We start from the raw sequence: 72,089 nt of genomic DNA on the forward strand, positions 1-72,089 counted from the left end.
TTACAACAGTCACTCTCAACATACTAGCTAAATACATTTATTGATACTATAGTGTAACGAGGATATTTGGTAGGTATGTAGGTTTCCTTTTCAATTGATTAAATTCAAACATTATATAACGAGTAGTTCATTAACTTACAGTGTTTCCCGATGATGAAAAAGAAGGAAAATTATTATCTTAAATTTTCAGGTTTGGTAATAAAGAACAGAGATTAAATTACTTGCCCCCAGTCAAAGCATGAATCAGGATAGAGCCACTCAGATAATCTAAGATATAGTAAGCCTATAAAATAGTTTGAACCCTTAGGAGAAAAATATGAATAAATTATGATAATATATTACTCTATTAAATTATGCTAATTTACAATAATTACTTTAGCTAACATCCTATTTTAAAGCAAAATTGTAGCAATTCTGTGCAATTTACTAATTCTTTTTTCCATTCTCCACCTAGGATTTTGTTGAAGAAAGGGAAAATCGTATTGTCAGACTCAAAAATGTTGCCGTCTTAATTCCACATTTAATGTGGTTTTGGTGAGTACTTTCTTTGAGCAATCTTAAATTCAAGTCAATCTCATTAACTGATGAGATTATCATGTGCCAATCACTCTGCTAAATCCTGAGGACAAAAAGTTTAATAAGACCTGCCTCATTCAATGATAACTTGACAATCTGGAAAGGAAAAATGAACACACGTAACTGAAATCAAATGTAAGTGTTAGAGTATATAAAAAATGCCCTAGTTTAAACCTCATTGTCTCTCATCTGGAAAACTGCTAAAGTGTAATGATTGCCCTTCCTGTGTCTAGTCTCCTCCCACCCACCAACATCCAATCTCTTTTCCACACTGCTGCCAGAATGGTTTATGTAATGGCAGATCTGATTTTGTTTCTCCAGATGTAAGACTTTGGTGGCTCTCCATTATACACAGAATACAGCTCAAGAACCTTAGCAGGACACAGGAGACTTTCCTGATGTGGGTATGTTTCTCTTTAGCCTCACCTTTATCATCTTTTACCAATATTTTTGTGATAGATTACAAGCATTATGCTGGTCTACATTTTTCCTGCCCTTTTTTTCTGGGATGCCCTTTACATACTTAGCCTAGCTCACTTTATCTTTACTCTTCCTTCATGATTCAGTTAGGGTTTATGTCTTCTAAGAAATCTTGCCAAACTAAGGGCTCTTCTTTTGCCTTTTCATAACACTCTGTACCAATCTCTATTTTAACACCTTTAATAATATTCTTGGTTATATTACAGGCAAAAGTAAAAAAAAATCCTTTTGGCCAACATAGTCCTTTCTCACCCCTTCTAGTGTGTCTTCACACCTTGTAGACTTTAGGTATATTTCTGGATTAAAATTAGTTTCTGCCACACTTCAAGTTGCACTGTCAAGAAATTTGAAGGCAGATGAAGTAGAGACCATCTTTATGCTTCTTTCACTATTTATTCCAGACAAGCAAGGAGTTATGATGTAGCAGTAGTCCAGCATCCAGTCTTTATCTTTGCAAGTGTTGAAAAATAGTTTCGGCAGAAGCAGAAGCCAGATTTTAAATTTGTGTGGCCAGGGACCAGGTTCATGGGATTGAGATGTAGTTGCAGCAGAGTTCCGGTGGTTTCCTGATCCCAAATTCCTGCTCTCTGGTTCACAGCTACAGTGAGTGTGATTGAACCCCAGTGTTCCAGGGCCAGTCTCTCCATTCCTCACCTTCCTGATTTTGTCAGAACGAATAGCTCCCTGGTGGGTAAGTTCTGCCCTTTTCTGGGAATCATTTCAGGAGACTTAGCACAGAGTGCACGCCTCCATCCTTTCCAATGACTTTGTAAGTACGTGATTCCCTATAATCAATTTCTTTTTGTGTATAGAATACCTAGAGTTGTTTCTGTTTCCTGTAGTGTGCCCTGACAGAGTTTTTATATCAGAACTGTTTGCAGACAGCATATCCTCAAGAAAGGCAATTTTGGATTGGTTATCTGGCTTTGTTAAATTTAAAGGCAAGGAAGAGGAGAGTACGACTGAAGAATGAGTGTTGGTGGTCCAAAGAAGACAGGGTATGTCAGTAACATAAATTACTGGGAATGAATTACCTAGTGAATATAAGGGCTACTGTTTCCTGGACTGAAGCTTGACTGATACCACCTCCTAAAGGCAAACACTGTCACTGTCATCTTAGAGCCACAGCCCCTAGCACAGAGCCTGGTATGTAATCAGGTGGCATGTAAGTGTATGGAACTGAAATGAATGATATATTCTGCCCAAGTTATCATAGTATCTCCATGAATGAACTTATATTTGTCTCTGATATTGAATCCTTTCAGTTGTATTTCAGACAAAAGAGTATGTTCAGAGGAATAAATGCTCTAAAAGACAAAGCATGCTTGGGAAATAGTAATCCAGTGTAACAACATCAGCAGGTCTTTGAAAGATGTGATGAGAGATAATGCTAGAAAAATTCTGAAGAAACTTTTCTGAAGAAAAAAAATTCTGAAGGACATAATATTGTTACTGAACCCAGGTTTGTTTTTGCCTGTCGCCCAGAAAGCTAAACACCAAGGTGGTGAGATTGCAGCAGAGAGAGGATTTTATCACAAGGCAGCCAAGTGAGAAAGCAAGGAATGAGTCTCAAACCCACTTCCCCAAAAATGGGGACTCAGGGATATTTATGGGGTAGGGAGCAAGGTGGTCTGAAATGTGGAGATAGATGATTGCAGTGAGGTAATTGGTGATCAGTATAAGCGTAGTCAGACTCCATGCCTCTTCATAGGACACATGTTCACAAAATAGCAGCATTAGCATGATCTGAGGATGGAGTTGTTAGCCTCTTGACATTAAAATGTTGCTTATCGGACATCTGTGCAGGCACAGTTGATGAGTTGTTGGTCTCAATGAGCCTGAAGTGGACAAGGGGTTCTAATCCCTGAAAAACAGCTCAAACACCCATCACCATGATGCCCCAGGCTCCAGGGAGATGCTATCTACAGGAGCCTAGTGGGAGTCAGGTAGCATATTGCCGAAGCAGCACAGTTCACAATGGGCAGTGGAACAACTTATAGCTATAATTAGTAATTGCAAAAGAAAAAAACTTTGGTTCCTAGCTGCTTAATCATTAATGGGTAACTGTTTGCCAATTTCAATATATTATACTAAATCTACTACCATATTTAACTATTTTCATTATTTTTCCCAGACATCTCTCCCCATGTTTTCTAACTAACTTTTTTAAATCCACTACTCAGTTATTCCCAATCCTATAATAGGAATAAAATTGTAACAACAACATCAGACCAGCATTATTCATTTCAGAACACTGCTATTTTTCTCCTGTTGTCATTATATTTCAAGAAATATAAACCAAAATGAAATTGCAAATGATCCTTTTCTCTTGAAATAAATCTTATTTAGCAACCATTTATAATTTCTTTTTCTTAGGTAAAATACCCATATCTATTTTTACTCTGTCCTTTTGAATTAGTAAATAAGAAATGACCACTTTCTTCTGTGACTTTGATCTTTTCTCTCATGTACCTTCAATGTGACTATTTTAAAACTCAGATAGGGAATTAACTTTCACACTTTTTTTTTCACTTGTTAATCATAACACCTAGCATTTCCACAGACTAACGGATTGATCTAAATTTAAATAATGATTATTTTACCAAAAGATCTAGGAGTGAATATTCTTTTTCTATAAACAAAAATGCAACAAAGCAAGTGAAAGATTCTAAGTTCCTAGTTTTTTCATATATAAAATACTAGATGTGGTAGAAAATGGGACAGGCCCTCTTCATTACTGCATGAAATCAATACTACCCAGAGCAGGAATCTATCATTTGGTATTTTTTAGATAAAATTCACCCCTTTTTTTTTTAAGTTTGACACCTGAGCTAGCATCTGTTGCCAATCTTCCTTTTTTTTTTCCTTTTCTTCTCTCCAAAGCCCCCCGGTACATAGTTGTATATTCTAGTTGTATATCCTTCTAGTTGAGCTATGTGGGATGCCACCTCAGCATGGCCTGATGAGTGGTGCTAGGTCCTTACCCAGATGAGAACTGGTGAAACTCCAGGCTGCTGAAGCAGAGAGCACAAACTTAACCACTTGGCCATGGGGCTGGCCCCCCTAAAATTCACTCTTTAGGTACAGGGCTGATGAAATTTTAATGTGTACTCCCTAGGAAACTGACTTCATGCCACTTTCCTCATTCATTCACTCATTCCTTTATTTTTTCGATAAATATCTATTGAGTGCCTACTATGTGCTTGGAAACATCTGCAAACTAAACAGACAAAAATTCCTGTCCTAAGGAACTAACATTCTAATGTGAGAAGACAGAAAATACATAAAACACATAATACAACAAATTGCTACTAATCTTAAGATTAAGAACACACTAGGATTAAGTGACAGTTCCATGAAAAGTGCCTTAGCTCTTAGAGGTTAAAATATAACATCTCCTCAATTTGGAAATACAATTGTCCCTGACTACTGAACTATAAATTCAACACATAAATGATATTCATAGTAATAAGCAGAAGTAACAGACAGAAGCAGAATGGCTCAGAACTAGCCGGAATCTAGTAAACTTTATATCTCATCAATAGTAACCATTTTTATCGGACACTACATGCCAAGAACTATGCTATCCACTTTACATACATTTCATTATTTAACGAAACATTTTTACAAAAATAAATGGGGCCAATTACTATATCCAATTTATAGAAAAGGAGATTCCATTTTATCCAGAGAAGATTCCAGAAGATTCCAGAGAAGTTTCTCATATTCTAGAGCTTCAGAAGTGGTTTGGATGGGGACAGAACTTGGGTTATCTACTCCTGGAGGTGCTAGACTTAACTGTGACTAGAAGGCAGTAACATATCTACAAAACAATGGCAACACCTGTGCTATCTATTGAGAGACCCTGGGAGCTAATGAGGCATCAAAAAAGTAAAGTAACTGTTGCAGGGCATATCTAAATGATGTTTAGAAGAGAGCAAGCCTTAGACAGGGAAATTAAAGGTCCATTCACAAGACCATTCTAAAGTGAAGATATTGCCTCAGGCTACTTTGACGTGATGACAAATATTTGATTCCTCTAATTAACTCTCCTTGCTCAATTTGTTTATCAATCAACTTTCTGGTTATTATTTGGGGGTTCCTAGTTTAACACCAAGAAAGAAGGTACTAGTCATGTTAATGCGAATTTATGATGTATGTGACATTCGTAGTTCTTTTGAAATAAGATAAATTTGATTCTAGTTTTATTCATCTGTCTCACAAGCTTGGCTAAAACCTAATAGTATTTCATGAACTCTTTGATGTGCAAAATTCTATGTTAAAAATCTTATGTACCTAAAATATTTTTGCCACAAGTATTTGTTGAATGAATCTATTCTCTCAATTGTTCAATAAATCAAATTTCACAAATAAATTTTGCAGGAACCCTAGAAGTTAAGAACTTTATTACACTCATTTTAGAGACGAGAAAAAGTAATGCTTAAAGAAGCCAGTTAATAAGTCCGTGGACATACAGGGCTAGAACTTATTCTCAGATCGATCTGACCCCAGAACCAAATTACTTTTCAAACTGTAGTACTCTAGCTAATCATTAATATGATCATGAATATTTGAGAATTACATTTTATTGAGCCTGCCACTAATTCACTTGAAGTCCTCACTTTGCCTTACCTGTTGTGAAGCTGTCAAATGGTGTCATGAAGCACCAAGTCCTTTTCATTAAAAGTACAGTATTTGACAAACGTCTATTCGCAAGACAAAACATATAGGATTATTGGAAAATCACTTTCTCAAGCAACAGTATTGGTTGTCAAGTAAAAAGAATGACTAAAAATTAGGAGAGCAGTAACTATAAAATAGATGCTATAGTAGATATTTTTTGCATTACATTTTAAGAAAAAATATTGCTATACAGAGTATGAATCAATTCTTGATATATTTGTGGTACAAATATGAAATAGAAGTACTTGATTGCCTTTTCTTCTCTAATGCCTGAAAACCCATGTTAAAAGAGGAAAGTTTTCATGTTTTCTTTGATTTCATTTAATGATTATTCCTGAGGGATGGAATAGACTATCTGCGTGAACGACGTGGAAGGATGTTGCTTCTTGAGTAAAGTCAGGTCAGTCCAAAGCTGCTTTATTCACAGAAAACAAAGAATCTTGATTGTGGTGTTGAAAATAACAATAAGCGTGAGCATCATTAAATAATAGCTACTGAGTGTAATTGTAACATACTGGTTGCAAGGTCCAAGTCACATCATGTTCACATCTGTGCTCAAAGAGAAAGAGATTCTCACGTTGTGAGATGAAACCTTTCTATGTGACACCTATTTCTGGCAAACATCCCATCTTTGTTTCATTTGGCTTGATAAAGTTGCCTACCTCAATAAGTTGAATAGTCTAAATTATTACTTTAGGTCCGAAGACTCTCCTATGTGTTGTTTATTGAAACTTTTTTTCTAATTGAGAATTTTATGAATTTTAATTTAGAGAAACAAATATTAGAAATCATTAAAGGACCAAGTGGTGATATAAAAACTCACTGAGGGGCTGGCCCCGTGGCCTAGTGGTTAAGTTCGTGCGCTCCGGTGCAGGCGGCCCAGTGTTTCGTCAGTTCGAATCCTGGGTGCGGACATGGCACTGCTCATCAAACCACGCTGAGGCAGCGTCCCACATGCCACAACTAGAAGGACCCACAACGAAGAATATACAACTGTGTACCGGGGGGCTGGGGAGAAAAAGGGAAAAATAAAATCTTTAAAAAAAAAAAAAAAAAAACTCACTGAAAGTTGTCCTGATGATTTTCTTCACTTCCTAGAAAGATGAATACTTTCTAGAATCAAATGACATCAGCAACTGAATAACAAATTTATTTGCTTCTGTCTCCCAAACTGAAAACGTTCAACAGTAAAGTTTTAGCGTACTACACCGTTATCAACTTAGTATTTAATGCAACTCAGCAAAGACCTTTGGTGAGAAAACTCTAGATTCTGGGTCTATCTTCAGAATTATCCATTATCCTCAGAAAGAATTTTCTGACAAACTCAATAACCTGTCAGCACCAGCTCAATTTTCACAAAATGGAAGCAATATGGAAGAAATATAAGAAAAGAAACTAACTGGTGGCAAGGTCATCTATATCTCAAACTCTCCAGTATCAACAAGATTATAATATTTTATTATTCAATAATATCATTTCTATCGTGAATAAGAAACTATCACAACTATTACAAACATTTATAGTTCTACATTTTTACTTTGTTATATAAACATTTAAATAAATTCATATTTTTAAATTTATTTTCAATAGGGAGTTTGTGTACAAAACTCATTAAATAGTCTATTGATAATTAAAAAGAAAAATCACTCTATACTGTATTCTAAATCTTTTGTTCAATGTTTCCTTTATTTCTTGTCTTAGTTAAAACTTGGGATGTTCCTTTACAATATTGCTATTTCTATAGTCCTTGTGAGTGGAGGCTATTTTCTTTCAATTCCATGTATCTCAACGCCTGAGTGTTTGGTATATGTCCTTCTTGTTCTTCAATGCCATTTCCCAAAACTTGATGCTTCCTCTTCAAACTCCAAATTTGAATTTATGTCAATAAACTTTACCAGCTACTAACTGTTATCCCATTACCTTTCTGGGTACATTTTCTTGTATACTGATGACTTCAGCATTTACCTTTTGCTCTCATGTCCCTAACACCATTTTGGCAAATTCAATAGCCACATCACTGATCTTTCCAATATCATGGTCATTCATAATCTTAACCTTCTCACTTCTGTTTTCTTCTTACACTCCATTTCAGCCTTTTGTTCTGTAGTCATATCATTGACATTTCCATTACCCATAACTCTACCACTCTAGGAACATGGACTTTAAATCGTCCATTCTGGGGCCAACCCCATGGCCAAGTGGTTGAGTTCATGCGCTCTGCTTCAGTGGCCCAGGGTTTCGCTGCTTCAGATCCTGGGTGCAAATGTTGCTTAACTGCTCATCAAGCCATGCTGAGGCAGCATCCCACATACAGGAACTAAAAGAACGTACAACCAGGATATACAACTATGTACTGGGGGACTTTGGGAAGAAGAAGAAAAAAAAAAGATTGGCAACAGATTTGAGCCCAGGGCCAATCTAATAAATAAATACATCAATAGCCCATTCTCAGACATCACCTGCTATCTGAACTGGTTACCTACTCTGGTACTCTCACTTAAGCCATTCTTTGATCTCAGTTAGATTTCCAACCTATTAGCCCTATAGCATTTTGCCTTTTTGTCTTTTTTCTTATCTACCTTATATTCCATTACCAATCATTATTGCCTCTCTTACTAACACTTTAGCTTTCCGACAAATATCAAGCTCTCTCCGTCTCAGTCACCTAATACCTGTCAATACTAGTCGAATTTTCACAAAATAGAAGTAAAATGTAAGAGAAGAAACCAACTGGTAGGAAAATGTGATGTATGAGTCAAACAATCCACTATCAAACAGATTTAAATAATAATAAAGATTTTATTATTCTACAATGTCATTTCTATTATGGATAAGAAACTATTACAACTGTTACAAATACAAACACTAATACTATTACAAATATACCAGGAGTGCGCAAGCACACACAGACACACACAACTCTTCTGATGGTGCTCCCCCTAAATTCATTGTCACAAGTTCAAATAGTCAATTAATATTAGTATTCTCTCTTTTCTAGTGTTTAAAACAGGTATTTCACATCTTCTCTCCCTTCCTCCTTACCTCCACCCAACTTTTATCCCTAGATGTTGACCTTGCTTCACAGTTACATCAGAACAATTTCTCAGTTGCCAAACTTCATGGAAAAATAAAAGCCATCACAAAGAGCTCTCTGATCATTTTACTATCACTGAATACTATCAACATACCCACACCTATACCAGGTTTTCCATCTTGTAGTAAAAGCCAAAGTTGTAACTGTGGGCTACAAAGACCTGCATGATCTGTCCTCACTCTCTAAATTTTTGATAGTCCCTCCAACTGGAATATTCTTCTCCCAGATTTCTGTTTGGTTTATATCCTAAAATTAACTATAGTAAGGAGAGGCCTCCTGACACTGTTATAAAATAGCAATATCCTAAGGCATGTCATATTCAACTTATCTTGCCAAATTTTTTGCCCAGTACTTGTCACTATTGATAATTACTTGTTTGTTTATTTTTGTCTGTCTTCCTCCACTTTTTGTTTGTTTAGTGTCACATCCCCAGGACCCAGAGAAATGAATGAGATATTGTACTGATTGCCACTGGATCCGCTGGGAGTAATCAACAAAGTCAGGCTTCTGAAACTGCACCACTTTAGGCACATATTTATTACCAAGATCAAGCACACCACACTGAGAAGTTTCTAGAAAAACAGGCAGTTAGCCACTCTCCCTGTTTCAGTAGTTGCTACAAGAATCTTGCTTCTCGAAACTTCCACAAGTCTTCCTTTAAATGCTATCACTTCTTTGGATAGAAGGCCACATTTTAGAGACTTTATATAAGGGTAAATGCTGTTAAATAATAACTGACTGTTTTGCTAGAATTTAGATTCATGTTATACATTTTGTTTCCCCATCAGGTATTAGTTTTGAAAAAGTCCAGAATAAAAGTAGGATCAGTAGATATTAAACCAAAAGAAAAGAGATGTTTTTAAAAGGTTTATTCTTTTATTAGATAATTCAGTCAGTTTCACTGTGCTCGACAAATTAAAAAAAAACTCACTGGCAGATCAACAAAACACTTCATATGAGAAGATTCATCAGTTTAAAAAAAGCTCAGTAAACAAAATGATTTTGTCAAATGCCTTCATGCACTCTGTTTACTAGTTATATTCGAACTCATAAATGAAAGTTTCTGAAAAGAAAATTTATTTTGTCAATGACACATCATTTTGATTGAAATTTTCATTTTGAAAAGCAGTTTACCATACCTTTGTTAACACTTGCATTTGGAATCAGCACGAAAACTAACATTTGCTCAAAAGAAATGTTGCTTTATACCTTTTGTATTAGTTTCTTGTGACTGTTGTTACAAATTACCACAAACTTGGTGACTTCAAACAACAGAAGTTCATTCTCTTATCGTTCTGGAGGCCAGAAGTCTGGAATCAGTACCACTGGGCTAAAATCAATTCATCGGCAGGTGCCTCACTCCCTCTGCGGGCTGTAGGGGAAAGTCCACTCCTTGCCTCTTCCAGCTTCTGGGAGTTGCCAGCATTCCGTAGTTCATTCTTCTGATGAACAGGGATCTTATGTCAATATATGGATCATTGCTGTGTTCCAAAGGCGTATATAGAGTCTACAGATTTTCCAATACCACTGTACAAATTACACTTTAAACTTTACAATATTTGGAAAGAGTTTGGAATGCTTTTAACTTTAATGAATTTAATTATTAATATTATAATTATTATTAATTATTAATTAATAATTATTAATATTATAATTATTAAATAATTTAATTTAATGAACTTTTATGAATTTTGTTATTACTAATGTCCATTTGAACAAAGTAAAATGTTATTGGTAATTCAGTACCTTTACTTTTGATAAATGAATATGCATTGTCTTAAGACACCGTCCTTCATTGATGCTTAAAAGCAAACACAAGATTTGTTTTTTGTGATAGCCGCAAAAACACAATGCTCAGATCTCCTTCTGTAGGGAATACAATTGACTGATGACCTCAGCTGCTGCCCCTATGGCTCCAACACTACGCTTGTGCCAATGCCACACTTCCCAGCGACTGCTCTCAGGCTGTGTCTGAGCAGGATTGGGGTGTCTATGTTGGCTTATTCCCGTCAACACAGGGAACTGCTCAAATACTTCAGCTCCTCAGTGGTCTGGCTGAACTTTTCTTGGAACTTGTCATGGGCTAAGTTGTGTTTCACCAAAATTCCTCTGTTAAAGTCCTAACCCACAGTGCCTCAGAATGTGACTCTATTTGGAAATAGGGTCTTAAAAGAGATAACTAAGATAAAATGAGGTCGTATGGGGGGTTTCTAATCCAATAGGACTGGAGTGCTTATAAGAAGAGACACAGAGGTCATCGATCCAAGATGGCGCCGTGAGTAGTCCTCTTTGTCTCTCCCCCTTCGAGTCTACAATTATTTGGACACATCGCTTGACAAAGGATATCCAGACAGCATCTCAGGACGTCTGAGATACCCACGCGACTATACATCGGAAGGCGGACGGACTTTCCTCCAGGAGGATGTGGAAATAGGTGAAAACTCTCCGACCCCGACCAAGCAGCCTAGTACCCGCAAGCGGCTTTCTTCCAATGGACGCCCCCAGAGGATCTACACACATCTAGGGCAGGAGCGAGCACACAACAGAGGAGCGACGGTGGAAACAGGTGACCAGAACCCTACCTAAACCCCCCGCAATTACTCCTAAACGCAGAGGGAAACTTTGGAGTTGCACACCTGAGCCCGCGGGGAGAGTCTCTTCCCGCCATTGGCAGGGAGACCCCACCTGGTGTTTGCGGCGCCCAGAGGGTCCCAGAGAGAGTCGCTGAGGGTACGGAGGTCTCCCAGCTGCCATTGCCCACCCCGTGGGAGTAGGGAGTGCCGGAGACCTTGGAGAGGACTGGGGCTGGGGGAAGTTTCAAAGGCCGGCTCTGCGACCCGGAGGGGAAGCTCCGGAGCTCCACCTGGGCAGCAGACAAAACTCTCTGTCTGCCATTAGCAGAGGGGCCACACCCAGCATTCACGGCTCCCGGGAGAGGCCTGGAGAGAATCCCAGAGGGCGGGGCGACCCCCAGCTGCCGTTGCCCACCCAGTGGGACTAGGGAGTGCCGGAGATCTCGGAGAGGACTGGGGCTGGGGGAAGTTCCATAGGCCTGCTCTGTGACCCGGAGGGGACGTTACAGAATTCTGCCCAGGCAGCAGACAAAACTCTCTGTCTGCCATTAGCAGAGGGGCCACACCCAGCACTCAACTCTGGGAAAGCCCCGGAGAGAATCTCAGAGGGCGGGGCGACCCCCAGCTGCTGTTGCCCGCCCCGCGGGACTAGGGATAGCCAGAGATCTTGGAGAGGACTGGGGCTGGGGGGAGTTCCAGAGACCCAGCTCCGTAGCCTAGGGGGAAACCCTACAGGCTCAGAGCAGCCTTAGGGAAAGCCTCTGCACAGCACCAGTAGAAGGCACCCAGCCGGCAGCCACAAGGCTAGAAGACCCCAGGGCAAAAGCAGCATAGCTAGGTGAACTAACCACAGACTGTAGAAGATGCCAATAGCTCTCCTGCGACCCATAGAGGACAAGTGAGATTTTGTGGGTGCCAACAGCAACAGAGCGACAAATATAAGTGATCCCACCCCTGGCCACTGGAAAAGCCCATAACACCGTTGCAGACCCCAAGGAGGGAGCACATCTAGGTGGGCTGCAACAGTAGGCACCAGTAGCCTGAAGCCCCCCTGTGACGGCCCCCATGGCAGAGGAGGGAATCCAAAGGACCGCTGTGGCTACGAGGAGGGGCCCAGGCCCAGTTAGCAACTGCGGACAGGGTTCCTGGTTGGTGCAGTATAAACAGCTGCTCCCCCACCGCAGCAGCTGAAACAAGTGAAAGGAGCAACTAAACTCTATCTCCATGCGGAGGCACAAATCAACAACATCAAGCAATATGAAAAAATACATTAAATCTCCAGAACAGAAAGAAAGTAACAAATACACAGAAAACAATCCCAAAGAAAATGAGATATATAACCTAAATGATGATGACTTCAAAACAGCCATCATTAAAATACTCAATGAGTTAAGAGAGAATTCTGACTGACAACTCAACGAGTTCAGGAGCTATGTCACAAAAGAGTTTGATACGATAAAGAAGAACCAAACAGAAATATTGGAAATGAAGAACACAATAGAGGAGATTAAGAAAAATCTAGATGCTCTAAACAGTAGGGCCGATAATATGGAGGAAAGAATTAGCAATTTGGAAGATGGCAATATAGAATTGCTGCAGGCAGAGGAGGAGAGAGAAGCAAGACTAAAAAGAAATGAAGAAACTCTCCGAGAATTATCAGACACAATTAGGAGATGCAACATAAGGATTATAGGTATACCAGAGGGAGAAGAGAAGGAGAAAGGGGCAGAAAGCCTATTCAAAGAAATAATGGCTGAGAACTTCCCAAATCTGGTGAGACAGATGGATCTTCAGGTGACAGAAGCCAATAGATCTCCAAACTTTATCAATGCAAGAAGACCAACTCCATGGCATATAGTAGTGAAGCTAGCAAAAGTCAATGACAAGGAGAAAATACTAAGGACAGCCAGGCAAAAGAAACTAACCTACAAAGGAACCCCCATCAGGCTATCAGCAGATTTCTCAGCAGAAACTTTACAGGCTAGGAGAGAGTGGAATGACATATTCAAAAATCTGAAGGACAAAAATCTACAGCCGAGAATTCTCTACCCAGCGAAAATATCCTTCAAATACGATGGAGAAATAAAAACTTTCCAAGATAAACAAAAATTAAGGGTGTTCATTGCCACAAAACCTCCTCTTCAGGAAATCCTCAGGAAAACCCTCATTCCTGAAAAATCCAAAAAAGGAAAGGGGCTACAAAACCAAGAGCAGAGGAGATAAGTAGAAGGACAACAACAGAGAGTAGCAGCTCTACATCAGAACAGATTAAAACATGGGACGAGAAACAAAGGAAACTGAAGAAAGGCGGAAAACAAGACACAAAATGGTAGTGGTAGGCCCCCACATCTCAATAATCACTCTAAATGTAAATGGATTGAACTCCCCAATCAAAAGACACAGAGTGGCAGGATGGATCAAAGAACAAGATCCAACAATATGCTGCCTCCAGGAAACACACCTCAGCCCCAAAGACAAACACAGACTCAGAGTGAAGGGATGGAGAACAATACTCCAAGCTAATAATGAACAAAAGAAAGCAGGTGTCGCTATACTAATATCAGACAAGGTAGATTTCAAAGCAAAACAGATAAAGAAAGATAAAGAGGGACAGTATATAATGATAAAAGGGACTCTCCACCAAGAAGACATAACACTTATAAATATATACGCACCCAACACAGGAGCACCAAAATTTGTAAAGCAACTCTTAATAGAACTAAAAGAAGACATCAACAATAATACGATAATAGTAGGGGACCTCAACACACCATTAACACCAATGGACAGAACATCCAGACAGAAAATCAACAGGAAATAATAGAATTAAATGAAAAACTAGACCAGATGGACTTAATAGATATATATAGAACACTTCATCCAAAAACAGCAGGTTACACATTCTTCTCAAGTGCACATGGAACATTCTCAAGGATTGACCATATTTTGGGAACCAAAGCAAACATCAATAAATACAAGAGAGTTGAAATAATATCAAGCATCTTTTCTGATCATAATGCTATTAAACTAGAAATCAACTACAAGAAAAAAGCAGAGAAAGGTGCAAAAATGTGGAGACTAAACAACACGCTTCTCAACAAACAATGGGTCATTGAAGAAATTAAAGAAGAAATGAAATTTCATCTGGAGACTAATGAAAATGAGAACACGACATACCAAATCATTTGGGATGCAGCAAAAGCAGTCCTAAGAGGGAAATTCATCGCAATACAGGCTCACCTCACTAAACAAGAAAAAGCTCACATAAGCAACCTCAAATGACACCTAACAGAACTAGAAAAAGAAGAACAAACAAAGCCCAGAGTCAGTAGAAGGAGGGAAATAATAAAAATAAGAGCAGAAATAAACGATATTGAAACAAAAAAGACAATAGAAAGGATCAATGAAACAAAGAGTTGGTTCTTCGAAAGAATTAACAAAATTGACAAATCCCTAGCCAGACTCACCAAGAAAAGAAGAGAGAAATCGCAAATTAATAAAATTAGGAATGACAGAGGAGAAATCACAACAGATACCAATGAAATACAAGAGATCATAAGAGAATACTATGAAAAACTATATGCCAACAAATTGAACAACCTGGAAGAAATGGACAAATTCCTAGACTCCTACAATCTCCCCAAACTGAATCAGGAAGAAATGGAGAATCTGAATAGGCCAATCACAAGTAAGGAAATAGAAACGGTAATCAAAAACCTCCCCAAAAATAAGAGTCCAGGACCAGACGGCTTCTCTGGAGAATTCTACCAAACATTTAAAGAAGACTTAATACCTATTCTCCTCAAACTGTTCCAGAAAATTGAGAAAGATGGAGAACTCCCTAACACATTCTATGAAGCCAACATCACCCTGATCCCCAAACCTGACAAGGACAACACAAAGAAGGAGAACTACAGGCCGATATCACTGATGAACATAGATGCAAAAATCCTCAACAAAATTTTGGCAAACCGAATACAGCAACACATCAAAAAGATTATACACCATCATCAAGTGGGATTTATACCAGGGACACAGGGATGGTTCAACATCCGCAAGTCAATCAACGTGATACACTACATCAACAAAATGAAAAAAACCACATGATCATCTCAATAGATGCAGAGAAAGCATTCGACAAGATCCAACACCCATTTATGATAAAAACACTCAGTAAAATGGGTATAGAAGGAAAGTACCTCAACATAATAAAGGCCATATATGATAGACCCACAGCCAACATCATACTCAATGGACAAAAACTGAAAGCCATCCCTCTGAGGACAGGAACAAGACAAGGGTGTCCACTTTCACCACTCCTATTCAACATAGTACTGGAGGTGCTGGCCAGAGCAATTCGGCAGGAAAAAGAAATAAAAGGAATCCAAATAGGTAATGAAGAAGTAAAACTCTCGCTGTTTGCAGACGACATGATCTTATATATAGAAAACCCCAAAGAATCCATAGAAAAACTATTAGAAATAATCAACAACTACGGCAAAGTAGCAGGGTATAAAATTAACGTGCATAAATCAGTAGCATTTCTATACACTAACAATGAACTAACAGAAAAAGAACTCAAGAATTCAATCCCATTCACAATCGCAACGAAAAGAATAAAATACCTTGGGATAAACTTAACCAAGGAAGTGAAGGATCTATACAATGAAAACTACAAGACTTTCTTGAAAGAAATTGACGATGACATAAAGAGATGGAAAGACATTCCTTGCACATGGATTGGAAGAATAAACATAGTTAAAATGTCCATACTACCTAAAGCAATCTACAGATTCAATGCTATCCCAATCAGAATCCCAAGAACATTCTTCACAGAAATTGAACAAACAATCCTAAAATTCATATGGGGCAACAAAAGACCGCGAATTGCTAAAGCAATCCTGAGCAAAAACAAAGCCGGCGGAATCACATTCCCCGATTTCAAAACATACTACAAAGCTACAGTGATCAAAACAGCATGGTACTGGTACAAAAACAGGTCCACAGATCAATGGAACAGAATTGAAAGCCCAGATATAAAACCACACATCTATGGACAGCTAATCTTCGACAAAGGAGCAGAGGGCCTACAATGGAGAAAAGAAAGTCTCTTCAACAAATGGTGCTGGGAAAACTGGACAGCCACATGCAAAAGATTGAAAATTGACCATTCTTTTTCACCACACACCAAAATAAACTCAAAATGGATCAAAGACCTAAAGATTAGGCCTGAGACAATAAGTCTTTTGGAAGAGAATATAGGCAGTACACTCTTTGACATCAGTTTCAAAAGAATCTTTTCGGACACTGTAACTCCTCAGTTGAGGGAAACAATAGAAAGAATAAACAAATGGGACTTCATCAGACTAAAGAGCTTCTTCAAGGCAAGGGAAAACAGGATTGAAACAAGAAAACAGCCCACTAATTGGGAAAAAATATTTACATGCCACTTATCCGACAAAGGGTTAATCTCCATAATATACAAAGAACTCACACTGATTAGCAACAAAAAAACAAACAACCCGATCAAAAAATGGGCAGAGGACATGAACAGACATTTCTCAAAAGAAGATATGAATATGGCCAATAGACACATGAAAAGATGTTCATCATCGCTAATCATCAGGGAAATCCAAATCAAAACTACACTAAGATATCACCTTACACCCGTTAGATTGGCAAAAACATCCAAAACCAAGAGTGACAAATGTTGGAGAGGATGTGGAGAAAAAGGAACCCTCATACACTGTTGGTGGGAATGCAAACTGGTACAGCCACTATGGAAAACAGTATGGAGATTTCTCAAAAAGTTAAAAATAGAAATACCCTATGACCCAGCCATCCCATTACTGGGTATCTATCCTAAGAACCTGATATCAGAAATCTCAAGAGTCCGTTGCACCCCTATGTTCATCGCAGCATTATTTACAATAGCCAAGACGTGGAACCAGCCTACATGCCCAGAAACTGATGATTGGATAAAGAAGATGTGGTATATATACACAATGGAATACTACTCAGCCATAAAAAAAGACAAAATTGGTCCATTCACAACAACGTGGATGGACCTCGAGGGTATTATGTTAAGCGAAATAAGCCAGTCAGAGAAAGACGAACTATATATGACTCCACTCATAGGTGGAAGTTAGTATATTGATAAGGAGATCTGATCGGTGGTTACCAGGGAAAAGGGGGGGTGGGGGGAGGGCACAGAGGGGGAAGTGGTGTACCCACAACATGACTAACAAAAATGTACAACTGAAATCTCACAAGGTTGTAATCTATCATAACATTAATAAAAAAATATAAAAAATAAAAAATAAAAAAAATAAAAATAAATGTTTTAAGTCAAAAAAAAAAAAAAGAAGAAGAAGAGACACAGAGGGAAGGCCATGTGAAAACATGGGAAGAAGACTGCCATCTCCAAGCCAAGGAAAAAGCCTCAGAAGAAACCAGCCCTGCTGACACTTTGATCTTGGATTTCTAGCCTCCAGAACTGTAAAGAAAGAAATTTTTGTTGTTTAAGCCAGTCAGCTTGTGGTACTTTGTTATGGCAACGCTAGAAAAACTGATACAGAACTATATTGCAGTTTAATACTCTTCCTAATCCTTCTCTTTCTGTCTCCTCTTTCACAGGTGTCAGACCTGGATCATAGCCTGAAATCTCACCCCAACAGCTCTTGCTCCCTCTCACTTTATTCTTCACAGATTTTTTCCCCAATGTATCTTTTGTGGTGTAATTCCATTTTGGTTTCTGCTCCTCAGTGAATCCAAACTAACAGAATCTTCTAAATACAATAAGGTAAAATATTATTTCTGGTTCATGTAACAGTGACATTAACTATTTTTTTTTTTGAGGAAGATTAGCCCTGAACTAACCACTGCCAATCCTCTTTTTGCTGAACAAGACTGGCCCTGAGCTAACATCCATGCCCATCTTCCTCTACTTTATACGTGGGATGCCTTACCACAGCATGGCATTTTGCCAAGTGGTGCCATGTCTGTACCTGGGACCCAAACCAGCGAACCCCGGCCCCGGAGAAGCGGAATGCGCAAACTTAACCACTGTGCCACCAGGCTGGCCCTGAGACATTAATTTAAATCATTGTTGTTCAAGAGTTCTTCTCATAACTCCAGTTAAATTTTCATCTCTATTTCTTATAAACATTCGTGACAAAAATTATTCTTTGTAAATCTGATTAAAAATACTTTTCATTGCATAAATTTATTTTTGAAACATTATTTCTCTCAAAAGTCAAAAGAAACTAAGAATCTATTTTTACCTGTAAACCTGCATTTATTGGCTGGCATTTTATGATAGCGCTCGTGTTAGTCATTTTCTTTAAAATAACTGAATCAGGGGTCAGCCCTGTGGCATGGTGTTTAAGTCCAATGTGCTCTGCTTTGGCAGCCCAGGTTCATGGGTTTGGATCCCTGGCGTGGACCTAAACCACTCGTCAAGTCATGAGGTGGCAGTGACCCACATAAAAAATGGAGGAAGATTGGCACAGATATTAGCTCAGAGCAAATCTTCCTCATCCAAAAATAAGTAAATAAACAACTGAATCAGATGACATTGAGTAGCAATGAAAACATACCTGTTCAAGAAACAATTAAATTGAGCACATGCATGTTCAAGGCTTTTGCTGAGGGAACAAAAAAGAAGAACTGAGTAACTATATTTATATGTATTAGAGCCTAAATATCTGCATTCTGTGCTCGGAGAACTGCCTGATGGATAACAGGGTAACTATCCAAGTATAAGTTTAATAAATAGCCTATCAATCATTAAAATCAAAATACCCCTAAAGTGGTTAACACTTCACAGTGTTATTACTATTTATAGAAAATTACCAATGATTTTAAACTTTAAAATTTCAAGTAGCAAATGTTGATTTAGCTAGAGCTTTTTTATTAAGCCCTAACACAGTTTCTTAAAAGGTATAAAATTTTATTACACTTCATTACTAGAAGATGTTCAGGGAGACGTCGTTTTCAAAATTTCACTGCAATGTATTTTTTCATTAAAGTATGATGCAAAATGAATGGATAGTGAGTAAGAATCTGAAACTACTTCTTTACACAAAAATATTTATTGTAAAACAATGTGAGGTAAAGTTTTAAGTGCTACAAAGGAAATATAGCATGCACTAAGTCACTGAATCAAGAAAACGGAAAAGTTTTTTTACCATTACAAATTTTTAAACGCTACCTAAAATATTTGCCAGCATTGTGTTATTAATGGAAAATTTCAACCAGAAAGATCTGGATTATAAATATTTTATTTCCAAAATACTATGCTGGAGTAAATTTAAAATTTTGGAAAATAACCTAGCTTTCCAACTATAGATATTTCTTATGATCACAGAATTTATTCTTTGAATGAGATTATTACCCTATTAGTACATTTTCAGATTCTTGTTTTTTAGCAGAAGGTGTCAGAAGGGGAACTTAAAGTGGACATACCTTCCCCCATATTCATATCCAAAATTTCTCAAACCAGAAGCTTCTTTCTGCCACCAAATCTCCACATTTAGGTGCAGCTACAGTCACTATCTTCTCTCCATCTGAGATCCAAAGGACAGATATATCACTTATTTTAAATGCTCTTCTCTCATCTCTTCTGGCTCCTTTCCCTCCTCACTATCTAATTTTTTCAATTACCTCCTTTCTGTTTCTCTCTATTGACTTATTCTAACATTTTAAAATGTTCAAGTATCTGTTGTTTAAAAAAAGGACATTCTCCCTAATCCTTTCCAAATCCAGTTGTCTCCTCTCTTCACAAAGTTGCAAAAGAGTTGTTTCTACTGGGGATCAGCAAACCTTTCTGTAAAGAGTCAGTATGTAAATATTTTAGGCTTTGTGAACCATATGGTTTCTGTTCCAGCTACTCTTCTCTGCCATTGTAGGGTGAAGAGTCATAGACAATAGACAACCAAATGAGTGTGGTTCTGTACCAATGAAACTTTATTTATAAAGTTTCTGATATTTGACACTGATTTTGAATTGAATGTAATTTTCTTGTTTCACAAGATATTTTTCTTTTGATTTTTTCAAGCTTTAAAAAAAATAGCTTCTCTATGCACCAGATTCCTCAAGCCAAAATTCTAGGAGCTACTTCTTTTCTTTCTCTCATAACTCTTCTCATTGATCAATCAGCAAGTCTGTGTCAAATATTTCTACAGAAGACTGCCTGGACCCATCTTCTTCTTTCCAAGCCACAACGTACATCCTAGCCCAAATCCTTATTGTCTCTTACTTCCAACTGTTCTCTCTTGCCCCTATAATCCAATCTCCATTTAGCAATTAGAGTGCTTTTTTAAAACATAAATTAGATTATATCATTCCCCAACTTGAAACTCTCCAATAGATAGATCCTTATCACATTTTAGAATTTAGAATAAAACCAACATTCTTTACATTGGTTTAGCAAGCCCCAGATGATCTGGCCTCTGCTTACTTCTCTGAATTATTTTTGTTCATCTCCTTCATCTCATTGCCCTCTGCTGCCATGCTGGTTTTCTTTCCGTTTTCTTAATGTGACAAATTGCTCCCACCTTAGCGTATTTCCGCTAGCCTTTCCTTCTCCCTTGAATTCTTTCTCCTAATCTTCACGTGACTAGCTCCAGGTATCACCTTAAATGTCATTTCTGCATTGGGGTCTATACTGCATTGGTGGCCAAAACCCACCAATCTAATGTAGCTAGTCCATATACCGCATAGCACCTGTAAGTACCACATACGCTTCTTGTTTGTATATTTAGTTGTTTCCCAGTCCAGTATCTAGTTTGATCATATAGTTTACCATCCAAACTAGGACAATTTGGGAGTATAAGAGGGAGCTATTTAATAGTTATACTAGGAGAACAGGCATGAAACAACGCTGTCCCAGGCAAAGAAAGACAATAGTCACTCTACAGAGGCCTGGCATAAAGTGGTCTGGCAACAAATGTATTGAATGAATAATCTCTCCTGCCTATTTTTGTCAAGAAACTGCATATTCTATTACAAATGAACATAAATTATTCTGACCATACTATATAGCAAAGTGTCATTTATAGGAAATAAGCACAATGTGTGTTCTTATATTTTTAACTATAATCCTTGTTATAATACTAATCATTGCATTAGAAACAGAACTAGAAAACAAGATGAAAGAAATTTTTCTTAACTACCAACTCTTTGTCTTAGAAAGAGAAAGTAGACTTTGAAATTGAGATTTTTGACATACAGCTATTAACTTGATCACAAATAGATAATATTTTATTTTTCTTTTATTTTTGGGGAGGGACTTCTATAATGTTTCTTTTTAAAAATTTTATTTTATTTATTTATTATTTTGTTATGGTAACATTGGTTTATGATATTATATAAGTTTCAAGTGTACATCATTACATATTTCGATTTCTGTGTAGATTACATCATGTTCACCACCCAAAGACTAATTACCATCCATCACTGTACACGTGTGCCTAATCACCCCTTTCACGCTCCTCCCTCCCCACTTCCCCTCTGGTAACCACCAATCTAATCTCTGTTTCTATGTGTTTGTCATTGTTTTTGTCTTCTACTTAGGAGTAGGATCATATAGTATTTGACTTTCTCCCTCTGACTTATTTCACTTAGCATAATACCCTCAAAGTCCATCCATGTTGTCACAAATAGCTGGATTTCACCATTTCTTATGGCTGAAGAGTATTCCATTGTGTATTTATTCCCTATCTTCTTTATCCATTCGTTGCTTCATGGGTATCTTGGCTGCCTCCAAGTTTCGCTATTGTGACTAATGCTGCAAGGAATTTAGGGATGCATCTATCTTTATGCATTCATGTTTTCATGTTCTTTGGAAAAATATCCAGCAGTCAAATAGCTGGATCATATGGTAGTTCTATTAGTGTTTTAAGGAGCCTCCATACTGCTTTCCATAGTGGCTGCACCAGTTTGCACTCCCACCAGCAATGTATTAGGGTTCCCTTCTCTCCACATCCTCTCCAACACTTGTTGCTTCCTGTCTTGTTAATGATAGCCATTTTGACGAGAGTGAGATGATATCTCATTATAGTTTTGAGTTGCATTTTCCTAATAGTTAATGATCTCAAACATATTTTCATGGGCCTGTTGGCCATCTGTATATCTTTTTTGGAGAAATGTCTGCTCAGGTCTTTTCTCATTTTTTAATTGGGTTGTTAGTTTTTTGCTGTTGAGATATGTGAGTTCTTTGTATATTTTGCATATTAACCCACTATCAGATATATGAATTGCAAATATCTTCTCCCAATTGTTAGGTTGTCTTTTCATCTTGTTGATGGTTTCCTTTGCTGTGCAGAAACTTTTTAGTTTGATGTAGTCCCATTTGTTTATTTTTTCTATTATTTCCTCTGCCTGGGCAGACATATTTGAAAATATGCTGCTGAGACCGATGTTGAAGAGTGTACTGCCTATGTTTTCTTTTAGTATTTTAATGGTTTCAGGTCTTACATTCAGGCCTTTAATCCTTTTTGAGTTAATTTTTGTGTATAGTGTAAGATAATGGTCTACTTTCATTCTTTTGTATGTGCCTGTCCAGTTTTCTTAACACCGCTCATTGGAGAGACTTTCCTTTCTCCATTGTATGTTCTTGGGCCCCTTGTCAAAACTTGCCTGTCCACAGATGTGTGGGTTTGTTTCTGGGCTCTTGATTCTCCTCCATTGATCTATGTGTCCGTTTTTGTGCCAGTACCATGCTGTTTTGGTTACTATAGTTTTGCAGTATATTTTGAAATCAGGGAGTGCAATACGTCCAACTTTGTTATTCTTTTCTTAGGATTCCTTAGGCTATTCAGTCCTTTGTTGCTCCATACGAATTGTAGGATTTTTTTTTTAAAAGATTTTATTTTTTCCTTTTTCTCCCCGAAGCCACCCAGTACATAGTTGTATATTCTTCGTTGTGGGTCCTTCTAGTTGTGGTATATGGGACGCTGCTTCAACGTGGTTTGATGAGCAGTGCCATGTCCGCACCCAGGATTCGAACAAACAAAACTCTGGGCCACCTGCAGTGGAGCACGCAAACTTAACCACTCAACCACGGGGCCAGCCCCAAAATTTTAGGATTCTTTGTTCTATTTCTGTGAAAAATGTTGGAACTTTGATGAGGATTGCATTGAATCTGTAGATTGCTTTAGGAAGTATGGACATTTTAACTATGTTAATTCTTACAATCCAAGAATATCCTTCCATTTCTTTGTGTCTTCTTCAATTTCTTTCAACAGTGTTCTATAGTTTTGGCTGTAAAGATCTTTCACCTCTTTGGTTAAGTCTCTTCCTAGATATTTTATTCCTTGTCTTGCAATTGTAAATGGGATTGTATTATTGATTTCTCTTTCTGCCACTTCCTTGTTAGTGTATAAAAACACAACTTTTTTTTTTTTTTTTAAGATTTTATTTTTTCCTTTTTCTCCCCAAAGCCCCCCGGTACATAGTTGTGTATTCTTCTTTGTGGGTCCTTCTAGTTGTGGCATGTGGGACGCTGCCTCAGCGTGGTTTGATGAGCAGTGCCATGTCCGTGCCCAGGATTCCAACTAACGAAACACTGGGCCGCCTGCAGCGGAGCACACGAACTTAACCACTCGGCCACGGGGCCAGCCCCAAAACACAACTTATTTTTGTATGTTGATTATGTATCCTGCAAATTGACCATATTCATTTATTAATTCTAAAAGTTTTTTGGTGGATTCTTTAAGATTTTCTATATATAAAATCATGTCATCTGCGAATAGTGACAGTTTCACTTCTTCCTTTCAGATTTGGATCTCTTTCATTTCTTTTTCTTGCCTGATTGCTCTGGGTAAGACATCCAATTCTATGTTAAATAAGAATGGTGAAAGTGGGCATCCTTGTCTGCTTCCCATTCTTAGAGGGATAGCTTTTAGTATTTCTCCGTTGAGAATTATATTATCTGTGGTTTTGTCATATATAGCCTTTACTATGTTAAGGTACTTTCCTTCTATACTCATTTTATTCAGTTTTTATCATAAATGGCACTGTATCTTGTCAAATGCTTTCTCTGCTGCTGGGAGCCGTGGCTACATCATTTGATCGGCTGTTTGACAGGGTCCAGCCGATTAACGCCGAGGGGTGCAGGGCCGCCCCTTGGTGAAGAATAACCGGCCAGCCCCTCACATAGTTCTGAAACCTGTGCTGCTTCTAATTGCCCTTCATTCCTCTTCCTATCTTAACCTCCAGTTTTCACTCCTTTGGGTGGCTGCTTGGGAGGCACTACCTCCCGGGAAAATTAGATATAGTAAGAGAATGTGACCACCTGCAGGTAACTTTCAAGATATTTTTCAGTTAATTAATGGAGGAGCACACAGTCCCATTTGAGACAATCAGAAAGGAATCCTGCCCAGATAAGATGTCGAATTAGGTTTATGGCCTCCATCTGGTTAATGTTTCCTTCTCCCTCCAGTTCTTTGTCTAAATATACATATGCATCGTCCTTCTAAGTTTGCTGGTTAATTGGATGATCAAGAAGTATCTATATATTATTCTTGACCTTCTGCTTTCTGTTAAAATGTTATAGAGGTTTTCTCCTAAAAGCAATAAATAATAAATAATTGGTGAGTAGAAGGGCCGAGGGGTGCAAGAATGCCCCTCGGTGAAGGATGGCCGGCCAACACCCCCGATATTTTCTGAATTATATGCATGCTTTCTATCAAGGTTATGTGTATACTTATTTCTCTTTTTTATTCTTGAAGATATATAGTTTAGTTTAGCTTTTCAGCCCTTTACTTTACTAACAATATGATACTTTCTCCGGCAGTGTACTTAAGGGACCGTTAGCTCTACAATCTAAAAGACAAAGGAATGCTTCCACCCCCTAAAGGGCGTGAAAAAGTAAAGATGTTTAACTGCCCGCTGAGAATGCAGATAGCCCTGGGGATAAGACACCCTGGAGTCGCCTTTTGTTCCCATTAACCATCTACACTAATGGCGTAAATGATTGAGGGAGGCAGGGATGGCTCCACCAGGATGTAACCAGACGGGCTGCTGTCCTGTCCGGAGGCCTGGACCTTCTCTCTTTGATTTAACTTTACCATGAATTACAACAGACGCCTAGGTACCTATCTCCTTTAGCTTAGAGACAACAAACACTAGTTAATTGCAGAGAAGACGATCATTAACCTTATGCTCTATAGAATGGAATGCTAATAAATATTCTTGTGCTCGTTTCTTACTTCCTTATCTCTCTGAGAATATTTGTAAAACTATTTCTGTACTAATCCTGAAAAATATATAAACGACACTTGTGCACAGTAAAGTGGGACTTGCTAACACCAACCCAAGTCTCACGTCCCCTTTATTTTCCCCCTCCCTCATCGCGCCGACGCCGTCCATCCCTCAGGAACCTGGACTCTGCCGGGGCGGGACCCCGGCACTCTGCTTCTATTGAGATGGTCATGTGATTTGTATTCTTCATTTTGTTAGTGGGGTTTATCATGTTGATTGATTTGCAGATATTGAACCACCTCTGCATCCCTGCAATGAATCCCACTTGATCATAGCGTGTGATCTTTTTAATGTATTGTTGTATTCAATTTGCTAGCATTTTGTTGAGGATTTTTGCATTGATGTTCATCAGTGATACTGGCCTGTAATTTTCTTTTTTTGTGACATCCTTCTCTGGTTTTGGTATCAGGGTAATGTTTGCTTCATAGAATGAGTTTGGAAGTTTCCCCTCCTCTTCAAATGTTGGAAGAGTTTGAGGAGGATCAGTATTAAGTTTTCTTTGAATGTTTGGCAGAATTCCCCAGAGAAGCTGTCTGTCTCTGGACTTTAATTCTGGAGGAGGTTTTTGATTACTGTTTTGATCTCCTTACTGGTGATTGGTCTATTTCTTCTTGATTCAATTTTGGAAGGTTGTATGATTCTAAGAATTTATCCGTTTCTTTCAGATTATCCAGTTTGTTGGCATATAGCTTTTCATAGTGTTCATTTATAATGTTTTGTATTTCTGAGGTGTCTGCTGTAATTTCTCCTCTTTCAGTTCTGGTTTTATTTGTTCAAGCCTTCTCTCTTTTTTTCTCAGTGAGTCTAGTTAAAGGTTTGTCAATTTTGTTTATCTTTTCAAAGAAACAGCTCTTGATTTCCTTGATTTTTTTCTCATCTTTCCTTTAGTTTCTATTTCATTTATTTCTGCCCTTATTTTTATTTTTTCCTTCCTTCTACTGATTTTGGGCTTTGTTCTTCTTTTTTTTCTTTGAGGAAGACTGGCCCTGAGCTAACATCCATGCTCATCTTCCTCTACTTTATATGTGGGACTCCTACCACAGCATGGCTTGCCAAGCAGTGCCATGTCTGCACATGGGATCTGAACCGGTGAACCCCAGGCCACCGAAGCAGAATGTGTTCTTCTTTTTCCAGTTCCTTTAGATGCACTGTTATGTTGTTTATTTGGGATTTTCCTTGTTTGTTGAGGTAGGCCTGTAGTGCTATAAACCTCCCTCTTAGAACCACTTTTGCTGTATCTCATAGAATTTGGCATGTCATAGTTTCATTTTCATTTCTCTCCAGGTAATTTTTTATTTCTCCTTTGATTTCTTCATTGACTCAATCAGTATTTAGTAGCATTTTGCTTAATCTCCATGTATTTGTGGCTTTTCTGATTTTCTTCCTGTTTCTAGTTTCATACCTTTGTGGTCAGAAAAGATGCTTGGTATTATTTCAATCCTCTTAAATTTATTAAAACTTGTTTTGTGGCCTAATATGTGATCAATCCTGGGGGATGTTCCATGTGCATTTGAAAAGAATGTTTATTCTGCAGTTTTTGATGGAATGTTCTGTATGTATCTACTAAGTCCATGTGGTCTGGTGTGTCATTTAAGGCCAATGTTTCCTTCTTGATCTTCTATTTGGCTGGTCTATCCATTGGTGTAAGTGGATTGTTAAAGTCCCCTACTATTATTTTGTTACTGTCTATTTCTCCTTTTATGTCTGTTAATAATTGTTTTATATATTTAGGTGCTCCCATGTTGGACATAGATATTTACAAGTGTTATATCCTCTTGTTGCATTGTTCCATTTATCATTATGCAGTGCCCTTCTTTGTCTCTTGTTATAGTTTATGTTTTAAAATCAAATAAATATTTTAATGACATCATTTATGTCACATACTTTAAGAATTAAATATGGTAGTTTTAAATATTTAAATTGACTATCCAGCCTAATAAACTTCTAGTTATCACTAGATATATTGCAGCTAATTTTTGATCTAGAATTTAAATGGTTTAATAGTATTCAAGTAAGACAATACAAATTGATCACAAAAATTTTTACTTTCTTTGCTTGCACTGATTTTTCCTTTGTCTTCCACATTTTAAAGACATGTTTTGTCTAAAAATGATATAAATACTTTAGTTGAGAATCAAACTTACACAATCATTAATATAACTGAGCAAGGCAAAAACTGAGAAAGCAACCCAGAGGGTTTGTTTTATTTTCCATGGTCTGTTTCTTGAATAGGCCTGCTGCTGCTTGATTATAAAATAGCTCAATTTTTCTATGCCTCTCAGTTACCTCTATATTCATACATTTTTTGCACTTTACGTTTGCTTCACTCTGGTAGTTATTAAAACTTTAAAACCTAGGTGGTAATAGCCAAGTTCTATAATTCATGAGATGAAGTTCTTGTTTCTCTTCCTACCGAAAAAACAATTGAAAAAAATGCAACATTTTCACAATTATTATTCAATAACTTATAATTGTAACATGAAGTCATATTTATATAATATGGAGCAATATAGAATAAATTTTAGAAACATATTTAACGGTATTCCTAAAATGAGCTGAAATCCTTTTTTAATGCTAACTTAGCCTGAGTTCTTCATAAAGTAGCACCTGAAGTGTGTGGCTTTTGTGTCATTAATTTTTTTAGGGAGTCCCATCCCAGGAAACAGAAGTGAAGGTCAAGGGGAGTAGGATAGTGGATGAGGGAGGGATGCGTTATTGAATTGGAGGCCCCTGTGAATGACTATTTCTCCCTGTGGGATCATTACCCAGAACTTGTGGAATCTGAGGTGATATCTAGCTATATAGTGTCAGAAATGAGTTGAACTGTAAGACACCCAGCTGGAGCCAGAGAATTGCTTGCTGGTGGTGTGGGGAAGCACTGCCCCAACACACACATTGGTATTGTGATTAGAACCTAGTAATATTCATATAATCTCAGGAGTAAGAAAAAACAGATTGATTAATTGAACAACATGAAAATAAAATTGTTTTCTTAACATGAAAACTACTGGAAATAAAGCTATATATACTAAGTAAAATACCTGATCTGAATTATTACACATTTTTGTTCTTAATATATGAAGTATTATTTTAAAATTAATAAAAATTAAAAACCTTCTCAAAGAAAAGGGAACAAAGAACTTGAGCAATTCTCAAAAAATTAAACAAAGGTCTAATAAACATGTAAAAATGTTCGTTATCATTAAAAACATAATCAATGTAAATTAAAAAACAAGAAACCTATTTTCCTAAGCAGATTGGCAAAGCATGTAAAATAAGGGAATATTAAATTGCTAAATGCAAGTACTCTAACAATATTTCTGAAGTACAGTTTTGAAATACATATCAAAGCCAGTAAAATGCAACATATTTTGACTCAGTTTTTTCTTAAAATATGTGTAAATAAATATAAAAAGATGATGGTACATTCAGCTGGCATATGCCAACATGGCCATACCAGTTATGCAACAATATCACTTATTTTCATTAATTATACATTTGTTATGTTTTGTACAAGTAGACTGGTTGTTTAGAAACTTTAATTTTATCCCTCTTTATAAAGATGCTTATGGTAGTGCTCTCTAGACAAATAAAAAAAGAAAAACAAGCTGAATATGTAAAAGTAAATATTGGTAAAAATAAATTCTGATATATACCAAAATATATCACTATACAATTATTAAAGGCAGTGTTATAGAATAATAATAATCACATGGCAAACTAAACATAATATTCTATTAAGTTTAAAAAGAAAACTATAAAATGATATTTTGTAAAAACAATTTATATATGCATGTGCATGCATGGCACAAAGAAAGGAAAACTATATACCAGCGTGTTATGACTAGTTATTGATAATGGGATGATAGTGATTTTCATTTCTTGTTCATATTTTTTAAAATCACTGCAGTGCACTACTTTTGAAATTTTTAAAACATCTTTCAAAAATTTTCTGACACTTATTCCCAACAGCGTAATTTAATAAGGTGATACATAAAATAGTCATAGAATTTTAGAGCTAGAAGAGATAGTCTAGTCCAATATTTACTAAAATGTGCTAATTCTAAAAAAGAGTCCATGTTTATGCTGGATATCCTGCATTTGCCCCTGGAGATCCATTCTTTACTTTTCTCTGTGCCACAGGAGACTAAACATAGAGACAGCACCAAGAAGCTTCCTTGGCCTCTAGCTACTGCTTGGGTTCTACCAATGGCTAGCATCACAGGCTTCCAAATGATACGTTTCCCAAAGGGATTTGATGGCAGAAATCTTTCTTCAAGCATTGTCTTGTCTAGCTAACACACTCTGAGAAATTCCAATCTAGTCTAGCGCCATTCATGTAAAATAATTAAACTGGAGCCAATCACTTAAGTTAGGTTTGATCAGAGCTCTAAAGCCATAACAAATAATAGAGAATAAAGGACTTATAGAGATTTGATCTTACATAGTTGTTAGAGAAGTCTACGTAGGGCTGTTGCCTTTGCATCTAGTGACAATCCTAAAGTTGCCAAAAATGAACTGAAATAGCAGCTGGAAAGAATAGCCACTTGTGAAGTGAGGGAGAACAAGAGAAATCTGGAACCAATGAAAACATAGTGAAATTACATCTTGCTTTCATCATCTGCAATCTTGATGATGCAGTGATCTGAATAAATTGATGTTCTAAGCTGGGGTAGCAGATTTACCTAATTAAGGACTTGAAGAAGCTGAAAGAGGAGACCTGGAGAGAGCTGGAGATGCTGTGGGTCTGGGTGCTTCCCCACAACACTAAGCGCAGCCAGTAGACCAGAAGCAATAGGCAACAGCTGTCACAGTAGATGACATCCGGCACTGAGCTTTAGAGCATAAAGGCTGCTGCTTCACTTCTGCCTTCCAAATCTCAAGCAAATTTTTCACATGGCTAAACTTAACCTGGAACAATGGAGAAAAGGAAATTCTGGGAAATATGGTTTCCCTTTAACTAAATTGGCATAGTACAAGTCACCACACTAAGAAAGATTAAATTGCTTGTTGAAGATTAGACCATTCATTTGTAAAAGAGCCAAAAGTAGAACTAGATACTCTGAGTGCCAGTCCACTTCTTTGTAGCATTACAGATATACCCTACCAAGGCTATCCATTCTCCACATGTTTCCTAAAATATAATTAAACACTACACTTTCCTGGAATGTTTGATATTAGGGAACTTTCCCAAATAAAATATTTTCAAGTCTACAATGGAGCGTTATTGATAGATGTTTTGACTGTTCACCGGGTCATTAGAGAAAAAACACTTTGTATCAGACTGTAGATTACTCAACAGTATCAATATATAAAGAAATATACAAGCCAATAAATATCTCAAAGCATCACATTTTTACTCTCCTCTGCCTCATCAATCTATATTTCAGCATAAATTCAAACAAGCTTTTTTTAACCTAACTCAAGTAAATATCACAAGAAAATATGCTCTTTCATGTGACCAATTTCATATTTTATTGACACAGACCTGATTAACGTATCATTTTGTATTAATAAAGTATATTTCTTCTGTTTAATTTAGAATACTTAACTCTGGCATTTAATTTTATGTTGCATGATCATTAAGTCATATACAAATTTATTTGGGTATTTAAATTTTTTCTTTAATGTATATATAAGTACAAACAATAAAAGCCATGATAAAAGTTTAGCTATAAATTTTTTTTCAGAACAATCCTTTATGTTATCGTTGTTTGAAAATATGAGAAATTTTACCATATCTTACTAGCAAGAATTGACCTTTATTAAACATAATGACAAAACTTTTTATCCTTTATGAGATTTAAATAGCTGCCAATGTAAATCCTGTACTTAACTGCTAAAGGTATTCATCTTCAAATCTAAATAACAGATAAATCTGACATTAGCATTCAGATCATTTTTCTCCAGCAATTAAGTATGCAGTTAAATTAATATGGTTCTCACTAAGACAATGAAATTTCATTAAAATATGCATTATACCTTTTCAGGGAAAGAGAAACCTGTATGTACAATAAATATCTTATCTGAAACTTAAAATGATTCCACAAAAGCAATTCAAATTTCCATGAATACTTTCTTTCTATGTCATTTTCACTTCTATTACATTATTTTTAAGACAAAATAATGATATTCCATTTAAACAAACTCTGGTGTAACTGAACGCTTCATTTTTAAGTTACAGTTCTTTGGAGGAAATAACTGATTATTGAGCATACTGTACAGCTGCTACTATGTCAGATGAATTACCACATTTTCTTATTTAAGTTTTTATCAACCTAATGAAGTGCTTTTCTATTATTGCATATTATAGATAAAATTAAGAACTTTAGAAGTTAAATAATTTGCAAAATTTGCATAACTGGTAAGGAGAGGAGTTGAAATATAAAATTCGATGACTCTGCCTCAAAACCAATGCTTTTAAAAAAGCGATTTGTGGAACTTGGAAAGATAGTGTAGGGACTAAAAGAAAATGATTTCATTAAAACATGAGCACAGGGCTTCTATATCCTCTTTACAAATGTATCACCAAATTTTAATAAGGTATTTCATTAATAAGGTAGTTCATAAGATATTACATTACATAATACCTTTAATAAGGTATTATTTTTATTTCTAAAAATGAAACTATTAATATGTTAACTGTTAAAATACTGGACAGAACAGTTGAAGCAGTGCAGTATGGAAGAATTACAATTGCTAGACATATGAGGTCAGGACGAAATAAAGACGGTATGTTCACTAAAACCAAAAAGAAAATTCTTCCCTAGTATATAAAACAATCACAATAGAAATTCATTCTAGTCAAATAGTGACAAAAGAGAAAGATGAGAAAATCAATAGTGTATATGTTTTTATAGGCTTTATGAAAATGTTCAATATATCAGTGGTCATATTATTATTATTATTATCAGGAGCAAGATCATTATTATTACTGATTTGTTTGATATAATTTTCCTTTTTTTTTTTTACTTCTTCTGAAATTGTAACATTCATAAGTATGCTATAGGTGTTCTGCTTCCAGCATGGAGGAGTAAGCACCTAACAAATGCGTCCTTCTAAATATAAACTAGGTATTTACAAGCTGATTCCAAAGTTTATTGGAGAGACAAAATACCCAGAATAGCCAAAGCAATATTGAAGGACAAGAGCATATTTGAAGGACTGATAATACCCAACTTCAAGATTTACTGTAAAACCATAGTAAGCAAGACAATGTGGTACTGGTGAAAAACTAGACAAATAAATCAATGGAACAGAATAGAGAACCCAGAAATAGACCCACATAAACATTGTCAACTGATCTTTGACAAAATAAACATATTTAATACAATGGAGCAAAGATAGCCTTTTCAACAAATAGTGCTGCAGCAACTGAACATCTGCATGCCAAAAAAATTTAATATATACAGAGACCTTATACTCTTCACAAAAATTAACTCAAATTGGATCACATGCTTAAATATAAAATGCAAATCTACAAAACTCCTAGAAGATAGCATAGGAGAAAACCTAGATGGTCTTGGGTGTGGGAATAACTTTTCAGGTAGAATACTAAAGGCGCAATCCATGAAAGGACCAATTGATAAGCTGGACTTCACTAAAATTAAAAACGTCTGCTCTGCAAAAGACAATGTCAAGAAAATGAGAAGAAAAGCCACAGACTACGAGAAAATATTGTCAAAAGACATGTCTGATAAAGGACTATTATCCAAAACATACAAAGGACTCTTAAAACAACAATAAGAAAACAAACAGCCCAATTAAAAAATCGGCCAAAGACCTTAACAGATATGAAAGAAGATATGCAGATGGTAAATAAGCATATTAAAAGATGCTTCACATTATATGGCATCAGAGATTGTGAATTAAAACAACGAGGTACCACTACACGGTGGCCAAAATCTGGATCACTAAGAACACAAAATGCTAGCAAGGATGTGGAGCAGCAGGAACTCTCAATCATTGCTGGTGGAAATAAACAATAGTAGAGCCATTTTAGAAGATATTGTTTTGTGGTTTCTTACAAAGTTGAACATACTCTTACCATATGATCCAGTAATTGCATTCCATGATATTTAGCTAAAAGAGTTGAAAACTTATGTCCAAGTAAATTTGCAATGGATGTTTATAGCAGCTTTATTCATAATTGCCAAAACTTGGAAGCAACCAAGATGTCTATTGGTAGGTGAATGTATAAATAAACTTTGGTACATCCAGACAATGGAATATCATTCAGCACTAAAAAGTAATGAGCTATTAAGACATGAAAAGACATGGAGGAAACAAATTCACACCAGTAAGTGGAAGAAGCCAATCTGCATAGGCTACATACTATGTAATTCCACGTATGGTTATGCATTGCTTAGTGACGGGGATGTGTTCTGAGAAATTTATCAGTAGGTGATTTCTTGTTGTGAAAACGTCATAGAGTGTGCTTACACAAATCTACATGCTATAGCCTGCTACATATCTAGGTTATGTGGTACTAATCTTATGGGACCACTATTGTACATACGGTGCATCGTTGACCAAAAGATCATTATGCAGTGCATGACTGTAGATAATATTCTGGAAAAGGTAACACTATGCAGATAGTGAAAAGAGCAGTGGTTGCTAGGAGTTGGGGTGGTGAGGAGGAGGAAGAAGGAATAGGCAGAGCACAGAGGATTTTTAAGGCAAAAAATAATACTCTGTATGATACCATAATGATGGATACATGTCATTATATATTTCTCCAAACCTATAGAAAGCACAACATCAAAAGTGAACCATAATGTTGACTATGGACTTTGGATGATTAGGATGTGCCAATGTAAGTTCAACAGTTGTACCAAATTACCATTCTGGTGGGGAATATTGATAATGGGGGATGATATATATGTGCGGTGGCAGGAGGTATCTGGGAAATCTCTATACTTTTCCCTCAATTTTTCTGTGAACCTTAAACTGCTTTAAAAAAATAAAGTCTTAATTTTTTTAAAAAAAAGATAAAACTATGAGCTCTGAAAAAAATACTCCCAAAGATCAAAACTCTGAAGACTGGAAGAGAACCAAATCAGGTAGATTGAAGTGGAAATTTGAAACCTGGAGGAAATGCTCTGTAGGGAATGTGTTATCTATGCTTGTTGCTTTGATCTTGGAGCATCAGCAATCATGAAACACATTAGATAGTGAAAATAAAAGAGATTATCAATTTGTCTGGCTGGAAGAACCAAGGAAAGGATTCTGGGGCAAAGGGGACAGCAAGAGATTGAGGGGGAGCCTCAGAGAACAGAGAATCAGAGAGGGAGAACCACAAATTATGTGTGCAACCTCTGCCCATGTTACTGATTGATTCCTCAGCTATGCATATGCAGAGCAAATTAAAAGCCATTTGAGCTGACATCTGAGTGACAATCCACCACAAACTGGGTAGAATGTGAAGTTTGATTTTAATCAAGTCCAATACATGCTAAAATAAAAATGTAAACTCCTTTCTGAGGTCTATAACAGAATAATGTACTCTGAACAATAGAACACTAACAATGTCTAGAATGCAATCCAAAATTACTTGATATATGAAGAGAAGAAATATGACCTATTATCAAAGAAAAAGACAATCATCTGATAAGAATGCACAGATGAACCAGATGTTGTAATTTTCAGACAAAATCCTTAAAGCAGAGAGCATAAACTGTTAAATTAGTTTAAAGAAATTTACTTACAGTAAATAAAAAGGTGAAAAATGTGAGAAGAGAAATGGGCATTATACAAAAGTAGCCAAAGGGAAATTTTAGAATTGAACAAAGATATACAGAATAAAATAATTTACTATATGGGCTTAATAGAAAAATGGATATAAAAGGGAAAATGATAAATAATGAATAAGGAAATTAGATCAATAGAAATTATACAATGTAAAGATGAGAGAGAATATATACCCTTAGAACCTTTGAGAAAATATCAAAGTTCTAAAAAACAGATAATTGGAATCTCAGGAAGAAAGAATACAGAGAATGGAACAGGAAAAAGTTTTTGAAGCTATAATGACAAAAACTTCCAAAACCTGGTAATACACATAAATTCGTAGGTTCCAAAAGCTGAGCAAACTCCAAATAGAATAAATATGGAGAAAATGATGCAGGGCACTGCAGAGTCAAACTACTAAAACCACAGATATAAAAAAACTTGAAAGAATCCAGAGAAAGGCTGCCTATCACATAAAGGAAAAGAATATTAACATGACTATAGACTTCTCATAAGAGATCGTGGAAGAGAGGGAAATATTATCTTGAAGTGCTGAAAAAATAAACTCTCAACCAAGAATTCTATATCCAGTGTAATATCCTTCAAGAATAAAGACAAAGACAATTCATGAAGAAAGAAAACTACAAGATTTCTTGCTAACAGCAGTGCACTGCAAGGAATGCTGAAGGGTGTTTTTCAGGCTGAGAGAAAGTGATACCAGAGGGAACCATGAATCTTCAGGAATGAATGAAGAACTTTAAGGATGACAAATATTGAGGAGAATATTTTTAAAAAACAATTTTGTCTTCTAAAGATTTTTAAATAAATAAGTTTGTTTATGGCAAAAGTTAAAATTGTCTTGTGGATACAATACATATGAGAGCTATCTCATAAAGGATGGGGAAGAGGATACATAGAACTTTGTGGTTATAAAGTTTCTACAGTTTATATGAAGTGACACAAAATTAACTCAAAATACTGTGAAAAGATGAAGGTAAAAATTTTAATCTCAGAGCAGCCCTTGAAAGTAGGCAAAAAGGGGCCAGCCCCATGGCTCAGTGGTTAAGCACGCACATTCCACTTTGGTGGCCTGGGGTTGGCTGGTTTGGATCCCAGGTGCAAACATGCACCGCTTGGCAAGCCATGCTGTGGCAGGCGTCCCACATATAAAGTAAAGGAAGATGGTCATGGATGTTAGCTCAGGGCCAGTCCTCCTCAGCAAAAAGAGGAGGATTGGCAGCAGTTAGCTCAGGGCTAATCTTCCTCAAAAAAAAAGGTATGCAAAAAGATATAGCTAAAAAGGCGATAGACAAATTAAAACAAAATTCTGCAATATTTAAATAATTCAAATGCACAGATAATTGTTCAAGATAAAGAGACGTTTTTGTAACAATAGAGGTGCAAATTCATCAAGAAGACATAGTATTCATAAATATGCTTGTGCTTAATAGCAGAGCCTCAAAATACACAAATATATAAGGCAAAAATTGGCCTAATCGAAGACAGAAACAAACAATTCCACAAATATAATAGGAAATTTTAGTATCTTGCTCACAGCAATTGATAGAATAGTAATATAAAAATAATCAGTGAAGACAAAGAATATCTGATACATCTCAGTCATTGACTTAATTCATATTTATAAAAGATTATGCCCAAAGAATGAGGTCAGACCCTTACTTAACACCACATGTAAAAATTAATTCAAAATGGAGCCGTGACCTAATGTAAGACGTAAAACTATAAAACTCTTAGAAGAAAAGATAGGGTAAAATTTTCACCACGTTGAATTGGACAATATCTTCTTAGATATACACCAAAGGCACAGGGAGCAAAAGGAAAAATAGACAAATTAAACTTCATGAAAAAATTTTAAAAAACACAATCAACAGACACTATCAAAAGACACTATCAACAGAGTAAAAAGACAACCCACAGAAAGGAAGAAAATATTTACAAATTATCTGTTAAGAAATTATTACCCAGAATATATACAGAATTCCTAAAACTCGACAAAAATACAAACAACTCAATTCAAAAATGGGTAAAGGACTTGAATGGACATTTCTTCAGAGAAGATATTCAAATGGCCAATAAGCACATGAAAAGCTGATTAACATCACTAAACATGAGAGAAATGCAAATCAAAACTACAGTGAGATACTACTTCATATTCATTAGAATGGTTGCTATCCAAAACATAAAAACAAACCCAGAAAATAACAACTGTTAGAGAGGATATAAGAAGTTTAAATACTTGTGTATTGTTGGTAGGAAGTTAACATGGTAGGTATAGCCACTGTGAAAACAGTATGGTGGTTTCTCGAAAAAATAAATGTGGAATGCCCATATGATTCAGCAGTTTTACTTCTGGGTATATAAGCAAAAGACTTGAGAACAGGATCTCAAAGAAGTTTGAGCACCTGTGTTCCTAGCAATGTTATTCACAGTAGTTAAAATGTGGAAGTAACCCAACTGTCTGTTGACAGATGAATGAATAAGTAAACGTGGTGTATATATATATATATATATATATATATATATATATATATATACACATATATATGTATATATACATCTCATATATATAATGGAATATTATTCAGCCTTAAAAAGGAAGGAAATTCTGACATATGCAACCACATGGATGAATTTTGAGGAGATTATGTTAAGTGAAATAAGCCAGTCACAAAAAGACAAATACTGTATGATTCCTCTTACATGTGATACTTAGAATAGCCAAAATCATGAAGTCAGGAAGTAGAATGGTGGTTGTCTTGGGCTGGAGGGAGGGAGAATGGGGAGTTATTGTGTGATGGGTATAGAGTTTCAGTTTTGCAACATGAAATGAATTCTGAAGATGGATGGCAGTTATGGTTGTACACTAACATGATTTAATTTAATGCCACTGAACTATATGTTTAAAAAATGATTAAGATAGTAAAGTTTATATTATACATAGTTTATCACAATAAAAAATTGGAAAAAAGATACCAGGAGATTATTATAAACAACTTCATACCAATGTATTTGAAAACAAATAGAAAATTCTTCAAATAATGCAAGTTCACAAAACTGACACAAAATAAAGTAGAAAATTATTTAGTTCTATATCTATTAAAGAAAGTATATTCCTTTGCAAAAACCTTCCCATCAAGAAAACTCTAGATCTGGATTGTTTCACTGGTAAATTTTAACACATAGTCAATTAAAAATAATGTAAAATGTAAGTAAACTCTTTCAAAAAATAGAGGATGAGGGAATATTTCCATCTGTTTTTTAAATCAGCATAATATGATACTAAAATCAGACAAACACATTACAAAAATGTTTAAAAATACAGTTCCTGAATGTAGATGCAAAAATACTTTGCAAAATATTAATAAATCAAACCCAACAAGATATAAAAAGGATAACACGTCATAACCAACTAGGGCATCCTCTACAGTGCAAAGTAGTTTAACATCTGAATGTCATCAATATAATTCTCCACATCAACAGAAAAAAGACAAAGATGTTATGATGTTTTCATAAATGAAAAGAAAAGCACTTGAGAAAATTCAATTGCCACTCGTGAGAAAAACTCTCAGCAGAGGCCAGCACCATGGCCGAGTGGTTAAGTTCATTGGCTCTGCTTTGGTGGCCCAGGGGTTCACCAGTTTGGATCCTGGGCGCAGACATGGCACCACTCATCAAGCCATGCTGAGATGGCATCCCACATAGCACAACCAGAGGCACTCACAACTAGAATATACAACTATGTACTGGGGGGCTTTGGGAAGAAAGAAGAAGGAGAAAAAAAAGGAAGATCGGAAACAGATGTTGGCTGAGGTGCCGATCTTAAAAAAAATAAACTCTCAGCAACCTAGGATTAGAAGGAAATTCCTTCACTTAATAAAGACGTATATAAAAAACCTACAACTGATATCATATTTAACAGTACAATGTTCGCCACATTTCCCCTAAAAAAAGAAAAAAGAGCAAGATGCCTGCACTCACCACTTCTACTCAATATGGTACCGAAGAGCCCAACTACAGCAATAAGACAAGCAAAAACAAAAATAAAAACAAAAGTTATATAGATTAGACAGGAAGAATTAAAACTGTCTACATTTGTAAATGACATAATTATTGAATATGAAGTCCGAAGGAATCAACAAAACTACTGTAAGAATTAATAAGTCACTTTAATAAGGTTGCAAGATATACGTCTAATATACAAAAATCAATGTATTTCTGGGACTGGCCCAATGGTGCAGCAGTTAAATTTACATGTTTCACTTCAACAGCCGGGGGTTTGCTGGTTCATATCCCAGGTGCAGACCTACTCATGGCTTGTCAAGCCATACTGTGGCAGGCATCCCACATATAAAGTAGAGGAAGATGGGCATGGATGTTAGCTCAGGGCCAGTCTTCCTCAGCAAAAGGAGGAGGATTGGCAACCGACATTAGCTCAGGGCTAATCTTCCCCCCAAAAAGTAAATAAATAAATAAAAAGTTTTAAAACTAAATGTATTTCTATATATTAGTAAATATTCAAAAAATCAAATTTAAAAATATTACTTTTAGGAGCATGCCCGGTGGCACAGCGGTTAAAGTTCACACATTCTGCTTCAGCAGCCTGAGGTTTGCTGGTTCAGATCCCAGGTGCAGACGTGGCACCCCTTGGCAGGCCATGCTATGGCAGGCATCCCACATATAAAAAGTAGAGGAAGATGGAGACAGATGCTAGCTCAGGGCCAGTGTGCCTCAGCAAAAAAAAAAAGGAGGATTGGCAGCAGATGTTAGCTCAGGACTAATCTTCCTAAAAAAAATTTTTTCAAATATATTACTTTCATATTAACCTTTACAATAGAGATAACAAGCATAACATTCTTAGGAATAAATATAAGAAAAGATGTGCAAGACCACTTCACTGAAAATTCTAGGACAATCTCATGAGATTGAAATACTCAGTATTTCTAAAATGTCAGTTTTCACTGACTCAATTTGTTAAATCAATGCAATCTCAACTAAATGTTAATAGATTTTCCATACAAATTGACAAGTCATTTAAAAACTTACATGGAAATGCAAGTGATCTAGAATGGCCAAAGCAATTTTAAAAGACAGTAAAGTGGAAAAAACCACAATACTAGATTTCCAGACTAACTATAAAGCTGCAGTAATCAAGACACTGTCACTTCGGTATAAAAGCAGACATATATATTGATGGAATAAGATATTTTCAAAAAATAAAAAATAGTGTATGTGTGTATAGACTTTTCTGACAGGTTGTTTAATTTTTGACAGTTTGACAAATCAATTCAATATGGAAAGAAAAACTTTTCAATAAATGGTGTTGGGACACTGGATATCCATGTTGAAAATGTACATCAATCCTGCCTCACTTATAGATAAAAAATAAATCGAAATTCTAATGAATCTATATGTAACAGCTAGAACAAATTTCTAGAACAAAACATAGAAAAAAATCTTTGCAACTTGAAGTAGGCAATGTTTTCTTAGATATGCCACAAAAAATACAAACTGTAAAATATTAATAATTTGACTTCGTTAATACTAAAATCTTCTCTTTTAGAGACATATTAAGAAAAATTAAAACTCAAGTGACCAGATAGGAGAAATAGTCTCCAAACTGTTATCTGGCAAAGGACTTGTACTGAGAAAATATAAAGAATTCATATGCAATAATAGAAAGAAAACAATCCAGAAAAAATGTCATAAAGATTTATAAAGGCAGTTCACACAGACACAGAAAAGATAAACAATTGTCCAATAAGAACGTAATGACTTGCTAAAGGACAATGAATTTCAAATTTTGTAGTTTTATCTACCACCCCCTCTTTCAAATGCACACACACGCACACACACACGCAGACTGCCATGTAGTAGTGTTTCCTGACCACGTATATGTAGCCTATCCATTATACACTTACTAGAATCACTGAAATTTAAAGAAAAAAAAAGACTGATGATAACAAGTCTTGGTGAGGATATAGAGTAAATAGAACTGTTTTATATCTCACTTCAGTATATCCCACTGCTGGTGGAAATTAAAAATGATATGACTGTTTGGGAAACCCTATTTGGGATTTTCTTAAAAAGCTATACATATACCATCCTTACACCCAGCCATTCCACTGTAAGTATTTACCCAAGAACAATGAAAATATATGTCCACTTTTAAAGGAATGTTTATTACATAGAAAGGAATATTACTTAGTAACACAAAAAGAACATATTGTTTTCTCTGCATGGATTCATACAGCATGGATGAATCTTAATAATGCTGATTGAAGGAACCCAGACATGAAAGAGTACATATTATCTGACTTCATTTTTAGAAAATTCTAGAAAGTACAACAATCTACAAAATTATGAAAAAAGCAAATCAGTGGTTGTCTGGAACCAGGAGCACAGGAAGGGAAAGAGGTAACAGGGCTTGAGAAATGTTTTGAGGGTGATGGCAGTGTTCTGTATCTTGATGGAAGAGGTGGTTTCTCATGTGTATACAACTGCCAAAAGTGATTAAATGGTTCACTTTAGTGGATGCAACCTATGGTGTGAAAATTTTGTCACAGTAATGTTGATGAAATTAAAAATACATATTGTAAAACCTAAAAGATTGAGAAAATATAGCGTTAAGACTATAGATGAAGATGCTTAGAAGCCTCCAAAATAGCTTAATGTCTTGATGAGTTGAACAGAATACTATATGCATTCAGCTGGTAAAAGAATTTAAAATGCCCTTGTTTGCCTACTAAGCACAAAGTTTTATGATGAAATACTGATACAGTAAGCCAAAGACTGCCAAAAAGCTCTTCTTTACTTTAATAGATTTCCTTAATCACAGAAAGGGGAATGATATAACACAATGAATAAATTTTGTGAATTTTTTTTTATTAACAGAGAAGAATTGGCTGAGGATATCAAGGGTAGAAATTGTTGTGCAAGTGGCCACAGAGTCCTCAGAAATAGATTTTTTAAAGCATAGAACCTACCCCCAAAAAGGGACAAAAGCAACAAACGTCAGTAAATAAAACCTCAAATTCTAAAATGCACCACTAAAACAGTTTATGTTGCAATTGTCTAGCCAATATATTTTTACAGTGTGTATAATTTAATTACACAGAATATAAATCTCTGAAACAATCAGATGCTACCTTAGAGGCCTTAAAAATGTTCCCAATATATAAAACCATATCCTAGTGAGAAATTTGCTCATTATTTCATTTTTGCAAAAAGTACTTTTTCTGCCCTTATCTCTGTGTTCACTCCTTTACCATGTATCATTTATTACTGATATTTGAAAAAGTCTGCCCTATGAACAGGCTTAACATTAGCAAGAAGCCACTATTGTCTTCTTGCTCTAGAGGTTGGTGATCTATTTTTTGGTTCTAAACCCCTGCTACTTTCTAAGCCATTCAACTGTGACAGAAATAATTCTTTGTTCCATTGCGGGATAAAGTACCTATGTCTAGTCATGAATCATTTAAAAGATAACAAAAAAATCTTCACAGGAAACATAGAAAATGATAGATTTTCTCTAATATAAAAAATATACAATTTAGCAAGAACTTAGTTTTTGAAATTTTTCATCTTAGTACTGTTAAAATACAATATACATAGTGAAGAATTATACACATTTTGGTAAAATATAACTAATAGGCATATCTGACATATGTTACCTATTGTATCACCAATAATATTTATGAAACTTATATTTTATATGATATCATCATAACTAAAGAAATAACTGATTTTTTAAATTGAAGTATACCTGACATGATAGTATATTAGTTTCAGGTGTACAACAAAGTAATTCGACATTTAAATATATTATGAAGTGATCTCCATGATAAGTCTAGTAACCATTTGTCACCATAAAAATTATTGCAATATTATTCACTATATTCTCTACACTGTACTTTATATCCTATGACATATTTTATAATTGGAAGTTTGTACCTCTTAGTCTTCTCATTTATTTCTCCCACCCCCTCACCCCCCACCCCTCTGGCAACCATTGCGACGTTATTTGCAATAGCCAAAATGTACAAGCAACCTAGGTGTCCGTCAATAGATGAATAGATAAATAAGATGTGGTATACATATAAAATGAAATATTACTGAGCCATCAAAAATGGAGTCTTACCATTTTCAATAACATGGATGGACTTGGCATTATGCTAACTGAAATAAGTCAGACAGAGAAAAACAAATACTGTATCATATCATCTATATAGGGAATCTAAAAAGCAAAACAAACAAAATGGAAACAAACATACTTTTTAAGTAATTTATTTTTAACATTTATATATGGATAACAATATCCTGGTGAACAAAAAAAAACTTGTCTGGTAATGGAGATCATTATAAAGCAAATATTGTTTTATTCCAAAGTCAAAGAGGCTAATTAAACATGGACTACAAAAATAATGTGCTCAAGTGGGAAGATGGAGAAAATTTAAACCACCTGAATCTAGGACGTTCTCTTTTGTAGAAGACATCCCCCCACCATAGTTCTGTTCAGCCGAAGAGGGAGTAAAGCACAGTGCTTGCGAGAACCAAATTTGAAATCAGATGAACCCATCATTTACTGTGAGACAGTGAGAAAATATTTTTACTTCCTTGAACCTCAGTTTCTTCATTTGTGTGATAAAAACAATTATAAGTACCCCATGGGATTTCTGCAAGGATTCAGTATCGTCGCATATGAAAGCATTTAGCAGAGTGACTGCCACATGGTAAATGCTCAATAAATGATGGCTTTTAGTTCCAAAATTACTCTCTCTACAAAATTACAAATTAATTCTAATCCATACCTGTTTAAAAAAATTTGAAACTCAGTGTCAGAAGGAAGACTCTGAAGCAAGAATTTTCCTAATAAATTCAGAATAATTAGGTAGCATTACATAACCTACTCAAGATAAAAGTGTTTTGAAAGCAAATATATAATTACGCTCCAAATAAGCAGCCCCTTTATTTCATATTTGGCCAGTTTTGTAAGATTTTTTGAATAACTTTATTTCAATAATTAGGAACAAAATCAACTTCAGCACATGGTCTACTTCCTAATCCAGCTGCATGTTAAGAATGCCTTCCTAGGAATTTCCTTTAAACAAAACTACAGTTTGATGCAATAATGTTCCCCAAAACAAACTGATGAATCCTAATCAAAGAACTTAGACCATGATAACTAAATCTGGTCTGATATTAATGCAGCAAAGGGAAAGTCATTTAAACACTCTGTGCATTTATGCATAAAAGTAAAAAAGTGTACAGTTAAAATAAAATAGAGTTAAGAGCCAGGAAGATATGAGAAGAAAACATCTGTAAATTATATGATAAAAAATTACTAGCCTGGTTAAAAAAAAAATCGCTGGGTAAGAGACTCCCGGGAAAATCTCCTTCATGGGGATTGAGAACCAGAATACCCATGTCATGCCTCTTCCTTCTCATGGGAAGCAGAGTGATTAATAGAATGTGATTATGATCTGCTCATATTAAACAAGTTATGCCAAAGTCAATACACGCCCCTTCCCAGAGAAAGAGACTATATATTCCCAGGGCAGAAAACTTTAAATGCCTACAAATCACTGCTAAAGCCCTCTTTGATAAGACAGAATGCATGTTCCTTTTTCTGTGTCTATAATAGGGATAAAGTGTTTCAGGGAACCAAATAAGTAAAAACTGTGGACCCTTCATTTCACCTTTAGTGAATACAAAAGGAGAGTCATACATCCCACATCCTCCCACATCACAGCATTTGCTAAGCAATCACCAAATGACAACACTGCCAATTTGATGGAATTTGAGAAATTCCTGAAGAATCCCATCTTCTTGAATGGGGTGAGGAAATGAAAGTGAAATTTGGCTGGCTTTTACCATTATAATTAAAACAGAATAAATGAAGACAATCTGAACGGCCTATGTTTCATTAAGTCCTTTAATTATCATTTCATTGTCATCAAAGGAATTAAAATAGGTATCTTATACAGAAGGAGGGCACTCTCAAGTTTGACAGATCTAGTCTCAAAGGGAAAAAGAGAAACAACCTAATTTTAAAATGAGAAAGGATATAAACAGGTAATTCACAAAAGAAACACAAATGGCTAATAAACATGGAAAGAGGATCAACCTTAATCTATTCAAGTAAATACGAATTAATTTAGCAATATTATGCAATACTCGCCAATCAACTTGGTAAAAAATTTAGAATTAATGATTGATAACATCATTGATATTTAAGGGCATGGATAAAGGGGAAGTCTCTTAGACTTAAAGAGTAATTTGTTGAAGCCTTTTGGGAAAACATTTTATCAGCATCTATCAAAATTTTAAGTAAACTATATCAAAATTTTTTCGTAGTAATTACACTTTTAAAAATTATCTGCAGATCTGCATCTCAGATAGGCCTTAACTGTGGCTTTGCTAAGTAATGTAACAGAAAAAAAAATTGTCTAACTCGCCCATGAAATAATGCAGTAAACAATCAGGAATGTGCTGGATTCCTTTTGAAACAACTACTTGCAACTAGTCTGCAAGCAGGGACATAGAAAATTCAAAGTTGGAGTGAGAGTAGAAAGGTAATTTTAAAAATATAGTAAAGATGCATAGGTGGGGGCAAGGGGTATTTGAGAAATCTCTGTAACTTCTGCTCCGTCTTGCTGTGAACCTAAGACTGCTCTAAAAAATAAAGCCTAAGAATAATTATTTTTAACATAGCAAGGAGAAGTTTCTCACTCTCTCACTCCAGAAAAATAAACCCTCATTCCTCATAGTTAGTAATATCAGTAGTTGTATATCCCTGTGGATAATTTCTGGAAAATCTTTCCTTTTGGGAACATGATGTCTTTATGTCATCATCTCTGAAAAGTCTCCTATTTTTTTGCCATGAATAAAATGTCATTATCTTTGAACAATGTTTGGGGATCTTGCCTTAAATTATATCACGGGCTCTCCCGCTGCACAATTATATGGGCCATATTTACATTGCAATTGCACTCTATGGGTGTCAATCACATGGGATACATACGCACAGCACATCTCCTGAGTTTTTGTCTGAAGTCAGACTATCTAGTGATGCCAGATCCTAATGGCTAAACTGATTACGGGAAGATATCAGGGGAAGTAAATAAACACTAGAGCACTAGGTAAAAAATAGACTTTCTTAGCATAAAATTATATAATCTGTGTGATAATATCAGGGAAGGATAGGCTTAGTGGCATATATCTACTCTTCCTCAGTTCCAGGTGTTTGGCACATGAGATTAAAAGAAATTACAACAGGAAGGGTCTACATTTATTAACTCAGTTAGTTCGATGAAGTACTGGGATGAGAAAATTTGGGAAACATAGGTATCCTACTCTTCCAAATGGAAGCTTGCTGTATTGTTTCTGCTTTATATAGCTCAGTGGATGAATAAGCTTCTGGTTCTTTTTTATAACCTTTTACCAATTCTATTGGTATCTCTTTATGAATTATATCATCATCCTTTAGTGACAAGTCTATGCCACTAAATAATATAAAGTTATTAGCTCAAAATTCCTTATTGCTTTCTCTTTTTCCTAAAAGCAAACAAAAACATTAAAAATCATTTTACCCTGTAAGAATAAAGTTTGAATAAATTACATTGTTTATACTACAATATCCTATCCAGTCATTAAAAAAGATGAGGTAGAGCTATATTTATTGACATGGTTATAATTCCAAGATAAAAATTGAGTGAAATAGTATATTTATAGCATATGATATGCGTATAAGAGAGAGAAACAAATGATAGGTAGATGACAGGCAGATAAATAGACAGGATACACAGATGTAAAAATACACCATTTTTCTCAGATTTTGTACAAATAGTTTCAAGTGTATGAATATAAGAAGTCCATGACAGAGTGCATGCAGTTTGAGGAAAAGAAAGGCTGATTCTTATATTCTATGGAGTTTTTTACTGAATGCCACTTGAACACGTCCATGAATGTAATGGGATTATGCCTTGATGGGAAATCTCAGGATTCACCACTGGAAGCAGTATGATCATCACATTTTCTCAGAAGAATATTTCACTTGGACTCTACTTGGATATCTACATTAAAATTGAATTTTTAGTATTCTAAAACACATTATCATCAATCTTTTGAACTGTAGCCTGAGAAATAAGCTCTACACAGATCTGTGGAAAGATTGCCACCCAGCTCTAGTGTTCTCCTTCATGCGAAATTTAATTATTTTGCTTAAAAATGCAAGCAATATTTTCTTCCTGCAGAGCATATTTCTTTTGCATCCAAATTTTGGGGCATATTTGGCTTTGCTAGACCTCATGGAAACTTCATATAAATTCTTCAAATGATCCTATCATTCAGCTGATACACAAGGTCCTAATGAGTCTGTATTTTAGCGGAGGATTGCTTGAGCCATCTTTGTTCCTGAAACAAAATTCTTTACACTTTGAGATATGATTACAAATCTTTATCTTATTCTTTAATCCACTAAGTCCCCTGGGAAATTATTTGAATTCTTTTTCCCTGCATTGTGGCCACATTACTCAAAGATGGTTTTACAGTAGGGTTGTGTACTCTACTACTTTTGTCATGGGTCAAAACTGTGGAGTAGCCAGGCTGGTACTCATAATTATTTGAGCTCTGCACCATATTTTCTCATGTCCACTTTCTCATCTGGAATTCTCAGACATCTGTTTTCAAGCTTGCCTTTGTGTACCAAAAACGGCTGAGAAGGAAAGTGTAGCCAGCTTCTCAACTATTTACACACTGTTAACTTAGTTTATCTCCTTTTTTGAACACACAACATAAGTAGAGCAGATATTGTTACGGACTGAATTGTCCCCCACAAAAATTCATATGTTGAAATCCTAACCCCCAGTACCTCATAATGTGACTGTATTTGGAGCAGGTTTATAAAGAGTTGGTTTATTTAAAATTAAGTCGTTGGAGTGGGCCCTAATCCAATATGACTGATGTTCTCATGAGAAGAGGAAATTTGGGCACAGACACATCCAAAAGGAAGATGACATGAAGACATAAAGAGAAGATGGCTATGTGCAAGCCAAGGAGAGAGGCCTAGGAAGAGATTCTTTTCTCATGGCCCTCAGAGGCAACCAACCCTGCAAACACCTAGACCTTGGACTTCTAGCTATGAACTATGAAACTACCAGAACTATGAAATCATAAATTTCTGCTGTTTAAGCTACCCAGTCTGTGGAACTTGTTATGGCAGGCCTACAAAACTAGTACAGATACTATGTGTTTTTAGAACAGGAATGCCAGAGAGTGTTGAGATCTGAATCAACATTTCTGTTTAATCTGCAGGTAGGTTCACCATGATCTTCAGAAGTCTTCTGTTCTCTAGGTATTCCTGAATGAAATACCTGCTTCAACTATGGAAATATCAAATGAGTGGCGAAGGCTCTTAAAATAGGATTTACTGTTATTCTTTGCAATTTTTTCACCTTCACTTCTAGACAACTTGAGTTTTTCCCTTATTCTCTTTGTGGTATGGGATTTATGAAGCTACTTAGTCACTTTTGCTGTTCTTAACCATGTTACAGGATCAAAATGATAGGATTAACAATTGAAGTAGGATTAACATTTGTAGTAGGAGTCTAAGCAGGTGATATCAAGCTGATTGACTTGATACTTTGAACATCAGTTCCAACAAGTGGTGAAGAAATTTAATTTAGTGGAGTCGGTGAGCTGTATGACTTAATGAAAACCAGCTTGGGTTATAAATTTTGCAGCCCCTGGCAGCCTGTGAAGAAGGTTCAGCATTTACGTTGCTATGAGCTTTAAAGGAGCATCTTCCCTCATCTGGTTTGTGTTGTGAGCACAGGGATATTTTAGGACCCAAGAGGAAGCTATTTTGGATTTCACCGTAAGCTGATAATAGCCAAAGGGAACTGAACTTTTTCTGCGCAAATTTACGTAGTGTCCTGTCTTTATCTTGCTCACTGTTACTCAGGGTTAACCTGAGTTCATGGATGTTCTGAAAGCCCCACTGTGAACTGATTAGTAGACAAATGGTTAATACATCTCTATGGAGCCCTGGCAAGGCAGACAGAGACTCTGAATGGTTGCCAACCCTTGTAGGGAAGGATGCCTGTGTCCTGGCCCCACTCACACTACACTGATATCCTGGTTTTTAAAAGTTGGAAATTAAATTTAAAAAATAAATGTGCAGACCAAACAAAATATTTATGTGTTCCAGAATCACTTGTGAGCTGCTAGTTTACAATCTCTGATTTAGAGGAAATGACAGGTTCTGGGAGGGAAAGCCCTTCAAATGCTAACTTTGCCACAGAATATATACGCTGGGGAAACTGTACCTCAGTTTCATCATGTGGTGATTCTATGTCTTAAGCTATTCTGTTTGGATTTTTCCTTCTTTTGTGAAACAATAATTCTGGCTGGGGAGAATGGAGACAAGGTAATATCTTGGGGAGCAAGTTCATTCATCAGAGAACAGCTGAGTTTTTTTGGTCAATATAAGCACATTAGGAACTACGGATACTTAGACCAACATCAGCACTGCTAAAAGTGCTTTGATTCTTTCGTAAGGCACACTGTGTTTTGTTTGCCTAGTCTCCTGATTTTCTGGGACTCATAGTTGATGATGGACTAACCATTTTGTACAATGTTTTCCTGCTCCCCAAACCACGGATTAGTTCAGGGATGGGCTGGAGACCACACTGAGTCGATGAGTCCCTTCAGCAGGAATCCGAAATTGAGAGATAAAGAACATTTCTCTTGTAGTGAATATCAGGAGCTGTTAAAAGTTAAGCTAAAGCCATTAGTCCAGAAAGGCCAAAGAGACCACTAGGAAAGGGAAGGGAGAAGAATGAGAGGAATACAGTGAAGTATAGAGGCAAGTGCTGGAGAATAGATGATCTTTGTCATCTCCATGTCTATCCTAATGTCTAGACCTAAATAGACAGGCAACACACATATTACAAGTGGATTAATTAGATAAATCAGATAATGGATTTAAAGTTTCAAGTGCACAATTTTTATCTCATCACAATCTCTCCCTCATGCCTTCTCCTTTAAAAAAAAAAAAAAAGCCCGGGGCTGGCCCCGTGGCCGAGCGGTTAAGTTCGCACACTCCGCTGCAGGCGGCCCAGTGTTTCGTTGGTTCGAATCCTGGGCGCGGACATGACACTGCTCATCAAACCACGCTGAGGCAGTGTCCCACATGCCACAACTAGAAGGACCCACAACAAAGAATATACAACTATGTACTGGGGGGCTTTGGGGAGAAAAAGGAAAACATAAAATCTTTAAAAAAAAAAAGCCCTTTTTTACCCTTGCTACAGAATCCATTCCATACACTTTAAGTTTGGTTGACATTGCCTCTTTACTGCTGGTCATAGGGGAAAAGACATGACCCAGACCAAGGTAATGAGAAGACTTCATCTACCTGTAACAATAATTTTGACTCAAGGATGGTTCTGGGTTCATGATTGGTTCAGGACACAAACTGAGCCAAGCAGAATCAGAGTATTCACTGAGATGAGACATATGGATCGAGAGCCACGAGGACATTGGTATAGACCTACCACAACTAATCTTTACCTACATGTAGACTCAGTCTGGGAATTAGGCCAGTATACTGTGAAGCCGGACAAAACGATGGAAAAAGAAACTTCTTCATTCGAATCTCTGAACTTAGCTGTTTCTAAAGCTAGATTTGTTATCTGGCATGAATCAGTAGGTTCTCTCTCAACTTAAACTAGTTTGAGTTGGATCTCTGTCATTTGAAATAAATAAGACATTATACAAAATTATTTCAAGAAACATAGAAAGCTCTATACAAATGTTGTTTATTATTCAATAATTACTCCCTTCTGACTCTAAAAAAAAGCCCCTGGATAAAATTTCCAAAGTATTTAGAATACTGAAGTATACTGTAAAATTTTTCATCCATTACTTTCAGGAGAAAAGTGCTTGTTCAAGATATTTGAAACATTAGCCTTGCCTCGTCATGTAGCCACTCCAGACAACATGCATTCTAAGTAAAAGAAATGGGCTCACTATGAAAACGTAGCTTCAGAACAAATATTTAACCAGATTACCACCCCAAAATCTCATTTTATAAAGAGATTCTATAGCCAGCATGGTGAATTCACATATCAACTCTCCGTAAAGATTTATGAATTCAACTTATCAGCCAATGAGCATTTGTTCAGTATCTATCGCTAAGTGCCATGTACTGTGTGATGCTCTGAGGATTTAAAGAAGAAAATATAGCCCTGGCCTCAGGGAACTTATCATAAAATGAGAATGGTATATAAGTAAATAACCAATTGCAATACAGTGTGATAGAGATTGTGATGGATATTCACAGAAGATGCTTCATAGGAAAGTGTGTCACCAGCCCGCAGCACTCTGTGTGTATATGTGTGTTTAAATAATGTCAGTCTTTCCACATATAAGTTGCTCCATAATTATACATAAAGAATTTCTGTAATTTCTATTCATTCTTTTTTTGTTGTTTTTTTGTGGGGGGGAAGATTAGCCTTGAGCTAAAATCTGCCGCCAATCCTCCTCTTTTTGCTGAGGCAGACTGGCCCTGAGCTAAATCTGTGCCCATCTTCTCTACTTTGTATGTGGGATGCCTACCACAGCATGGCTTGACAGGCGGTGCACAGGTCCACACCTGGGGTCCAAACTGGTGAACCCCAGGCTGCTGAAGTGGAATGTGTGAACTTAACTGCTGGGCCATGGGGCTGACTACTTATTCATTCTTGATCACTAAATGATTGAATATTTCCTAAGGACCTAGAAGCCCAAAGATAACCAGAGAACATATGTTTACAAATCTGTTTATTCACTAAGCTCTTTTAATTGTCTATTAAAGTTAAAATTAATAGGCTGAGATTTAATATGCTTTTTCTTTTTTTAGAATTTTAACTGTAGTGGAACAGATTTAAGAATTAAATATTAAGTGATTATTTCTGTAAAAAATAAGAAATGATAGTTACTATTACTATCAAATACTACAAGTTAGTCTTATTTTTGGAAGTTAGATTTCCTCAGAGGCAAGACTTTAAGAAAAATACCTTTTTCAAGCACTATTTTAATCTTAACATTAATGCAGTATGGGACAACTCGTAGGGGAATTAAACAGCAATTAGCAAGTGGCGAACAAAGAGGACTGTTTGAAGACCCGTGCTCCACTGGAAAGTCTGTGGATTTCCTGATACAGATATGTGGCCCAGTGTTCTGATCATTGAAATCAGAGGAGCATGCAGAAGATTAGGGCCGTCGATGACTCCAGTGTCACAGGCAGTTTCTGCTTCACCTGAAAGAGCTGCAAGAGTTCCTTGCACGTGGTCAAATGGCAGCAAGCATCTGTAAGCCTGGCCTGAGGCCAAGAAAAGAAGAAATTGCCCCCCGCTGCCCCTGCAAGATGCGGTGGCAGGGAAATTTATATCCCTGAACACGCCATCTATTTGATTTCTTCATCTGGCAACTCTATTTTGGCAAATTATGATGTTGGAATATGTCCTCCTTGCTAATAGAGTATCAGTGTGCAGAATCTTTAAAACCTGTGAGTATACCGTCTGGGTGCATTCTCACTGCACCTGTCAGAAATCTCCATCTGTTTCATGCTGCCGCAGGCACTGTCCAGTTCCCTCTCAGCTCCCCACACACCGCTTTCTTCCTGCCTGCCTTACAGCCCTTCACCCTCCCCCACACACCTAGTTAATTCCATGTGGCTGTGATGATTCCTCCACATTGTCTTCATCAGACCATGTAGCTTCTCTATTTGCTGATCCTAAAATTATCTTTTAAAAATCCCATCCGATTCAGAATAGCCTCATTAAAGAATTTAAGACAATTTTCTAAATGTGTTTTACAGAAAGGAATAGGAAGGGATCTTCATATTAGCTTTGACAAGGAATGCATTAGAACTCTCTTTGCATGCTTCACTAGTGCATAGAGCCCAAAAAGCTATAAGCCAGAACATAAATTGTATATACAACAAAATCCTAATATAAAATAGCATGAAAGCAGGCATTAGCATATTTCCCAGAAGCTATGTGAAGAGGTTGAACTGTCTATAAATATAATGATAGTGTTATAACCATGAGCAGTTGTCACTGTCTAGAGATAAGAAATACAGAGTCCCATTTTTGGCTTTGCCTCTGACGGATCATATACAAGTCAATGAACCTCTGTGAAACATGACTTGCTACCTTTCTATTTCACAGTGGGTTTTGAAAATTTGGATGAATATGAATTAGTATAGCCTTGTTTATTTGATAACTATGATCGAAAAAATGGAGAATAGAAAATATAACAATACATGCCCAGGTGTGATAATCAAACACATTGTATTGTTGGCAGCTTTTAAAAGATATGTATTGGTTGTAGAATTTCTTTTAGTTGTTGTGGTTGTTTTCGTTGTTGTTATTTGTTAGAGTAATTCTTTTAAAAAATCACTGTATTCCTTTATTAACATATCACATTGAATATTAAAAATGTCACATTGAAGTTGAATAAATATAGCAGGAAAATAACTTTTTACCTCAAAAGAGCAAGCAGTGATTTACACTTATAGTTAAACACATTGATTGATATAAATTGCTTGGCAGGTAACATATGTTGTGCTAAAAACTGATCTTCCATTGGACATTTGAGGAGCGCTATCCTGAACCTTTTATCTAGATTAACCTTTATTTTTCAAAGTTACAAATGGTTTCTTTCAACATGTGCATTCAAGGTTACTAGATACAAAAGGAAGATAGTAGTATTATATTTTCTTCTACGCTACAATAAATAGGGGTTGGGGGAAAGACATTTATTTTAAAACATAAAATTTTAATCAAAGGTGACCATAAAAGCTTTATGTAGAAAAATTTTCAGAAATTATTCAATATTGCCACCTTCAGGACAAATTTTAAAATAGCAGTGAAAAGGGTAGGGTTAAAGATGTTCTTTCCATGATTAAATATTCAATCTACAGCAATGATACAAGGTTCCCTACTTAGACTTTTTAAGGTATCTAAACATCTGACTTTTAAAAATTATTCTGGTACTCAAACAAATGGCTGGAAAACTTCCGCTAGAGTTGCTCATCTAACAATCGTCCACTGATAGACATTTCCTTAAGAAACATTCGTTGATTATTGCTATGTTTAGGCACTGTGCTAGGTGTTGAAGATACAAGGATGACTATGATGTATCGACTACGCTCAAGGAGTCCACGTTCTACAGGAGGGAATCAATACATAAATTGAATATTTCATAATAAATGTTCTGGTAAAAGTGACAGACTGTTATGGAAGAAACCTCACTCCAGAGGGTAAGAAGGCAACAGTGACGAAGGCGTGATGGAGACGATAACTGAGCTTAGTCTGTTCTTGTAATAATTTTGAATTAATTTAGATTGTTTCCCTTTCTCTTCTTTCCATTAAAATAAAGAGAGTGAGAAAAAGAAAGAATTCTCAAAAGTAAAACAATTATCATGTCTCCTGGTGTGTACATAAAATGGAATTTATGTTCAATGAAATAAGTTATTTCATAACTTATATAGATATTTTCTTACTTTTTTATTTCCTTTTGGTAGACTTTAACAAATTTCTGACAGAGTCTTCTTCATGGAACAATCCCGGGTAGGGAAAATATGTTGTCATTTCTGCCGTTCATATTCTGCATCTGAACAATACAACTGAATTACAGGCACAGGATTATTGACTGGCAGATGCTGCCTTTCTCAAACGCTCCATGAACAGCAAAGAAAAATCCTCCTAAAATGCAGCAGGGTGTTAGTATCCTCTTCCATCGTGAGAGAAACTTTTGTTCTAATAAAAATCAGTAGAAAATTTCCTTTCCTATTGTCCCGTTTTTCCACAGAAATGGCCTCTGAAACAGCTCCTGCTTTCAATATAAACATGTTATTATTGTTATATATATATGTATACAGGAGATGTGTCTACAAAGCAATAAAATTATGTGACATATGAAGCCAGTTAGATGTGTTCTACCTGAAAATTTTGATCTACCTCTGCTACCAAATGAGAATTTTGATTGTAATAATTTTTCAAAAAGGTCATTGCAAGATTTTTAAATAAAAATTGTTATTATCATTACTACTAATGGAAATGGGATTATTCCAATCAGAGAAAATGGAAATAGCAATGTTAATTGATGGAATTATATAGACAAATAAGAACTTAAACTCACTATAGAAAACAAACAGCCCAAATAAAGCAATTGCTGCTCCAGTTTGAATTTGAAAGAGAAAGAAAAAACAAGGTAGGGGCCGGCCCGGTGGCACAGCGGTTAAGTGCACACTTTCCATTTCTCGGCAGCCTGGGGTTTGCTGGTTCGGATCCTGGGCACAGACCTACACACCATTCATCAAACCATGCTGTGGTGGTATCCCACACAGAAGCACTATAATGACTTACAAGTAGGATATACAACTGTGAACTGGGGCTTTGGAGAGAAAAAAAACAAAAAGAGGAAGATTGGCAACAGATGTTAGCTCAGGGCCAATCTTTCTCACCAAAAGGTATGCCTTAAAAAAAAAAATCTGACAACCTCTGTCTCTTCATTGCAGTATTTAGACCATCACATTTAGTGTGTTTTTGATGTGGTCCGACTTAAATCTCAGATTCCAAGGCCATCTTCTTTCCTCCCCTACAGTTACAGTTCACTGTGGTGATCATATTATTCTTTGTTTTCTATTTGTACCATACATTTTTTATTTACCTTCTCTCTTTTTCTGCCTGCTTTGGGATTAATTAAATATATTTTATCTCTTTGTTGGTTTACAAGCTAGTATCTTTATTTTATCTAGTAGATGTTTTAAAGTTTATAGTGTACATCATTAGCTGATCCCTTTCTGGTGATATTATACGACCCAGTATAGAGTATAAGAATCTTAAAATTTTACACTTCCATGTCCATTGTATTCCTTATGACTGTTGTTCAAATGCATGGTATATAAAAATTTTAGAGATAAATTAAGGCTCTGGATGTTAAATTCTTCCAGAAAGGATTTAGACTAGGGGCATACCTCTTTAATTCAATCTGAGATTCAGCTGATCGAAGTTGATTTGAAGGTAGGTCTTGGTCTATTTCTAGTTTGCTCTTACTTTTAGAGTGTAGGCTTTTAGGGGTCTCAACTAAATGTCTAGGAAGCTTACCAGGCCTCTATTCCTTAGTGGACTCTAAACTCTAACTTTTGACCCTCCAGCCGGAAAGAACAAGAAAAGCTCTGCTCAGTTTCTTAGTTCTTTGGCTTAAGAATTCATAACTTCCTCAGAAGGAAAGTAGAGCCAAATGTCAGGAACACCTCACTGTGCTTCCTTTCTTTCTCGAGTCTTGAATCTTGAAGTCCTCACTGCCTGAATAGTTCTTCAATGTCTTCATACTGAAGATGTACTTTTTGTTTTGTTGTGTTTTATGTTGTATCTAGATTTTTCTCTAGATGTTCTACTTGAGCCCAGCAGGAAAACTGGTCTAGTGAAACCTAAACTGACATGAGCAAATGCAGATGTCCCCTTTGTTCTGAAATTTCACAAGGACTTTCATATTTCATTGATTATGCTGGGCACTCAGTGGCCATTTCAGTATGGAAACTCACAGCGTTCCATTCTGAAATTTTCCTTGAGGAATTTTTTATAACAAAATCCTCTCCATTTTCTGTTTTATCTTTGTGAATCTCCTATTACTCAGATGTTGACATACTGAACAGGCCTTATGGTTTCCGTATCTTTTCTGTAGGTTCAATCTCCCTCTCATTCCAGAGACCATCTGTTGAATTTTCTTCAGTTAATAAAGTTTCAGGTTTCTGTTGAGGTTTGTAAAGTAGGACAATGTAGGGATATAACTTCTCCTTTCTTGTTATCTATTTTCTGGGATACGTCCTTAACTTTCTTTTTTCCACCCTTCTTTTTGCAGAAAACATTATTTTTCATTTTTACTATTTTTTTTTATTTCCAAGAGCTTTTTTTCTTCTTTTTACAGCATCTTTTTTGATTCATGAATATAATAAATCATCTTGTCTCTCTAAAAATATTGCTAATAGTTGTTCTTTTCCAGTTTTCCTCTCCTTGCCAATTTGGGGGGTATGTGTGTGTGCTTTAGTCTTCCATATGAGCAGCTTCATTCAGAGATCTTATAATACTGGCTTATAATAAGGAGTGAGAGAACTAAAAGCTGATTGGCAGTTTTAAGCTTATATTTGTAATTTGCCAATTTTGAGCTTCAATAAAGTGTAGAGTAAGCATATAAGTCATTGTCTAAACTTTTGAGATTAAGGAAGTGCTGTTTATAATATGCCAATGTTACAAACATAAATGAGGACTATGCCAGACAAACCAAGATGTATGTTGATCTATTTATTAGAGAATTCCATATCTCTAAGTATCTTCTTGGAGACTGATGAGATTCCCCAGACAACAATCTTTAAAACTCTTTGCCTGCATTCAAGGATAGAGGTAAGAAAAGCAGGCTGAGGTTCTCTATACTTACATCACACAGGACCGGTTGTCTCAGTTTCTGAGGCTTTTTATTATTTTGCAGTGTAAATCAAGATGATTTCACTTTTCCTATTGTCAACACTGGATTTAGCTTTATTTGGATGTTAGGTCAATTAACACTCCTCTATCTATATTTTCTAGATTTAAAAATTTTGTTTCTGTTATCTCTATCCTTATGCTTCTATCTTTGTTGATTTATGTCTTTTTAAAAAATGTCTTCACTGTAGTTTTAGTGGAGTTTCAAGAGGGAGGAAATTTGGTGTGCATTCAGTCTATGACCTTAATTTGGAAATGTTCTTTCCATTTTTGCTGTTGACCCTATTTCTCAGAATCTGGATATAAATTTGAGAAAGAAAGAACAGATGGGAGTTTGACTAAGAGACAGAATAGAGTTTTTCATTAAAATATTCACAATCCTCTGACCTTGAGGTATTTCCTTTGGACACATTTGCCCTCCTCTTAGAATGAGTCCTCTCTCAACTATTAACCTGACCTCTTGTTCAAGCAGTCCTTTTGTTGGTATACCCTACACATCCTCCAGACTTATAACAGACTAGGATAAACACAGCTTAAACTAGAGAAAAGATCCCGGCTTATTTCAACAGAGTACTGTTATACCCATAATCAGTTGATTTTCCCATAGAAAATCATTAATTCAGCAAATATTTACTTAGGGTTTTCTATATGGAAAGCATTGTATTAGTCTTCAGAATGCACAGTGTTTCTTCATATATTAGCAAGTGAGCAAATTACCATAAAGCTAAGAATTAATTGGAGAGACCTGCATCTAAGTGTTACAGCCAAAGGGACCTCAGGGACTACGCAGCTTCATTCACAGGTGAGAAAACTGAAATACTGAATGGTTTAATGATTCACAGAGCTGTACCATTATTGGGGATTAATGAAGTGTCCTGGGGGATTCCTAGTCTGGTCAACCCAAATTGAGAGTCTGTGGAGTAATCTGGGGAATTTCTATATAAAAACTAGAAAATCAATTGCCTATGGTAGATTAGCTAGCATCTTGGGTAAAATGTAATCCTTATGTTCAAGTGAGTTATCAAATCAATTTTGAACCCACTCCAAATGTCTTGGCTTCTAAGCTGCTGCAGTCAGTACTGTAATAACACAACCCCTGCTGTATTAGCCAGAATGCAAATATCCATTTTAAAATTACTCATCCTTAGTGAAAATGGCAAAATGTTGAAAGTCATGCCATATATTACATGTGCACAGAATTTTAGTGCACTTTTGTCTGATTGAAGATTTAGGTAAGACTATTTGTTCCACTTTTGTTTTGCAATCCCTAAGTCAGTAAGTTTCGCACTATGTAACATTCGTCTGTCTTTTTAGATCACCTTCTGGTACTAGGTACATTGCTGAATGGCCATGGAGTCAAAGGTAGGCCACCATTCAGAGAGGTGCTTCAATGTTACAAAGAGTAGACTCTTCATTAATAAGCAGACAAATACATATCATCAGGCAGTGTTGTGCAGGATACACTGGCACTGGGTAGTAAATTTTAATTATCTAATCCCTAGATCACTTCCAACTTTAAGTTGTAAGTTTCTCAGATAGTGTTATAGCACAAATCAATATTTTCAAGCCTAGAAAGACTTGAAGGATGTATTCCTCATTGATGTTTCATTAAAATGTCTTTATAAGTATGTTACTCTAGCACCTACTTGTTCTATTTTATAGTATGCCCTCATAATAAATTTATATTTTACCTATATAACCAATTATGTGCTATGTATCTACACAGCATAAGTATACTCAATAGTAATGTCACTTTAAAGCAAAAATAATGTTTTATCACACAAATATACATTCTACATGTTGTATTCATACAGGGAAAAACAAGTTCTGATGAAGTTGGGTTAATAAATAAATTATGATGATGTTTTGGGGGAATAGAAGTGTCTTATAGAATGTTTTCTTCACTCTAGGCTACCTTGGCGTAGAATGAGGAGGCTTCCATTTCTTTGTAAAAGCAAAATCACCAGCTTTAAAGTCAAGGCCATTCCACACTGAGAAATCAATCCTTTGAGTGCACTCCACAAAGTCAAGCTCTCACGGCCGAGGGGTTGGTAGATCCCAAGTCAGCATGATGTAGGAGCTTAGTGACCTTTAATGCCACAGACACAAAGCACTTTCACCTGGTTTCCTAATTCCATGCCTTTCAGAAATGAATGCTTGAGTACCCTTCTTTGTGCCTTAGCTGCAACCAGAGCCATTATCTGCCCCTAGAATACAGTTTTACACTGATTGGACAGAAAGTAAAAATACCCCAGATGCTTCCATTGTTATAACTAAGAAGCAGTTAGCAAGTGCCCTTTTAAATTACTTTTTGCTGCACTGAGAGTTTTGAGATGTTTGTTCCTATAAAACATCTGCAGAAAAAATAAACTATCATATTTCAGTTTTTGAAGCACAAAACGATCAGTCAATAAATGTTAGTAAATTAGTTAATTATCATGTACAAATTGTCAAGCTAGGCTCTCAGCAGGATAAAGTACCATTTAAGAGACGTGGACAAAGGAAAACAGAATTGACATCACAGGGCAATGAAAGCATTAAACGGGTGGTAGTTGCTCGGTGAAAGAAGATAGAAAAGAGGCAGTTTGAAAGATTGAACAGGGTGACGGATCTGAGTTGTGCTTTCTGTAAAGAAGGACTATGACTAACAAAGGAAGCAGAGGTGAGAAAATACAAGGGCTTTATGCTGGTCAGAGAAGGGAGGAAATGTAATGTGAACTGTCAAGACCAGCGTCTCCATGTGTGGCAACAGTATAAGGCAAGAACAAAAAGGAACTATGCAACTGGATTGGCATGTCCTGGCCATACAAAGGAATTTGGACATCTTTTGGCAAATAATGTGATAGCGTTAAAAGGTTTTCAAAGAAAATTTAAGACATGATCAGAGACATGATCTCTTTGTTTTAGGGAGATCATCCCATTAGCTGTACGCAGAGGGTAATTGACAGGGGAAAAGACAGAAGCAGGAAGCACATTGAGAAGCCCTTGCAGCATTCCAGTTTTCCAGGAACAAGGGCCTAAGTGAAAACAGGGGTGGGGATGAAATACGTGTGAAGACCCCCAAAGTTGTTGGTTAATGATACTGTGAGAAATTAGTGAAAACTGATATTGAAGATGACATTAGTTCTTTAACTAATTTAGAGAAAGAATAATTCAAAAAAGAAAACTGTTATGAAAAGCAGTGTAAAATAGTTTACAACTACAAGTTCTGGAATGTAAATGATTTGAGTTTGAATTGCAGCTCCACTGCTGATCAACTTTGTGATCTTAAGGAACTTATGTGACATCTCTGTGCCTCAATTTCCTCATCTGTAAAAGAAGGCTAATCAAGTACCCACCATAAAGGGATCGCATGAACACAAAATGAGATTACATATGCAAATAAATATTGCCTCACACATAAAAATTATTGGACACTATTATTAGTAATGTTAAATATTTCAAGCAAAGGGGATTCATTTTATATATGCTGGCTTTGGTGCAACCTATTAATATCAAATGGACAATTAGAATTTTGGCATTGGAGCTCTGGTGGGAAGTGGACAGGAGATGGAGAATGGAGTTGTTTAAGCCTATAAACCCTTGAAACTCAGAGTTAACTAGAATATAATTATAGAAATTTCATTTGCCAGTCTCTGAGACCAAACTTGGACCTGCTAGGTGAGACCCTGAGACATCCTGCAATGCTATATACATTTGTGTGTCACCAGGCTACAGTGGATTTGACATCTAAGCCAAGCTTCATCAGTCAGATTTTTAAAGCAAGAATTCAAACTCGGTTTGAGATTAGAGAAATCTTTGAAAATCATTATCAGTTGTATAGGAGTTCAACAACTAATGCTAAACAAAATGCCAACTGTTAAAAGAGGAAAAATATTACAATTTGAGAGCTATATATCTGTAAGTTTGATGTTCATCCTCAGAATTTTACAGAAGCTAATTAAATAAAGGATTATTAGGCCTATAAAGAAGTGATCATTAGAAGGCTGCGTGGGCTTACTATGAAAACAAATCCCAGACTAACATAATTTTGGGGTTTTCATAAAGTTGTCTAGAGAGTTCACAAAGATTCGTAAGGACTCACCAGGATCCACAAGGCGGAGTCACAGAAGGCTTTAATACACAGGCAGAGGTTGCATGCAGTGCAGCAAGAGAAGAGTGCAGGCAAGCATTGGAGGTCCAGAGACAGCCCATGCGCAAGCTCCAAAAGGTCCTTCTTAGCTCTCCAAGGGCTTCCTCTCCAGACTGAACCTTCAAGATCTGTGCAATGAATCTTGACCTCAGGAGATAATCTACCAGGAGGTAAATTCCCAGTGGGGTCTTTTATGACTCTCTGGTCATATAGTCAAGCAAGTTTAGCTAACTGGTTGTGCCAAGTGAAAACAATCAGTAAACAAGTTGGTCCTGGGAGCTACCCGAGTAGTTTCAGGCTTTAAATCCCACTGCTCCTATGTCAATTAAAATTAAAGCCAGTCATCTAGGCATCTCCAAAAATAGGGCTAGAGTTTTCCAATCCAGCTTCAAATCAACTCTATCCTACACACAGAGCAGAGGAGTTCATATACGTGAACTTTTCTAATTTCAATGAGAAATTTGATGTTGTATCATGTGGAACCATTAAAAGCCAGATGGAGAGAAAAATAGATGAGATGACACTGTGATTAGGTTGATCTGTAGTTAGTGGGGGAACTTACCCAAATATCATTAACAAGTGGAGTGAAATCAATGGGGCAGAAGATCTCAATAATAAGTGAATGAAAACTAGCAAAATAAAAATTTAATTTCACAAATATTAAGTCTGTATTTAGAACATCTTAATTATTAGCCCAAATAATTAATGATGAAAGCAATGGGCAGTTTTTACGGGGAAAACCTCTTAGTGCTTTGATTAGACCAATAAGCTTAATCTGAGTAAACATTATTTTATTTAAACACACCCTCACCTATTCTAATCTTCGTAGAGTGTCGAATTTAGGAAATTATTGGACTTACTCTGTTATATAGGCAATTGCCTCTACTTTTGGGGATCACAATTATAAGATGACAGTAACATCTTTATTCTTACCCAGCTAGAGTAGGTTAGACTAGAAATCCTTCACCAAGAAAACGGAACAGTCCTTTAACAAAATGGGTAGCACCAAAGGACTTAAATATATTGCATATATTTTAACAGAATTAAAAAGGTACAAAATTCAGAAGACGTGAAAAAATACACAGTGAAAAGTTTCTCTCCTAACCGGTGTCCCCTAGCACCTACACTTTCCCTACCACCAGTGGCTGATTATAGTTCTAGAGATTCTACGCATGTACAATCAAATGCACATTTTAACAAATGAACACATACTATACACATTGTTCTGAATCTTATTTTTTTTTAACATTTCAGTATATCTTGGATAGTTTTCCATCATCAGCACATAAAAATTGGTCTCATTCTATTTAAGGGCTACTTAATATTGTATTGTATAGAGGTGCTATAAATAGTTTAACAATACTTATTAATAGATTTTTTAGGAGAGTTAAAAACATTAGAAATAATTTTGCAACAAACAACATTATATAAACATCATTCCACACATGTGACAATATATTAATTAATTAATTAGAATTAAAGGAATAGGAACTAGCATAGTGATTGAGCAGTAGAATTTCTGGGTCAGAGGGAATGTGGTTTTAAAATTCCAATATATATTTCCAAATTGTTCTTGCTGTTAATTTTACCCTTTTATACTCTCAGGTACAAAGTATGCAAATGTCCACTTTCTCTCACCTTGGCCCATACAATGTGATAACAATTTTCTCTTTTTCAAAGGAGAAAATTGAATCTTTCTGTAGTTTTCATTTACCTTTCCCTTAATATGGGTTACATAGGTCATTTCTTCACATTTAAGTTATGTTTGTCTCTTCTGTGAGTTCTTTACATCTTTTGCAAGGCTGGGTGAACAATAAGAGGCAGATGAGTAAAGGAGTAACGGATCCAGGTGGTGGGAAAAGCACAAATGAAGGCAAAGTTCGTATGGTGCAAAAATCACAAATGGGTCCATTTTATAGCATTAAGTGGAAAAAAAAAGAGTAGTGGTGGGAAATGAGGCTGGAGAGGATGATGGGCATCACATCGTGCAGGGTCTTGAGTGCCGCCCAAGAAATTTGGACTTAGATTTAGCTGAGATGTTTAATTATAAGAAGCACCTGGAATCTTTTTAAAGCAGACGTTCAGGATTCTAACTCTATAGGAGTTAGTGGGCCCAGGGCAAATGGTGATCTATTAGTGGGTCTGAAAATCAATTCAATTGACCATACATACCAGTGTTTGAGGTTTTTCTTTGTTTATTTTTAATTAAATACAAAATAGAAGATGTTAATGAACCAGGTTCATTTTTGCCGCCACCTGGAAAACCAAACACAGAGACAAGATTGCAGCAAAGAAAGGATTTAATCACAAGGCAGCCGTATGAGGAAGCAAGAGAATAAGTCTCAAATCTGCATCTCTGAAAATGGGGACCCAGGGATATTTATGGCATTGGGGGCAAGGTGGTCTGAAATATGGAGATAGATGATTAGAGGTGAGGAACAGTGAGGTAATTGATGATTTTTGCAAGTGTAGTCAGACTCAATGCCTCTTTGTGAACAGGATGCATGTTCACAAAATGGCAGTGTTAGTCTGATCTGAGGGTGGAGTTGTTAGCCTGTTGACATCAAACTGTCGCTTATTGGACATCTGCGTTGTTGAGTTATTGGTCTCAACCATCCTGAAGTGGACAAGGGGTTCTAATTCCTGAAAACAGTTCAAACACACATTACTATGGTGATCCAGGATCCAGGAAGAGATTATCTATAGGAACTTAGTGGGAGTCAGATAGCATATTACCTAAACAGCACAGTTAACAATGGGTGGGTTAAACAGCTAAAAGCTATAATCAGCAATTGCCAAAAGGGAAAGAAAACTTTAGTTCCTAGCTACTTGATCATCAATGGCTGTTTGCCCATTTCAAACAGAAAAGAATGCTGGGTGAGAATAGAGGGGAACAGAATGGAGGAGAAGAGAGGAAAGGAAAAGAGAGGAGAGAAAACTGAAAAGAGAAGAGAAAATATCAAAATGCATTGCATTGTACGTGGATTTGATTTCAATAAGTATGTTTGTACGTACAGTGAGTATGTATTTGTGCGGGCTGGTGTTCTAGGGGGTGAGGGAAAAATGTTAAATATACTTTTTGCTGAGAACCATGGTCTAAAAGTTTGAAAATCGCTGCCTTAGGCTATTTGGTACCATTGAAGGATTTTAAGCAGATGAATGGCATGGTCAGATTGAATTTTAGATTTATCTGTTAAAGGGCCTACAGGGCAGACAGGCTTCTCCTCAACAAATTGTATGTAGGCAGATCTGTGAGACTCACTTGAATATATTTAAGGGAAAATCCTTTTATTTGGCATGTAAATGAATGTGCATAGTTTTAAAACATAGGAATAACAAGGTTCCATGAGGATCATTCTTTATTCAACATTTCATTTATTATTTTACTTAAATATGTATCTAATATCTACTTTGTCTCAGGCAAATTTCTAGGTGCTGAAAACACAGCAGTAAATAAAACAAAGTCCCCGCCTTTATGAGGCTTATAGTCTAGTCAGAAGTGCCACACAATAGTAGACTCTGTGCAGATTGCATTTTCCAAAGATGGCGGTAACAATACCTCGCATCTCATACACATGTCCCACAGTGTCACTTTGCTACTCCTCCCATCAAGCAGTGGGATCTATGTCCATTCCCCTTGAAAATGGGCCTGGTTTTGTGACTATATTGGTCAATTAAGTGCTGGAACACTTCTTCTGGAGGTTTTCAGCCACAAGGTAAATGATCAGACTGCCCTGAGGCATCCATGCTGTGAGGAAGCCCAAACAAACCCCACACCGAGAGCTCCAGTGGAGAGGTCACAAGACTACAGGGGAAAAAGAGAGCAAGATGCTTGGCCAATCCCAAAATGCTTCAGCCCCACTCTTTCAGCTGCATCCACCTTGTCGCTGCTACTACATGAGAGACCCAGAGCCAGAATGACAGAGCAGAGCCCTGTCTGAAATCCTGATGCACCAACACCATGAGAGTTAATAAAATCATTATCCTTGTTTTGAGGCACTAAGTTTGGGGGTAATTCATTAAGCAGCAATAGACAAAGGGAACACTGACACATAAATATACAGTTAATCAAATAGTGATAAAGTGCTAAGGAAAAAATAAATAAGGATAGGGCTAAGGGGGATAGGAAGGTCAGGGGAGAAAAGTACCATAGCACATAAGCTGGTCAGGGAAGGCCTTGTGATGAGGTGATATCTGAGTAGAGTGAAGAAAGTGAAGGAGCAGCCCTGCAGAGATGTGGGGGGAGCACTGCAGAGAGAGGAAAGAACAGATGTCAAGACATCAAGACGCAAGGCCAGGACACTTGGTATGTGCGAGGGACGCTGGGGCTGAATGAATGAGGGAGAGGGCGGTGGAGATGAGGTCCTGGAGAAGGGAGAGGCCGGAAAGGGAAAAAGAAGCCTAAATAATGTAGGGTGCTGTAGGCTGTTTTAAGAATTTTTACTTTCACTCTGGGTGAGATGGGAAGGTTTAAAATGGTTTTGAAAAGAGATGTGATTTTTCTTATAGGATCTTCCTGGCTTCTGCACGGAGATTAGAAAGGGTGTAAGGGCAAACACAAATTAAAAATAAGAGGCTTAATTCTCTCTGTTGAAAATAAGGGCAGAGAGTCCCCCCTCTCTTTTCTCAGAGCACTTTTCTTAGAAAACTTGTAATTGTAAGTTCTTTCACTGTCTCTTTGAAACATATGTAAATCTTTTTAAAAGCTAAATAAGCCTCCTGCCAGCTTTACAACCCAGGAATGTCTTCCTCAAGAGCCAGGGAACCATCTCTTTGAAATGTAATCATCAAGAATGATAGCACCCCTTTCTCCCAGGGTCTGTGGGAGAGCAGAGCCTAACTTCAGCAGGCTCCTTGCTCCACGTTGTAAAACAACCTCTTGCCATAAGAGATGAGAAGGTTTCTTTAATCCCCTTTGGATAAAGCTAATTAGCTAGCACAGATGGTCACCCCCAACTACCAAGTGAATTTAGGATGAACTACGTGTGACAAATGGTGCTGTCAAGTCCTCTTACTTGAGAACCACTTATTGTTTGTCTTGGAAACATGTATCTAATGAGTTGTGTCTGCTTGACTATATAAAAGGGGGGGATTTCTTTGTTTTTGCAATCTCTTAGCAGATTGCCTGTGATGTACATCAAACTCTGTTTTAATGCTTATTCAGTAATAAAATTGTTTCTTTCTCTTCTGCCTTTGTGAAGAGGTTTTCTGGGTAGGGAGGATATTTTGTTTTTAATTATATAACCCAATCAAGGGTAAGAATAGAATCAAAGGAATTAGTTAAGAAATAATTGTGGTATTCCAGGAGATAGGAATTACAGCATGTGTCCCAGTGGATACTAAAATGTGAGTTTCGTGAAAGCGAGGGGCTTCGTGTTTTTTGCAACTAACAATGAAAATGTCATGTGGCCAAAGTCATTCATTCTTTCTTTTACTCTTTCATTCACTTGACGAAAGTTTATCTAGTTTTTTACTATCTGCCAGATATGAGCATAGACCCCAAAAGAAATTAAAATAAATATTGACGATTGATGTGGATTAAGGCTGCCCCAGCTAGAGAAGCCCAAGGTGACCTGGTCTACATGCCAAACTATATGACCCGGTGGAATTTTTTATGGTATGAATTAGGGCTGCCCCAGGGAGAGAAGCCCAGGGCATCCTCACCTACATGCCGATCTATATGGCCAGATTCGTATCTAAAGTTATATGACTGCACAATAACCAGACCCCATCTGCACTGAAATCATTTAATGACTTTTTACATCATCTTTTCTTTTTCCAGTAAAAATAAGTCATGTACCCATGCCTTATAAAATTAGCCCTAACCCTCAACTCAGGGCAGCAGCAGGAGCTCTGACTGCCTATGGGTCTTGTCCCCACACAGCAGTGGCAGCAGCTCTTCACTGCCCATGGGTCCTGTCCCCATGCAGCAGCAGGAGCTCTGACTGCCCATGGGTCCTGTCCCCATGCAGCAGCAGGAGCTCTGACTGCCCATGGGTCCTGTCCCCATGCTATTCCACACTATTCTCTAAATGAAAAGAGCACTACTGCCAGATCTTGAGAGTCCAAGAAATCTTTCTTTCAACTCCTCGGCTCACTGACCCCGCATCAATGATATTTATCAAATTTATGTCTTTTAAAAATTTTCTGATAATCCAAATTACTAGTCTTATTCATTCTTCTGGGCTCTCAATCACTGTACATAATGCCAAGTTGACTTAGTCAGTTTCATATGGATTTAATTGAAGTGTTTTCCTCTAAGGTTATCAAATCAAAGGCTAAATTCACCATTATGAATAGCATATTCAATACTGAAATATATGAAACCATATATACATATTAGACGCTAAAATAATTAGAATGATGCAAAAATAATGAAACAAGATCTGAAAATAAATTTATTAAAGTTTGTGTCCATACTATTTGTATAGTATTTTTAGTAACTTTCTTTTTCTTTGAGGTAGTGAGAGAAATAAAAGAAAAAAAAAGAAAAAGCAAAATATCTTGACTGATTTTTCCCAAGGTAGGAAAAACAGAAATAGTTGGTGATTTCCAATCTAAGTCTGACATTTTCTTTATAATCTTTCTGATATGGATCAGAGGGATGATATCTGTTCTGGAGTTTTATAAGGGGTGAGGGGAATCTGTGCCCATTATTTAGAGTTCAGAGGAGTCCAGGCTTTATCTAAAAATATAATCCTGTAAAAAATAAATTCTAATAAGAGTATGAAGTGAGCCTCATTGAAACCAACAGCTAGTTGGCTCCAATAGATCTTGGATAGCTACTTGGGCATTTTGTTTAGCATAATGATCACTCCAGAGAGTGTCTGTAAACACATTCCATGATTGGTGACAATCCAGTGCAACTCTCAACTTCTTGAAACAAGCCAATTTAGTTTTCTCAGAACAGGGAAATGGAAATATCCAAATTCTTTCACTGACTTCTGGGCCAGCACTAGGACTAGCTAACTGTGCCAGACATGAGGAAGTTATTTTTATCTTCCTAACTGGTTTTTATTTTATTAGCATGAAATAGGATTCTAAAGACAACTACAAGTAAACATCTGTATAGCTAAACCAAAATCTGAAATAATTATGCATGCTAATTTGACCTAGAAAAATCCCCCACTGAGGAAATTAGTTTGAGTTCCTACATTATTTAGAAGGGCTGTCTACCCTAGTTGAATTCACTCCATGGTTGTTCAATTACCTGGTTTGTGTTGATAGAACTAAGATAATCCTTTCAGTGAAGAGTAATGCTTTGGAGAAGAAAGAAATCTCTATTTGAAATTAGAACATCTAGGGCCTTGATTTCTGGACATGTAAACAGGCAAGTAAGGGAAAATTAAACTGAGTTTCTCCTCCTCTTCAAAATAGAAGTAATGCTAATGTTTCCCCCTGTGTAACACTATTAGTCTAAGAGACGAATGAAAGGCTGCAACATAACAGGCATGATGGCACCTTAGGCCTATTGCACTGCCTGGCACATCTTCCAGAATGCTTTTCTGTTAGGTATCTGCACAGCTAATTCCTCTACCTCTTGCAAGCCACTGACCAACTAGAGGGGTCTCAATGGAGCTTGCACTGATCACCCTATTTTAAATTACAGTTATTCTCAAGTCACAGAAGGCAAAGTATCAAATGTCATCTGTACCTTTGGCTTATAATATTAGTAAAAAAATGGTTAAACACCTTCCAAGAGATTAAGACATATAGGGACTCTTTAAGGAATATAAGGATCTCTCTCTTGTGGATACCACAGAATATACACACACAGTATTCAAAACACAAGTAGTAAAGCAAATAATGTGCTTTCTCCTGCTGAACAATAATTCATAGGGAAACAGATCTCAGCAGGAGCAGGGCAAAGCCAAAAGATTTTTGGAATGTGGGACGTTGATGGGTTGCTTAACTTCTCTAGATACATGTTCCTCATATTGAGATTGAAGAGGTGGAACCAGATGACCTTTAAAAAGTATCTCAACCCTAACAGTTCATTATCAATGCTTTATCTGCTTAAAAAAATGCTTGTAGTTAAAACTGTGCTTTCTCCTGTAGCTTATATTTTGTATTATTATAGTTAGATACCCATGTCATGAATCCTTTCCAATTGCTATCTTAAGAGTTTAATTTCCTGATGAGTAGACACTGTTCTAAATACTACCTTCACAGCACAATAATATGAAAACCACAAATTCCTTAACTGCTTAAAAAAACCTCACCATTCTTGACAAGATTATGGAAGCTTCTTGGCAACATTTTTATTTTATCATCCTCAATCCAATTATAAAACTACCAAGAAAGAGGCAATGAGACATGGAGCAGTGGAGAATACATTATTCCACTGTGCCAAATAAGATATAGTTGTTCTTATGGAAGGAGAAGATACTGAAGGGATGTTCAAAGATTGAACAAAGCAGCCTCTAAATTATATCAAATTGCAATGTATTTGTTTACATGAGAAAACTAGAGAAAGCATATATCAATAAGATTTAAAAGTGGGAGTTGGAGTAACAGTCTTAAGGGGCAAAAAAGCCATTTGGAAAACCTGGAATAACAACAGGAATCACCACAGAGAAGCAATTTAAAATAAAAACGTGTAGTTTGCCTAACTCAGATCCCTTTATCTTTCAATTAATTGTATGTTCTTCATAATGATAAAATAACGATCTCAGAGTGCCCAAATAATTGAGTGCTCTTGAATTACGTGGAATGAAAAGATTACATTCTTTGTTCTTTTACCCTCTTCTGAAATTGGTGTAATGCTTGTAAAAAGATATTCACTTGACAGTTCTAAACACGTAAGCCCTCGATTAACCCAGAAAGCAAGCAGGGAATGCAAAGGAGATTCTGACAGCTTCACGTCAGCTGTGTGCATGCTAAACATTGCTCCTATTGGGCCACCTGTAAAGTGAGAGGTTCATACAATTCACAGGCCATTCAGCTCTTTTCCGTTGTTGGTAAATTCAGGGATGAAGCTAATTAACCACAAATTTATAAAATTATTTCAGCTCAGAGAGAATCTCCAGAGATATGTTCCTTAGTATAATGGTGAATTTGCATCATGTGAGATGCTGCTTAAGAAATATTAACTTGCTTCACCCAAGTTAATAAAATAAATTGATTACAGACATACCTCATTTTATTGCACTTCACAGATATTGTCAGTTTTACAAATTGAAGTTTTGTGTGCAACCCGGTGTTAAGCGAGTCTATCGATGCCATTTTTCCCACAGCTTTTGCTTGCTTCATGTCTCTGTGTCACATTTTGGTAATTCTAGCATTATTTCAAAGTTTTTCATTATTCTTATTGGGTTTTGTTTTGAGGGCGGAGGAAGATTTGCTCTGAGCTAACATCTGTGCCAATCTCCTCTAGTTTTCTGTATATGGGTTGCTACCACAGCAGAGCTTGACGAGTGGTATAGGTCCACACTTGGGATCTGAACTCACTAACCTGGGCTGCTGAAGCGAAGCATGCTAGACTTAGCCCCTACACCATGGGGCTGGCCCCTCAATATTATTGTTTTATTTGTTATAGTGATCTGTGATCAGTGATCTTTGATGTTAATATTGTAATTGTTTGGGCACACCACAGACCACTGCTATAAGACGGCTAACTTAATTGATAAATGTTGTGACTGCTCTACTGACCAGTTGCTTTGCCAGCTCGCTCTCTCTCCCTTGGTTCTCCCTATTCCCTGAGATACAGTATTGAAATTAGGCTAATTAATAATCCTACTATGGCCTTTAAGTGTTCAAATGAAAGGAAGAGTAGCATGTTTCTCACTTTAAATCAAAAGCCAGAAATAGCTAAGGCTAGTGAGGAAAGCATGTCAAAAGCTGAGATAGGCCAAAAGCTAGGCTTCTTGCATCAAACAGCTAGCCAAGTTTAGAATGCAAAGAAAAAGTTCTTGAAAGATATTAAAAGTTCTGCTCTAGTGAACACACAAATGATTAGAAAGTGAAACAAACTTATTGCTGATATGGAAGAAGTTTTAGTGGTCTGG

This window comes from Equus przewalskii, unplaced genomic scaffold (assembly GCF_037783145.1).
Source record: "Equus przewalskii isolate Varuska unplaced genomic scaffold, EquPr2 ChrUn-13, whole genome shotgun sequence".
Lineage (NCBI taxonomy): Eukaryota > Metazoa > Chordata > Mammalia > Perissodactyla > Equidae > Equus > Equus przewalskii.